We start from the raw sequence: 72,089 nt of genomic DNA, 5'->3' as shown, positions 1-72,089 counted from the left end.
CGTTGCCTTCCTGAACTATTCAGTCCTAAAACTCTTAGCAGGTCAGAGTAAAGCATGTGGCTATGGAGGAAGGTAGGCATTGCTGTGATGGCCCAAAACAGGGGGCCAGAGCCCAAGCTGGGTAAGGAGGACATCCACAAGTGGCAGGGGCTGGGCATGGGTCATCAGAGCCCAAAGCAGGGTGAGGAGGGGTTCACCTGGGAGGGCTACCTGGTGCAGGGTGCTGGAGCCCCAGCAAGGTGAGGGCTCTGGGCAGTGGTTCCAACTGATGCAAGTATCAGAGCACAGGTGGAGTGAGGAGAGCATCTGCATAGGGGCAGAGGCAGCGATGGGAAGTGGGTTACACCAGGTGGATTGAGCAAATACGTGACTATATTAAGGAAAATGGGAGCCAAGCTTCTCAGTGTCAGAGAAGGGAGTTACAAATAATAAGTAGAAAACTAGAATGAATCCTGTGATATTAGATAGGAATTGGAGATATCAAGGTGAACTCTGTTTTGAAATATATACATAGACATAGAAATAAATACAGATGTAAACATATATACACAAACACACATATATATCCATCTGTCTACTGAGAGAGCCTGAGAGCAGTGACACCCCAACCGGAATGGGCACAGCTAGCATGTAAATCTTAGTTTCTAAACACCATTCACCACGAAAAGGAACCAGGGATCCTTGGAGAAGTGACCAGTTCCAGGGCTGGGTCAGGGAAAGTCCAACATTAGAACATCTTGTGCCAGAAAACAAGCAAGAACTCCAAGAATAATGACACCATCTAAAAAGGACAGAGAAGCTCCTACTAGTCCAATCTGGGACAATTTGGGTCTCAAAGTAAGTAATGATAGGACAAATTATAATCCATGAATAAAATAGGGAATCACGATATTAATTAGTTAATCAAAAGTTTGTTGAGAAACGATATTTACATAGTTTCAAAGTTCCTTCCCATAGGTACTTAACAATTACAAGGGAAGGGAGGGAGGGAGGGAGGGGAAAGAAAGAAAACCACAAAGAATAACTTCTGTGCATGTGTAATTTTGCACTTATGCAGGTCTATGCTTAAAATACATTTCTAGGAGTGGAATTGCTGGGTCAAAGGATAAATGCTTCTTTAATTTATTACCCTATAATGTATTGCCACATTCCCCTGCATAGTACCAGTTTACATTCCCACCACCAATACACAAAAGGACCTGTTTCCCCTACAGCCTCACAAACAGAATGGGTCTCGAATTTTCATCAATGTGACAAGTAATTTGCGTTTTTGTGTGTGTGAGTGTGGTTGAGAGTTTTTTCATATGTTTCAAGGTCACAGAAATTCTGTTAAGCCCCACAGGCACCCACAGGGTGCCAGGTTTGGAAACTGCTCCATTGTCCTCTGTGGTTTGCATAGCTAAGAAGAAGCACTGAACTGGTCAATATTGTTTATGTTTACTGGTTTTCACTGGAGTTGAGACAGACAAGGGAAGATAAGTTTGATCTATTTAAATATCACCTCCACTATGAAACAAACCTTCCCCAGCTTCATTGAACTGGTCTTAGCATGACGCCTCCTGGCGTTTTGTACATACATCTATTAGCACTTATCTCACTGTATTAAATTTACTTGTCTAACTGACTGTTCCCACAGGGGTTTTGAGTTTGGAAGATAAAACATTATGCCTAATTCAGCTTTAGATCCTTAGAATCAAGCCTAGTTTCTGGTACATGGTAGATGCTCAAGAAGTGTGAGTTTGAGTCAATGAATATGCAAAATGTATAAGATAAATAAGTACTAGGGATGCAATGTGCAACATGATTAATATAATCAACACTGCTGTACGTTATATATGAAAGTTATTAAGAGAGTAAACCCTGAGTTCTCATCACAAGGAAAAAATATTTTTTCCTTTTCTTTTGTATCTATGAGGTGAGGTGACGGATGTTCACTAAACTTACTGTGGTAATCATTTCAAGATGTATGTAAGTCAAGTCATAAATGCTGTACACCTTAAACTTATACAGTGCTGTATGTCAATTACATCTCAATAAAACTGGAAAAAGAGAATAAAATAAAAAACAAAAATCAACTGAAAAAAGGAATAAGCAATTGATTAATAGCACTGGTGTTAAATTCACACTCAAATCTAACATAACACTTCTCTATAAACACACACAGCAGAAGGGAAATGATCTTTCTTTCTTGGACACCTTGAACTTTAAAGGACCATTTATTTCTGGCTTCTGATCTCTGCCTAGCATCGCTCAGCTTCACTGAGAAAACAAGTCAGTCTCCAGAGTTCCTGATCCCTTCCCTTCGCCAGGGCGTATGGGTAGGAGCCCAGCTCCTTCCACAGGGATATCTGGGGCCGCCCAGAGGGAAGGTCTCTGCACCCCTGCCTCAGCAGCACATCTGTCTTGTTTCCAGGATATCTGGAGTGAGTAGACTTGTCCTGGGATCCTCTCTGATGCCTCTCCTTCCTCCCTCTATGCTCTAGGGAGTTGCACTTCATCTTTGAAATTTTCATTACATTCGGGTTAGAGCCCCATCATTTGAATCCAGAAGGTTATAGGCATAATGTTCTGCCTTGACTACTGGGGTTCCATTTTTCTCCCTAAGGGAGAAGTTCTTACACATAAAACAGTTGCTACTAACGATGCACCTTAGGAAACTAAACTCACCGTTTAACAGTCTCCTTCCCAGTTGATGGTCATATTTACTCTGAGAAATATTTTAAATCTGTCTTAGAAGACAGCCGTGTTTCTATTACAAAGCGTTACTATAAAAGTGTATGCTGAAAACCCCGGCAGCCACAGACACAAACAAAGTAGATATGTTTAGTCACATCCTTTGTAAGTTAATTTAAAAACATAGAAAGATTGCAGAGCTGGTCTTCAGGAAAGCTGTTCTGTGTAATAATATTTGCACAGTTGAATTTTGTCGAAAGCTTTCTCTTGAATTTTGTCGAAAGCTTTCTCTTGCATCACTTGGACCCCTACTGAGACACCCCACCCATCTTTCCAAGGACTTCTGCCCTCTGGATTTTGTTACCAGGCTATTCAACTCCTGTGCACCCATCAGATGAATGGATAAAGAAGATGTGGCACATATATACAATGGAATATTACTCAGCCATGAAAAGAAACGAAATTGAGTTATTTGTAGTGAGGTGGATGGACCTAGAGTCTGTCATACAGAGTGAAGTAAGTCAGAAAGAGAAAGACAAATACCGTATGCTAACACATATATATGGAATCTAAGAAAAAAAATGTCATGAAGAACCTAGGGGTAAGACAGGAATAAAGACACAGACCTGCTAGAGAATGGACTTGAGGATATGGGGAGGGGAAGCGTAAGCTGTGACAAAGTAAGAGAGTGGCATGGACATATATACACTACCAAACGTAAAATAGATAGCTAGTGGGAAGCAGCCGCAGAACACAGGGAGATCAGCTCGGTGCTTTGTGACCACCTAGAGCGGTGGGATAGGGAGGGTGGGAGGGAGGGAGACGCAAGAGGGAAGAGATATGGGAACATATGTATATGCATAACTGATTCACTTTGTTATAAATCAGAAATTTGCCCCAACCCGACTTGAAGAAATGCGGTTCCCCCACACAACACGCTCTTTGATGTTCTGAGTTGTGTACTTACTGGCTTGTTTATTTACGGTTTGTCTCCCTTCACTAGAATATAGTGTCATGAGAGTGGGAAACTTGTCTGTCTTTTATATAGCGCCATCCCAGCATTTAGAATGATTCCTGCACCTCAAAGGCGCTTTTATAAAGATTCCTTAGATGAATGAATGAATGAGTGCCCCAGTGCTTTTGCACATGCTGTTTCTTCTATTTAAACTGTCCTTCCCCCACAGTTCTTTATGACTTAAATCCTATTTCTCTTCCCAAACTCAGTTTCAATGTTAATCTCCTGAGAGGTTTTTGCTATCATTTCCCTTCCCTCCCCCTGACCCCCTGCACACACTTGGGTTTCTCTTGCTTCTAAGCTCCCATTACACTCCTTCTCCATGCATAAGTCCCAGAAACAGTTGGCTGTTCACCAAAGACTAAAGTTCCTCTTCCATAGTGTAGAACTGTTGCCAGAAAGTGGCTGCCTGGCCACGGCATTACATGGGCCAATGTGACTAAGCTATGACAAATGGCTGTGTGCACCACTTCCAAACCTGGCCCAGAAAGTCTTCCTGCGCAACACTTCAGTGTCCTCTTTCCTCCCTCTGAGGACTGGATGCAGAGGATCTGGAAGAGAGCTCGAAGGCCATGGAGATCACGGGAGCCGTGTGAGGACTGCCTTCCCAACACCTCATTACTCTAACAGAAGAGGGAAACAATGTCTGTGTGGTGAGTCACCGAGGGCTTTGGGGCTGTTTGTTGCAGCAGTTAACCAATCTAGCCACCAAGCACATCTTTACCACAGTACAGAGGACTGCTGCTGTTCATGTGTCTCTCCTTCTCTATAGCCTGTGCTCCTCGAGGCAGGGACCGTGTGTCACATCCCCACCTTACCAGGGCCTCGTTCAGGGTCTGGAACATAACAGTGTGCAGTTAATATGTCTGACAGCTGGTTCATGACTCCAGAAAAGACACACACAGGGCCAACCCTTGGTTTTCTTCCTAACAATCTTTTCCCCATAAATCCCTCTGCCATTTCCAACAGAGAACTTCTTGTATATATGGTTTTTACCTTGTGCATCACTTGGACCCCTACTGAGACACCCCACCCATCTTTCCAAGGACTTCTGCCCTCTGGATTTTGTTACCAGGCTATTCAACTCTCAACCTCTACCCAAAGAGCTCATTCAAGAGAAGTACTTTAGAGAAAGCAATCTGTGCCTATGACTAATTCTACCCTTCCCTGGAATGTTTTATTTTTTGTTTTAAACAGCACTGTTTTCCTGTTAAAAATGAAATAAATTGTGCCTAACTTCTCTTCTCTTTTCCAACCTAAAGTCATCATTACTGCTTCTGACATTGGTAAATTTATTTGGTGAGCCCTACATTTAATTGAGAGCCTAAAAAACCTAGATGGGAGTTAATTCTATTTCTAAAACAAAGCATAAAACCTAAATGAATCCTATAGTAGAAAACGAAAATGAAATGTTCAGTTCTAAGCTCGTGTCCAGACTCACCACATCAAGTAAACCACTTAGATCAGGTGGAGCATCCTTTCAAATGATTACTACTAATAATGAAAGGTACCATCTCGAGGATCTATGTGCCAGACACTACAGTAGACGGTTGTAATGCCATCCTCACCACAACAACAGAAGATAACAGTTATCCTTATTTTTAGGGTCACCATATAATCTACTCAGGGCACTTGAGGCAGTGAAAGGAGACTTTTTTAAAAAAAATTTTTATTTTTTGGCTGCGTTGGGTCTTCATTGCTGCACACAGGCTTTCTCTAGCTGTGGTGAGTGGGGGCTACTCTTCGTTGAGGTGCTCGGGCTACTCATTGCAGTGGCTTCTCTTGTTGCAGAGCTCGGGCTCTAGGGCAGGTGGGCTTCAGTAGCTGTGGCTCGCGGGCTCAGTAGTTGTGGCACGCTGGCTTAGTTCCTCTGCGGCATGTGGGATCTTCCCGGACCAGATCGAACCTGTGTCTCCTGCATTGGCAGGCAGATTCTTAACCACTGCGCCACCAGGAAAGTCCAGGAGATGTTATTAATAAGGATTCCAGGACACAAAGCGTAAGCCAAGATTGGCCAGGCAAGGCAGGGCATATGGTAACCCAGCTCATGTTCCAGCTAACAAAACCCTGACCTACAGGACCAAGTGCCTGACCCGTCACACAGCTTAGGAGTTGGCAGGATTCAAAGACAGGTCTGTCTGATGCCAGTGCTCATGCTCTTTCTACTGCCTTTGTCTGAAGTACTGGGGACGGTGGGAGGAGGCGGGCAGATGGGGGGAAGCGGAGAGAGAGGGTGATGAGATGATGGATCTGGTTACATCAACGTGCTCAACCGGGTCAGCCTGGTCCATTCCACAGGCTGCCTCTCCCACTGCTTAATTCATATCTCCCCACATTCCAAACCACAAAGAGCCTGTAATGGGAAACAGTCAACACATGTTGACTAGCGATAAATTTTCCAAATGATTTTTCTGGAAGAGAGAAAGAGAAAATGAGACAAGAACGAACTGAAAGAGGCTTAAGAACCACAAGGTAACCTAACAGAGGTTCACCGGAAAAAACAAACTAACATATGCAGGAGACTTCACAGACCACCATGGACTTTGAGCTACAGGAACCATAAGTAAGAAAGGAGAGAAATATATACTTTTAACAGAAGCTATAATTTATTTTTCAACCTGTAAGACTATTTCATAACCAACCGACGGTATTAAGGAATTATTTACCATTGCATATGCAGATGGGCTTACATAATAAGGCTTTCACAATAGCAGGTGTTTCTCATAAGGTTAGAAAATACATCCGACTTCTACAGGCTGCATTGTTTCAAAGCAGTTACTTTTTAAAGAAATGTTTGACTTGTGCATTTTATATTCACTAACATGTCTTGATTGCCTCTGAAGAAATATGAAATGAAAAGAAACAACAGGTACTTCAAACGAAAGAAATAAAAAAGCAAAAATCAGTCACTCCCCAGGGGCATCTTACATGTCAGTTCAGACTATGCAGCTTGCTTGATGTAAATCTGTTTATCACTCTTCAAGCGCCATAAACAGATATTCACTTGTTCATTCCACTCCACACCCCAGCACATCCGTTAAGGGAAGGGCATAATTATTCCAGCAATTAAACCTACCAAATGTTAAAAATGACTTTGCAAGGGAGCACCATAGAGATTGGACTGGGAAAGCTTCAGGATAGAAAAACTCAGTAAAGAAGACACCAGAGAGAAAGACTGCAAGAGAGGAAAGAGAGAAAGAGCATCGTAAAGAAATCTGCACCTCAAGTCCAGGTGGGCTCAGGGGCCATAGAGACGGGGCTGAGGGGAAAGCTGGGTTTTCCATTTAGCTGATGGCTGCAGGGTCAGATGGCTTAATCACGTGCTTATCAGTTCACTTTTCCATTAAATCTCTGAGGTCCCTGAAAAGTCATCACTGACAGTACACGAGATACAGCGAAACGAATATTCATATTTCTTAAACAAGCTCAAAAACTTGTTTAAAACCGATGCTGCTGTCACTAAAATCTAGCTTTTATTTCTACCTTTCTGTGTAGTTACATCTTAATGTTCTCCTATACTAAAAGATATCAGAGCCCCTCCTGAAACTCACCTGACAAGCTCTGTTTGATTCATTCTTTTTTTTCTCCCTCTGTTCAGGGATCTGAAGAAATTGGGCGAGGCCAGCCCACCCTTCACTAATGCTGTGACCCAGATAGGGTCTGTTTTCTTTCAAACAGGAAGAGTTTTAGCCTCAGGCTAGTGAAACATCTAAGACTGCAGTGAATCCACAGTTTGTATCTGAGGGATGTTTTTGCCTGGGGTAAAATGTAGGCATCAGCCGTTAATTTCTTCTGAGTTTATAGAATGGACCGAGATTCAGGAAAATTCTTTACTCTTCAAAAATGCTCACAAAAGGGGCTTCCCTGGTGGCGCAGTGGTTGAGAGTCCGCCTGCCGATGCAGGGGACACGGGTTCGTATCCCGGTCCGGGAAGATACCACGGAGCGGCTGGGCCCGTGAGCCATGGCCGCTGAGCCTGCACGTCCGGAGCCTGTGCTCCGCAACACAACAGGCCACAACAGTGAGAGGCCCGCGTACCACAAAAAAAAAAAAAAATTCTCACAAAGGTGTTATCTTTGTCTCTTAACACACTCAGAAAACTTTGTAAATTTCTTCCCCTTCTAAACTTGGCAATTTCTGTCCCCTTCTAATAACTAGCAGGAAGGAAAAGACATTGCCCCTCAGCACTGACTGCAGAGATAGCACTAAGTCGTCCTCAGTTCAATGACTCACTTCCAAGTCTCCTCCATTCCCGTTGATAAAATGTTATCATATTTGCACAGCAGCAGTGGGAACTCAGTATTATTTGTTGAGCACTTATCGGGTATCTTGCTCAGGGCTAAGCACCTTACATACATTAACTCATCGAAGCCTCGTAAGTACACCATGAGGTAGATACCATTAATATCCCATTTTACGAATAGCTAACAATACACGGTTATTAAGTAGAAGAATTAAAACTTGAGTTCGTCTTACTCCACACAGACGTAACTGTTATAGAACTATTCTAGGAGTGCATAGGACTGCAGATTCTTAACCATCTCAACCATTAGTAATGGGGGTTCAGGACACGCTATCCCCAAATACGGCACCTTCGTATATTGAGTATTTTAAGCTGAAGGAGTGTGAGAAGGCCGAAGAAGCAAGAAGGTCACTTTGGACTTCTCCCCACCTTTTCCCCCTGAAACAGGTCATAAAACCCTCCTGTGAAAAGTGCCCTCCCTTTACCTGGAGGAAAGGAGCATCCTTATCTCTGAAGACCAAGGGACCCCAAGAAGAATCCTAAGAAGTAGGCCTTGCTAAGCTTCCCCAGTTTACTATACGTACTTCATACTCCTTAACCTATCCTATTTCTCCATGACTACCCACTCTTCGTCAAACCCAGCGTTAAAATAGTCAGTTTAACTGGTTTATTATGTTCCATTCTTCATTTCCTTATGAAGCCTCTTGTGCCACATGAAATTTATATTAAAGAAATGTGTATAATTTTCTCTTGTTAATCTGTGTCACTTTAATTTTCAGACCTCAGAAAGGCTGGGACCCGGGACCTGAGACCCTTTGCTGCAGCACTTGCGCCTGGACGCACATCTCCTCAAGCAACAAAATACAAAGAACTTATAAGGGACCAAAAATAACTGAGTGCATGCGCTGTTGGGGCAAATTAGGGACAAAAAGATACAAAAAGACCAAAAAAAACCCAACTGCCACTACTTGAGAGCCAGGAGCAAAAACAGGTGTTGGGAGCAACAGCAGGGTACTGCGCATGCCCCCTGCATGCAACACCACCAAAGGGGTGGGCAAACCACCTAAGCCACTGAACCCTGGACCCACCCCTCCCCTCACCCTGTATAAAGAACGAGCTCACACTCCCTCAGGGAGAGAGCAAAGGAACCTGTTACTTGTTTTCACTGCCCCCCTGCAGGGGCCCCAGGAAAGCCTTGCGCGAGTTTCTTGTCTGGCCTCTTTTCAAGTTCTATTGATTGGGGAAGGTTAAGAACGCTGGTCAGTATCGGACCCAGACAGGGACCCTAAGAGGGTTGAGGGAAACTCAGCCTCACTGCAGGGACCCCACGTGATCCGAAGCACAGTGCTCTCAAGTGGGTATCATTCTGCTGTCTTTCAGATGAGGGAATTGAAACTCCGAGAGGTTAAATGACCTGCCCGAAGTAGGGTTGCCAGACTTAAACACAGAATACTCAGTTAAGTTTGGATTCCAGATAATAACAAACAATATTTTAGTATAAATTTTCACTATCTGAAATTCAAACTTAACTGAGTGTTCTGTACGTACATGGCAACCTTACGCCCTTCCTTACAGTGCCAACATGGCAGTGTTGGGACTGTAAGGCAGGGCTTCTCCTCTAAGCCCAGGGCTCTTTCCACCAGCCTGGGGTCAGAGGTCTAGACTCCCCACCCAGATCTGCAAATGGACAGTTATCAAAAGCTGCCTCGGGCTTCCCTGGTGGCGCAGTGGTTGAGAGTCCGCCTGCCGATGCAGGGGACACGGGTTCGTGCCCCGGTCTGGGAAGATCCCACATGCCACGGAGCGGCTGGGTCCGTGAGCCATGGCCGCTGAGCCTGCGCGTCCGGAGCCTGTGCTCCGCAACGGGAGAGGCCACAACAGTGAGCGGCCCGCGTACCGCAAAAAAAAAAAAAAAAAAGAAGAAAAAGTTGCCTCTAGCAGATACTCATAGTCAAGTAAACTAATATTTGTCACTATAGCTAAATTAACCTTGTAGCCACTATGAATCTCAAGCCATATACCTTGGGGTCAAAAATTATACCTTTCTTTTTACAACTCAACTTAGTTTCTATTTTAAATCCTCCTCCTCCCAGAATAGTGGAAGCACTACTTCTCCACCCTCTCCCTGGGATGTGCCGCCATAGTGAAGTGATCAAAAAATAAACATTGGTGTCTGTCCCAGTTCCTGGCACACAGCTCCTAAAACCCTTGTAATTTCCTGAGTGATAAAAGCCCTAGGAGCAACTTTTGCTCTCATATTTGGCCTTTGACTCTGGTCTCTGACACAGAGTGTCTAAATCCCTTGGAATTTCCTAAGTGATAGTAGCGTCTTTTGTTCTAACGAGGCAACTCTGGGTGGGCTCCTGGATGGCTCCTGGATGGGGGCTGGTCACCGGAAAGACCGAGCCACGATTAGAAGCTTGGAATTTTCAGCCCCGCCCCTTCATTCTCCAGAGAGGAGAGAGGGGCTGGATATGGAGTTAAGAATTGATCACACCTGTGTCCCAAAGCATGGTGTTCAGAGAGCTTCCAGACTGGTGAACACATCCACACCACGTACTGGAGGGGTGACGCACCCCAACTCCAACTCTACAGGGAAGGAAGTTCCTGTGCTCCTGGACCCTCCCAGACCTCACTCTTTGGATCTCTTCATCTGGCTGTTCATCTGTATCCTTTATCTTATCCTAAAGTAAGCGTTTCCCGGAGTTCTACGAGCCACTCTAGCAAACACTCAAATCTAAGGGGGAGGAGATCATGGGAACCCCTGATCTGTAGCCAAGTTGGATGGAAGTTGCGGATAACCTGGGGACCACCCACTTGTGATGGGCAGCTGAAGTGGATGGAAGGCAGTCTCGTGGGACTAAAACCTTAACCTGCAGGATCTGACGCTATCTCCACATAGATGGTGTCAGTTAACTTGTAGGTCACCCGGCTGGTATCAGAGAATCGCGTGGTATGGGAAAAAACAAACCCACATCTGGTGTCAGCAGTGTTGTGAGTGAGGTCATAGCGTGAGAGCAAAGGAGACACACAGGGAAGTGTAGGTTTCCTACGCAGCCACGATCCTGGAATGCGAGCCGGCATCAGGTTGCTGTGGGGTCAGTGTTCCCTCTCGTGACCCTGCTGTCTGCTCACATTAGGCGCTGCTGAAATCCCAAGCGCTGATGCTGCAGGGACACGAAGTCCCGGGCCTTTGGGGAGCTGCCGGAGGCCACATCCTCCCTGTGCCGAGCCCGGGAGCCTGGCTGCCTCTGCAGGCCCTGACTGTGCGCTCTGCTTGGGAGCAGGGTGCAGGTTCTCCCTGCTCTCACCACCTCTCACCCCCCTCTGCCCACCCTGGGGACAAGATGGAGATTTTTCTTTTCTAGTCTTTGAGAGATCACACCTCCCTTCAGTGTCTGACCGGGAACTTCCATCTATTCTTCAGAATCGTTTCCCTGTTCCTTGGAGTTGAGCCTTTTGAAAAAAAAAAAAGGCAAGAAAATTCCCACCCCTGGATTTTGAAGCCAGAATCCTCACTTTTAACCATGAAGCTTTATTGTCTTTACTTTTTTCTGGCTGTATGTAGCCCACAAGTAAGCAGGTTTTTGCCTATTATTACCGAAATTACATTTCACAATATAATCTTGTAACATTCCAAGAAAACCAAACTTGAACACGAAAAGCAAGTGTTCTTATCCATGCTTCACTACAAATTACTTTATATAACATAGTAAAGGCCAATATTCAAACTCTTATAAATAATGATTGTGACCTTAACAAATATACATATATATGTAAAAGTAAATTGCTTTATAAACTAAAAAAAAGGATTCCCACACTTACATACCTCTACCCCATCCGCTTCCCTCTGACAAGGAGCACAGGACCAACTAATTGCTTGCATGCAAAAGAGACAGAAGGAAATTCAGGGAGAAAAGAAAACTCTGCTGGTATCTTAAAATAGTCTTCTGCCACAACATAATGTAAGAGTTATGCTTTTGTAAATAAAATGTTTATAGAACATTTTTCATTCAATACCCTGCTGTCTACAACTCTGCAATTAAAATTAATATAATCATCTCGCATATTGCACCCAGACTAATTTTCTAAAAGCAGACTCATCAAATTACATCTGAACTCAAATCCCTCTAATGGCTCTCCTTTGTCTCCAGGATATAAGCCATGCTCAGCCTTTTCCGCAGCAACAATGGATGCCAGAAGACAACAGAACAGTGTCTCCAAAGTACTAAAAGAAAGTGTAACAAAAACTATGTATTCTGCTAAACGATCATTAAAGATAAGGGCAAAATAAACACATTTTAAATATACAGAAACGAAAAGATTTTTTTTACCACCCACACGCTCTCTATATAGAAACTACTAAAGGGTGTTCTCCAGCAAAAAGAAAAGTCAAACTAAAGGTATGATGTGAGCAGCCCAATGAACCCAGAAATTGTAAAATACATTGGCACCTTTCATTAACTAGTAACTATAGTCAGTCAAAAAGCACCATCAGTTACCCCCCACCCCACCCCAGCTCTACCCACGTGTTACTGAAAATAGCAACAGGGTCCAGGACTGTTCACAGCTGACCTTTGACAACATTCTCAATCCAGCACATAAATCTGAGCTTCCATAGCCATTACTACACCTCTAGCTTGCTGTTACGTGTCGTTCTTTGTGGGAGTCTATTTACTCATCCAAAAAAGAGCCACACAAGCATAAAAGGCAGGACTTCCTCTGCTGTCCTTGGACCTCTGGCTTCAGAGCCTGTGGGGGAGGTCCTGGAAATGCTGATGGACAAGGGCTTGGCTTTGAGACACCACTGGTGGTACTTGCTGAACAATTACCCGGCAGCAGAAAAAAAAAGAAACAAACTCTCAGAGCCACTGTGGTCTGGCTGAATGTGCCAAGCAGGCAGAGCCTGGGGGAGCCCCGGCCACAGCAGGAGCCTGGGGCCTCCTTTTCGGGAGATCCAAGTCTTGACTACTGTTCCAAAAATAGGAGGTAAAAGCCAGAGGGCTCCCCAGTGGACTGGAGACCTAATTTAGATAGAGCATGCAGAAGGAAGCCTGACATCTGAACTGACAGCAGATAAAGGGTTAGTATGCTTCTTCCAATACCTGATCCAGGCTCCAAATGAGAGAAAGCGATCTCAACGACATCACATTATTAAAGGCATTCATCAGCATCCCTAATCAAAGTGTGCTCACTGCTTTGGGGCTGCTGCCTCCCCTGTAACAAAGAGCCTGATTCTCGGGCTGTAGGTAAGTGGACGAGAGCTCAGGTATGATCCTTCTGGTACTGTGATGCCAGTGAGGACCCTCGTCACTAACGTGTCTCCTTCAGAGTGGTTTGCTGATTTCGGTCATGGGTGTAACTAGATGGATACGGCTCCTCAGTGAAATCTGTCTGAAACAGGTCTCACCTTAGATGTCATTGAGGCAACCTGCCCTTCACCTCCCCTCTCACCCCATTTATTACATCTTATCGCATTCTTTACATTTACAGATTTGCTCCCCATAATAATAAAACACCTTTGTTGTCCCTGACTATGTTGCAAAACCAATGCCAAGCACTTTAGACAAATTATCTCATTTAATCCTCACTTCAACTCTGTGAAGTAAGTGCTATTATTATCTCCTTTTTAAAGATGAAAAATCTGAAGTTCTGAAACTTTGGGTCATGAGAGCCAGAGCCAGAATTCAAACTCCTGGCTGTCTGAATCTTGAGTCTAAGCCCAAAAGCAGCAACAGTGCTGTTCATTCATTCACAAATATTTATTGAACAACTACTATAGATTATTCTAAGCTATATGCTAGGAATAAAACAGGCAAGGGTCCCATTTGCAAGAAACTAACATTCTAGAGGTTAGAAAACAGACAAGAAACAGTAAGTGATAAATGAAAAAGATAATCCAAAGAGTGATAAAGGCTAAGATTGCAATAAATGAAGCGAATATGCTAGAGAATGACTAAAGCAGGTGTGTGGCCGGGAGGGAAAGAGTGACTTCAGTCTGTGTGGGGAAGACCTCAATGAAGAGGTAACCTTTGGACTGGGACCTGCAGGATGAGGAGGGAAGAGAAGGCCAGGCAACGGCTTAAGGTGTGTTCAAGAAATAGAAAGGAAGCTCATGTGGCTAAGGGGAAGTGAACAAGGAGATTCTACCTGATGCTGGAAGTGAGGTTTTTCTGTTTTGTTTTGTTTTTTAACATCTTTATTGGAGTATAATTACTTTACAATGGTGTGTCAGTTTCTGCTTTATAACAAAGTGAATCAGTTATACATATACATATGTTCCCATATCTCTTCCCTCTTGCGTCTCCCTCCCTCCCACCCTCCCTATCCCACCCCTCTAGGTGGTCACAAAGCACCGAGCTGATCTCCCTGTGCTATGCGGCTGCTTCCCACTAGCTATCTATTTTATGTTTGGTAGTGTATACATGTCCATGCCACTCTCTCACCTCGTCCCAGCTTACCCTTCCCCCTCCCCGTGTCCTCAAGTCCATTCTCTAGTAGGTCTGTGTCTTTATGGAAGTGAGGTTCTATTTTCAGTGTAATAAACAGCAAACTTCTCCTTTACCACCAATTCTACAGCACTTAGCGATGTGTTCAAGGTACATGTAATAGTCACTGAAAGACAGAACAATACCCAGCTTCCGGCTCTAAGGAAGGAGGTACAGAATGGTGGATCCTGTATCGACCCAGGATGCAGAGTGTTCTTCCTCCCACCTCTGCTCTCCCCTGCGAGCCTGACTGGTGGCTAAAAACTCCAGAGACACAGCAGACAAATCAAAGGCTTTTTGCATTTTGTGCAACACCTGTATAAGGCGTAGGAGATGAATGTGTCATTGCTGGGTGCGTGTGTGCGGTTCCCCTATTCACGATCTGCGTAACACCTTCCTTGTTTGGCTACACGCACCATCCTCTTCCATCTCTGGAGGACAAAACATGTGTAACGTAACTACATAAAGCTTTGGAAATAAAATTTTAGACAAAGCAAACTTTTACTGACTCTTGGAGGTAGATCAAAACTTCATTAACTCAGAAAAGAATGAAAGTCTATTCATTCAGTCCTGCAGCCTGACTCACTTTAACGCTTTCATAAGTGCTGTGAAGGTCCAGCCTGCTCTCAAACAGCTAACTAGCCAGGATGTGTCCTCTTTCAAGCCCCTCTGCCTTCACATCTCCTCTTCTCTCTGTCTGGAAAGCTCTTATCACCCTTTCTGCACCTGGCAAAAGCCTATTCATCTTTGCAGGCCTAGCTCAAATGCCATCTATTCTGTAAAGCTTTTCGAAATCTTCATCCAACCATCCAGCAAAATTAGTCACACAATTCTTTATCTCCTAATGTTTTGTTCCTACTTTTGGCATAAGGCTTACCACAGTTTATCCACACAGCACGTTATAGTACAGTTAGTGGTCTGTGCTCCGTCTCCACACCAGACTGTGAGCAATTAGATGGCAAGAGCCCTGCTTTATTCACATTTGTATCCCTGGTATCATGCACTGTGCCTGGCATGAAAATGTGCCCCCCGTAAATGTTGGTGGAATCAAACTCATTAACTTTGGGGGAAGGACTGGATCTCTTCAAGCTTCCATTTCCTCCTTTATAGGAGGTGACAAAGATGTCTACAACAAAACATCAACATTCAGATTCAATGATATGTCAGATGTAAAATATTATCTTGCACCCAACATAAACCCTTGTACGTCATTAGCTCACTAGGAACTGATTAAATTCATCCATTCAATAAAAATTATTTAGATGCTGTGTCCCCAGCGAATCTCAGTAGACACGATAAGCAATGACCCTGATGTCATAGAGTTTATATCTCAGAGCGAGAAGACAGCTGATGGCTAGTACACAAATAAATATAACAAAAATTGCTAGTGATAAAATGCTTTGCAGAAAATTAAACAGGGTGTTGATACAGAAAGTTACTTGGGCAAGGGAGGTGGTGGGAGAGGCTTCTCAGAGGTGACGTTTAAGCTGGAATCCACGTGACCAAAAAAACCTGTGAAGATTTGGAAAAAGAGCACTTTGAGCTCTCCAATGGCAAGTTCATACCCTGAGGTAGGTACAAGTTAGAAGTCTATATGAGAGGAAAATGAGGTAAGTGTGATGAGAGCATTTTTACTTAAGAGAGGAGTGGAGGAGATGAGGTTGGAGAGGTAGGTATGGGGTAGATTATTTGGGGACTTAATAGACTAGGATAAGGAATTCATATTTTATTCAAGGTGCAATGAAAAACCAACTGGTTTTAAGAGTTTCTTAATCACGGTAGTGATGTGAAGTAATTTATGTTTTTAAAAGTTCACTCTAACAAGCGCTTGCTCCTGACTGTAGTAATCTAGGAAGGAGATGATGACTTGACCTTGGCTGACAGAAGCGAAGACGGAGAGGAGAGGATTTGAATACGTTTCAGAGAGAGAGCCAAGAGGACTGACTGTGGAAAATGAGGGAAAGTAAGGAACCAAGCTTGATGTGGAGATTTTGACTTGCTTCTGGGTGAGACTAAGTTTGAAAGTACAGAAAATATTTTCAAACAACTAGCAGTAGGTGTACTTTCCCCTATTTCTCCTGCTAAGTACAATTAAAAATCCTGGACATTATTTATAAATCAAATATAAGAAGACTCTAAAAAGTAGAGAGGAGGCAGATCAGCTAGGGACTCTGGGACCCAAAGAACACAGTGGTGAATACCCTGGGCTTTCCTTTTGCCTCGTATATCCCAAACGTGGGGCTAGTGAGGATAGCAATCCAGAAACACCAGGGGGCACAGACCAAAAAAATTCCCCCAAAAGCGTGCTCTCTCTAACCAAAAGACTAGGAAAGGTACAGCCAAGCAAGACAGAAACTTTTAATTTTTTTTTAATATTTATTTATTTATTTTGGCTGCACCAGGTCTTAGTCTTCACTGCGGTAGGTGGGATCTTTTAGTTGTGGCATGTGGACTCTTAGTTGCGGCACGCATGCGGGATCTAGTTCCCTGACCAGGGATTGAACCCCGGGCCCCCTGCGTTGGGAGCACGGAGTCTTACCCACTGGGCCACCAGGGAAGTCCCAAGACAGAAACTTTTAGATAATACCTATTCTACTCCAGGCAAACACTGCAGAAAAATCCGTGGCCCCACTCTCATCCACACCATCAAAACCAAGTAGGAAGCCTAGTCTCCCACCCTTGTAAGGCTCTAATGAGGAGCTCTGATACCCAAGGGGCTGGTATAAGAAAAGGCCAAGTAGGGAGCCAGGAATTTTACCCCCACTGGCCGGTAACAAACACCCCAACCCTCATGGTATTCATGGAGACCACATGGGGCAAATGGACTTCTACCCCCACCCAGCAATAATGAGGTACCCATTCCCCCTCCCCACTGGGATGGGGTCAGAAGAGGAGGAGGCCTGATGGAGAATCAGGACTTTCAACACCACTCAGCAATAAAAAGACTGCCCTTACCACAGTGTCAGTGGAGACCACAGTGGGAAACAACATTCCCATCTCCACACACCAGTAAGGAGGAATCCTCACTCTCAGCCCCACCACTTAAGGAGGCTGAATGGAGAACACAGATTTCTACCTCCAACTGACAGTAACAGGGTGGTGGTGCTCCTCCCCACTCTCCTACTCCACCCCACCCCTGCTGCCAGAGAAGTGTCAGATTAAATCAGTTTTTAAAATAAGGATTAAATAAAGTCCAGAACCTCATACGTAATATGAAAATGTCCAGGTTTCAATAAAATAATTCATTATACAAAGAAATAGGAAGCATTCAAACTGAATGAAAAAGACAGTAGATGCCAACACAGAGATTTCAGAGTTATTAACATGACCTGATTTTAAAGCAGCCACAATAAATATGCTTCAACAAGCAACTACAAATATGCTTCAAACAAATAAAAATAGGAAATAAAAGGTATAAAGAAAAACCAAATGGAAATTTTGGAACTGAAAAATACAATGACTGAAATAAAAATCTCAGTGGATGCGCTTAACAGCAAAAGGAGAAAACAGGAGAGAAACAGTGAACTGAAAGACAAAACATTAGAAATTAACCTGAAAAATGGAGAAGAGAGACAAAAATAGTCTCAAAGATCTGTGGGACTATTTTTTTTAAAAAAGATCTAACATTTATGTAATCTGAGTCTCACAAGGCAAGGAGAAAAATGGCAGGGCTGAAAAAGGACTCTAAGAAATAATGGCTGAAAACTTCCCAAATTTCCCAGGAGAAAAAGACCTACAGATTCAAGAAGCTAAGCAAATGTCAAACAGGATAAACCTGAAGAAATCCATACCAAGACACATCATAATTAAACTTCTGAAAGCTAAAAACAAAGAAAAAATCTTGAAAGCAGCCAGAGAAGAATGACAACTCACATATAGGAAAATAACAATAACAGCAGATTTCTCATCATAAACCATGGAGGCTAGAGGAAGTGGTATTATATTTTGCAGTGCCAAAAGAAAAGAACTGTCAACCAAGAATCCTACATCCAGTGAAAATATCCTTCAGCAATGACATGGATATAAAAAATTTCTAAGATAAAGGAAAGCTAAAGTCTTACCACGAAACCTACCCAAAAAGAATAGCTAAAGAAATTTCTCTAAACAGACAGAAAACAATACAAGGAGGAACCTTGGACTATTAGGGAACTAAGTAAATACAACAGGCTTTCCTCCACTTGAGTTTTCTAAATTATGTTTGAAGGTTGAAGCAGAATTTATAACATTGTCTGGTATGGTTCTAAATGTATGTAGAGGAAATATTTAAGACTGTTATATTATAAATAGGGAAGGGTAAAGGGATATAAAGAGAGGTAAGGTTTCTATACTTCACTTGAACTGGTAAAATGACACCACCAGTAGACAGCAATAAGTTTTATATATTTATATATATATATATACATGTATATATATATGTGTATGTATATATATGTATATATATACATATATATACATATATATACATATATATGTATATATATACATATATATAATGTAATAGAGAACCAATAAAAGAGCTATATTAAAATATATACTTTTTAAAAAGATAAATCAAAATGGAATTTTAAAATAGATTCCAGAAGCACACAGGAAGGCAAGGGGAAAAAAAGAAATGAAAAAAAATAGAACAAACAGAAAACAAAAAAATAAAATGCCAGACTTATGTCCTAAAATATTGATAATTACATTAAATATAAATGGTCTAAATATATGAATTAAAAACAGAGATTAGCAGGTTGGATTATAAACCATGACCTAACTATATGCTGTCTACAAGAAACTCACTTCAAGTATAATGATATAAGAAGGTTGAAAGGATGAAAAAAGGCATATTATGCTAACATAAATCAAAGGAGTGCAGGAGTGGCTATATTAATATCAAGCAAAGTAAATTTCAGAACAAAGAAAATTATTAGAAACAAGAAGAGACATTACATAATGACAAAGTAATCAATCCACCAAGAAGACATAGCAATCCTAAATGTACACGTACCAAGAACAGAGCTACAAAATATATGAAGCAAAAACTGATAGAACTGAAATGAGAAATTGACAGATTCCCAATTATAGTTAGAGACTTCAACATTCCTCTCAAAAATTGATAAAATATCTAGGCAAAAAATCAGCAAAGACATGGAAAAACTCAATACCATCAACCAACAGGTAGGAATTTATAAAATATACACTTAACAACAGCAGAATCCATAGTTTTATCTCAAGTTCCCACAAATCATTCACCGTATCCTGGGTTATAAAACAAACCTCAACAAATTTTAAAATAATAAGGATAATAAGGGCATACTACAAACAATTTTATACACACAAATTAACAATGAAGAGATCGATCAATACCTCAAAAACCAAAAATTAGCATATATCACTCAATATTAAATAGATCATTTGAATAGCCCTATAATATTAAGGAAATTTAATTTGTAATTTAAAACTCCCAAAAAATAAATCTCCAGGCCTAGATTGTTTCACTAGAGAATTTGATCCAACATTTGAAGAAGAATTAGCACCAGTTGTACACCATCTTTTGCAGAAAATAGAAGAGGAAAGAACATTTTCCAATTCATTTTGTGAAGTTAGTATTACCTTGGTACCAAAACCAGACAAGCAAGGAGGGAAGGAAGGAAGGAAAAAGAAAGAAAAGGAAGAAAGGGAAAGAAGGAAGAAAGAGGAAAGGAAAGGAAAGGAAAGGAGAAAGGAAGAAAGGGAGAGAAAGAACACGGGCCAATATCCCTCATGAATATAGATGTAAAAAAAAATTCTTAACAAAATATTAGCAAATAGAACTCAGAATTATATAAAGAGATTTATATACCATGACCCAAAGGGATTTATCCCAGGGATGCAAGGCTAGTTCAATATTTGAAAATCAACCAATATGATCCACCATATTAAAAAGCTAATGGAAAAAAAAAAAATCACATGATCAGTAGTGCCAAAAAAGCATTTGAAAAACATTTAACACCCATTTTTGATTTGAAAAAAAAAACTTTGAGAAAAATAGAAATCAAATGCACTTTCTTCAACTTGATAAAAACTTTCCTTATGTTCCTTCATGGAAATCCTTTTTATAAGTCTCTCCACCTTCATCTTTCCAAAATTTGTTGGTATCTTATTTCCTAATGCCCTGTTGCCTTTCTTTTTGCTGTTCGTGATTTATTTATTTGTAATCCTTTACTATTATTTTAGTAGGATCTGAGGAGAGGGGGGAAAGTGATGGTGCTTATTCCACCCTCTTTATCCAGAAGTCCCTACTCATTCTTTTAATTACCACTCCCTCTGAGAAGTCCTCTTGCTGATGTTAGACCATGGAAATCTCTTAACTCCTAATTCATTTAACATATAACTGTCTTCTGTTTCATTTTTATTAGACTTGTGAGTCCACATCTAGGTTTTAAGCTTTTTAAAGTAATAATGGCTTTTTATATTTCTATTTACCCACTGAATAGCCAGTGGGTATATCCAGTATTAAGTGTTCACTATTTGATTGCTAAAAATAAGTAGATTAATTTTATGAATTTATAATATGACCCCATTCCTATATTCCAATTTAATTTTTTATTAATGTTTTAATGTGGTGGACGAATGAACATATTACATCATGGATTTCACAATGCACCAGTCCTATTATACATGACAGCTTATGGGAGAAGGTGTTAAGAGTTCACGTCCAAGTCCCCAAATGAAAAGCACACTGCCATCTCCTGGATCAAAGCTAATAATGCAGCCCTTGAAAAATGACATGAATACAGCTCCGAGTAAAAAGCAGATCTATGGAAAGTAATTATAGGTGAAAATGAGACTCTTTGCTCTCCTTCTAACAAATGTTAAGGATAATATAATTAAAATCAATATTGATCACTATGGTAATGAAAATCTTAGTCCTGAATTCAGGTCATTTACAGCTAGTTAAGGTGACCTGTTAAAACTGTCTTCCAAGTTCATCTAAGGAGCCGCATTCCCTTACATGATTTTCTCCTTCTCTGAATGTCCACCCAGCCTGGACTCAAAGCTCTCATGTGGTCGATATTAGAGAAAACTTTGTTCTGCTTTGCTCTATCAAAAGCAATGACAATTAAATGAAATGAAAAATGAGATGGCAAATAGGCAGTGCAACCTGACTGTAGCATTTCAGACTGCAGGCTGGAGTTTTTACCACAGACTAGAAATCCACATTTTGACTGACTCTGATTATCCAAATCAGGCTTTCTTGGATGGGAAAGAAGGTGATAGGGTGAGTCAAAAGGGCAAAGTCCAATCCCAGGTACCCAATGTAACAGACAAAATCAAAATCAAGCCAACATTTGGGGACTCACAAGCATTTCTGCATTCTTGTGTGTTTCCCGGCTTTTCTTTTTCCTTTGGGAAGATTCTCCCATTGTTCTGGGAAACACAATTCGGGGTTTGGTCAAGGGAAGTCCTGAAAGCAGGAATAACACAAGTGCCAAGTGCAAAGGTTGCAGGCTGAGATGCTGAGCCTTCAAATGTAAGGCCCGTCTTCACAGAGAGTAGTGAAACTCTGCAGAGACTATGAGGTGTGCTCATAAACTGTGAGGTTTGGAACTGGGCTTGTTTCACCCGACTTAGGCAGCTCGTAGTGGAGAAGGGGCACCAGTGCAAAGAAGCAGTGGGCTCCGGGAGCAGGGACGCCTGTTCTCTTTTCTGTCCCCTAATGCTCTGATGGCATCCTCAAGTATTCGGTAACGTTTTGTTAAACTCTGCCTTCTGGTATCAGCTGAGTTTGGGAAGCTAACGGAGAGGCCTGTACCCACACGTGGGATTAAACCGGCCTGGGGAGGAGCGAAGCCTGGAGGCTGTGAGGGAAGCCTGCAGCAGCCGTCCAGAGAAGAGCTGACAAGGAGCAGTCAGGATGGACTTGTGCGCGGGTAAGCACTCCCTGGGCTGGGTGTCGCTGGGACCCATTAAAGCCTGGTGTCTTCCAGTGACACAAGGAGGCAGCTCAGGTTGTTTGGGGGCATCAAAGTGAGGAATGATCCCCTAGAGCTGGAGCCCTAGTGATGATACCTAAGTCTATTTAAGTCTGGTATTCTGCATCTTGGGGGCTTCACATGGCCTTACTGTTTGGTCTGCAGTAGAACTGAAGGCAGATGGGGGCCATCTTACAGCATCCTCACCCTCTACTAACCTCAGCCCAGCTGTTACTGAGGTAACAATAACCAGAGCTATAAGTTAGGAGTGCGTAGCACTAAACTGACTCAGCAGAACGCTCACCCTGGAGACTCATGGATACTCAAAGTCAAGTTGTGAGCCCGGGACCTCGGCTTCTCCAGGCCCCACTCAGGCAAAGCTCTGAACCTGTGGGAGGCGGCAGGCTCCCTACCTTACGCTTCTCCATTTCCCCAGTTAGATCACCCTTTTCACTTCTGGATTACCCTAAACTCCACCTTGGCTTTGGTGTCCCAAGGCCTGCCTTCGGAGTTTTGCAGAATCCTCTTCTCCAAAGCATGAGGATGGCGTGGGTTTTATCAGATAAAATTATCTCTGCTAATGGGCCGATTCGCTCAAATTCAAACTATTATAAGGCCTGGGCCGAGTAAACTGTTTGTGTTTCCAAGAGGTGTAGAATAGGTTTTCCAGGCACTGCAGCAAGCCAGTGGGGAGACGTATCTGGCAAGGGGCCCTCTGGCACTGCTCAGAGACCGAGAACACGATCAAGTCTACAACCAAGCAGAGCTTCCACCCTTGCCAGACTCTCTGGATAACACTGCTTGGGTCTTGAATTGTAGTCTCCTGGTGCTAAAATAAGATCAGTAGCTAGAGAAACAGATTGGCACATCAGTGGTCTCTATCTATTGCTGGCTAATAAATACATGAGTGCTTTCCTTTGGTCCTCTTGCCATCCTAATAAACTACCACTTGACCAATGAGCAAGTAACTAATCACAGAGAATTCCAGGATGTTTAGCACTCACAAAAGGCTTCATACAAAGAGTAGAAAAGAGAGGATGGAACATGATATAACCTTTGGGATATCAAACCAATGACCACAAAACAGTGACAACTTCTTGGTCTCAACTTGGCCTTTTGCCACTGCAAATGCACTCCTTTCCCAAAATTCAGGATCTGCCTTGATGAATTTTTGCTCTGATGTCACAGAACATACATATTCCATGATTCCATGGAATCAAAAAAGCAAATCACTATAAAAAGCAAAATCACTATATTTTATTACGTAAATGGACTCTATAAAGTAAATATCAAAACAATTTATTGATGGTAGAAACTGGGAGGCAGGGAAAATAGAAGAGAAACAGGTATCCCTGTATGCGGTAGTTAAAACACACGACTATCATATACAGACACAGCCATTTCCCACCGCACACGCGGGCGTGCAAACACACACAAACATGTACTTCCCTCTCTCTGGCCCAAGGAAAGACAGACATTTCTGCACACTGCGTTCTGACTGCATTTTTGGGACGTCTCTTCCTCTTCAAAACCCGGTCTGATATTTATTTTAGATCCAGGTCCCATGCACTAAAGTACTGAAGGAAGAATACCCTTCCACATCCTACGGGTCCCTAGAAAGACCTTGTGAAAGTGGAAAAGGGGACTCTGCTTGGTGTAGGAAGGTGGGGCCTCTGACATGGTCAGTATGGGGCACTGACTTTGGGGTGTGAAAAATGCGTAAAAGGGGTCAACTGAATGGTGACAGATGGAATTTTGGTGGTGAGCACACACTATAGTGTATATGGAAGTAGAAACATAATGTTATACACATGAAACTTAAATAATGTTATATATAAACCAATGTTACCTCAATAAACAATAAATTCACTTTCATTTTGACTCCTACGCTTTCGGCCACGTACATGCTGTTTTCTGACGATCCAGGGGGTGGCAGTAATAAAGAAATTCCAGCTGCCAGCCTGCCTCTCCCCTGGTCCTGCTTTTGTGTTATCACGAAGATTGTTCAGCTGTGACTGCAGCGTAGAAGTAAGAGTGTCTAAGTCAGTCTGACCTCTGCTGGACTCCCAGCTTCACAGGACAGCCTATCTCTCTGAGCATATTGTAAGCATTAAGTGAGATGATATATGCAAAGCCCTGGTACAGTGCCCAGCATACAACAGAGTGCATACAAATGGTAGCTAACAGTATCACTAGTCTGTTTGAACTGTTAGGACCAATAAGAGAGTTCCACAAAATTCCTATTCCCTTTCCACACTAATTTAGTATTCAAAAAATGTTTGCGGGTAGGAGCTCTCTGAACACAGTCCTGTAAAAGAGAACTGAAATAATCCCCATTGACGATGAAAAGGTCTTTAACGTTCAGGCAAGTGCTTTGAGCCAAACTTAAAAGGCTCTTCATCTGGATTCTTCAGCCCATTCTATAGTACTTGAATCCATTCATTCATTTATTCAGCAAATATTTATTAACTTCCTATTATGAGCCAAGTAATGTGCTATGGAAACCATCTCTTGAAAACACATTGCATGTTTATATCCCACTGATATGCAGACTAGTTCTAGTTCCCATTGAGTCCACACTCAGTGGTTTGTGGTGTAAAACTTGACTCAGTAAAGTCCATACCATTACTGGATTCCATGTGAGGAGACCTGATAGAGGTTTCTGGAACCAGCACAGAGTTCTGAGTTATATCACTATTCACATGACTTTGAGCAAATAATTTAACCTAAGTGCTGCCCTAAATCTCTCAAGTTTCAAAGGTCAAATAGGACGAAGTGTCAAGAAAACTATACAGCACAGAGCACACTGTTGTGATAAAAACTGTATGTTCTCTATGGTCCTGATTCTTCGGGACAAAATGCCAGATGTATTCTAAACGGTGCTGCAAATTCCATTCTGCTACGTGATTAATGGAATGACTGAGTCATCTACCCTTGTGTCTTCCCCACTCTGGCTATAGGAATGGCTGTTTTTTTAAACTCTCCTTTTGTAAAACTGAATGAATTCAGCATCACTTTTGCCTGGTGTTTGTGGACAATACACAGCAACAACTGTCTCCAGCTCCACTCCCTTCCATTCAGTGAGCATTTATCCTGCGCCCAACTGTGCTCTGCTCTATGCAAATACAGTAGGCCTCCACCCCCAGACAGGAAGCAACTCGGGAGGCTCATCAGTGAAAGACAACCGGACAGGGGTTGGAAGAGCATTTGATGTATTTCAGTAGCGTATCAGCAGCTGAGAATCTCTTATTACTGACAACATTTTCACACACTTTTCAATATTTCTATACTCAACCTTTATTAAGTTGCATATTTTATCCTGATTTCATCGGCCCCACACCACCCAAGGGACGTCCTTGGTTTCATGAAACTATTTTCCCCCATCATCGGCCTCAGGGTCATCATCAATATGTTCAATTTGATGGTTTTAAATGTTGGTCAGTAAAGCAAGCAGATTAGTTTCAGTAGATTAAACCAGACCACTGGAACTCAGGCATACCTTCCTCATTTACACTATTCCCCAGAGATAATAAACAAAAGAAGGATTCTAATGAGGCCTAAATTTAGTTTTACCCATGTCAACTACATGGCCTGTTCCCTTTTATTCTCTGACCCCTCAAGCTGATTATTTCAAAACGTGAAGTTTAAATGCTGCAGGGTCATTATGTAAAATATAAGATCCTCCAGGAAACACACCAAATGACAAGTCTACTACTGCTCTTCTCCCTGCGACCTCTCCTGCGTGAACAGCACTGGGTTTTGCTGTGCCATTAGGGAACTGCCGTCACAGCAATTTCCACTTTGCCATTTTACTACCCATCTGCCACTCAGGACAGTTAGAATGTCGTCACCCCTCCCCCACCTACCCAGATCCCACCTGTCCTTTGAGGCCCGCTCAGACCCCACCTTCTCCCTGCAACCTTCCCTGTCTGTTCCCCACATCTCCAGCTCCAGGACCGTACCTCCGTTGAGCCTTTCGTCACTCTCAGTCCTGCTGGCTTTGCAGCTGTCAGCACAGCACCAGTCGCTGCCAAGGCACCACACGGATTCCATGAGCTACGTGGGAATCTACTGTCTCCCATCTCCCATGTGCTCGGCTGGTTGCCATCAGAGAAGTCAACACAAAGCGAAGGAGTGCTGTCTTCTTAGATAAGCTGCCCACGGCCCCGGATCCTGGGATAGGAAGAGCCTAGGAGAACTGAGACACCAAGCCCTCCGTAGGCCCTCTGCACTATTAACCACAGTCGCCACAAGAGTTGCATCTAGTGCGGCATACACAGCAGATGAACATTTATGAAGTACAATTACCCAGAGGCCTTTTCTGCTTACTTTTAAACTCCACAGTAAGCATCAGTTAATGAAGGTTTCCACATACTGAGGTTCTCAAGTAGGAGCAGCCCTTTTCAGATGTAAGGAATTCTGCCTCCTCACCACTGCCAGGCTGGGATTAGAAGGCCACGTGGACTGCTGTATAGAAGTAAAAGACATCACTCATCTTGTTAAATGTCCTACGGCTAGATGAGCTGGTGTTAGGGCTGAGTTAAAGGGAAGCTATCCATCCTCATGCTTCAAGGAGAAATAGTTGAGTTTTTATACCTACACAAGCTCAATAAAACAATCATGTTAAAAAGGCTTTTTAACCAAGTCCTTTTTTGCCCCAAATTATTATTGATTTTAATCCTACTGATATGGGGATAACCCATACGATGTATAGTTTCATTTTTCTTCTATTTTCCAAGTGATTTCTGTGGAAAAGTTGTGAACAGTGTAATTCTCCAGTGAATTAGACATTCTGCTTTATTTTGTAATGCCACCTGCTTTATAACTCACTTCATGGGAACAACTGAATCTCTCACCTCTTTTTCAAAAGCCAATGTGCCTGAAAGTCTACTTTCTACCTTTTCAGATTTTTAAAAGCATGAAAACAAGGTTTCTTTAACCACATCTGTGAAGATTAGCTGTAGCAAAATGTCTGCAATCAAAGCCAATCAGTAGCAGCCCCCAAAAAAGGAAGGATTTGGTATGTGGTAAACTAAATTGATAGCTTCTTTGTGAGTTGGTTTCAACATCACTGAATCTCACTAAGGAGAAACTGTTTTCCTAGAGCCAGGATTAATGAGCGTCCTACATTAAATAACCACAGTGAGAGAAGAAATGCACTAACTCTAGCCTAATCTAAGAAGAAAGGTGGTAAGACTGATCCATCAATAAACGTTAACGGAGCCTCTGTCATGAACAAGGCCAATGTTAGCACTAAGAACACACATGACAGTGTCACCACCATCAAGGAGCTTAAAATCTAGTATGGAGTCAGGATGCGCGCACATGAAAAATTAACAAATAAAAACAAATGAAAGGAGGGACTTCCCTGGTGGCACAGTGGTTAGGAATCCACCTGCCAATGGAGGGACACAGGTTCAATCTCTGGTCCGGGAAGATCCCACATGCCGTGGAGCAATTAAGCCTATGAGCCACAACTACTGAGCCTGCGCTCTAGAGCCCACGAGCCACAACTACTGAGCCCACGTGCCACGACTACTGAAGCCCACGCACCTATAGCCCATGCTCCGCAACAAGAGAAGCCATTACAATGAGAAGCCCGCGCACCGCAACGAAGAGTAGCCCCCACTCGCCACAACTAGAGAAAGCCCGTGCACAGCAACAAAGACCCAACGCAGCCAAAGATAAATAAAAAAATAAAATTAAAAAAACAAACAATAAAACAAACGAAAGGAGACTGTAGCCAATCAAATTCAAACTCTATCCCATACAACAGTCTTGATAGTGCATGGAATTGCCTACAACCCCCAGGGCAAGTCAAGGGGCTCATGACATGTTACATGACCTCCACCTATGCTGATCCCTCTGCCAGGACCTTTTCCCTCCCATCATGCACCTGGACCATCGTTCTCATATCTCAAATCTCATATCAAACACTGCCTCCTCCTTCCCTGTGCCACCCAGTCTGACTCAGAGCTGCACCCTCTGTGCTCCCCCAGTGCCCTCTCCAAACTATCAAGGCACTCATGACACTGTACTGCAACTGCTGGTTTATCTGACTCCCCAGCTACACTGCGAGCTACTGGAGGGCAGAAACTGGGCCTGTGTTTTCCCCGGTGCTTAGTCACCTACCAGCACATTACAGACACTCAAGAAATGTTTGAATAGACGTGAATGAATACCACCACGCCCTGTGGATTCTCCCTCCTTAAGATATCTTAAACTCAACCTGTCTTCCATCCCTTTGCACCAGTCAGCATAGTATAGAATGGTGGTTGGGCAAGTAGCCTTTGGATACAGACTACCTGTTACCAGGTGACCATAGGCAAGTTACATAACCGATATATGCCTCAATTTCCTTACCTGTAAAGTGGAGATAACAGAACCTACCTCCTAGGTTTGTTGAGGATTTAAATGAAAAAAGACATAAAGCCCCTAATGTCAGGCAAATAGGCAGTACTTCATGTTACCCATTATTATTAGTTCAAATGTTATTTATCTCCTGCATTCTTGTATTCTTCAATTGGTCTCCCCGTTTCTAGCCACACCATCACCAATCCACTGCTCATCACTGCTACCAGAATGATCTTAAAACTCAAACCACATGTCACTCTCTTTCTTAAAACCTTGAGTGGTTCCCCATCACTTTCAGAAAACCAGCCTCTCTGTCACTGTGTGGAAGGCCCTTCATGCCCTGGCTCCCACCCTCTCAGCCACCTCCCCACAGCCAAGCCCCCACAAGCACCCTCCTGCCTATCACCTTCTTATTAATGACTGCAAAATCCCTGCAAAATCACCTTCTTATTAATGACTTAAGAAAAACTCAAGTCATTCTATTATTATTATGTATAAGCTATACTTTATGACTAAATTTCATTGCCTGTTTATATATCATAAGACTATACATTTAGCAACATATAACATTAATAAACTCCAAGCATGTAGTAAAACACTGAGCTATACAAATTATGATCTAATAAGTTATACCATGAACTGGGAAAATTATCTTTTTAAACAGATTGATTATTCCTCAAGGAATTGTAGGCATAATAATATGTATGCTGCAACAAAAATAAAGTCTTAAATTTGACTGTCTTATTGATGCTAAACAGCTATAGGATGGTGACCTAGTATTTTTTTAACATGACAGCCTCTAAAATTAAATTGATTTTAGCAATATTTACAGGATGCCCAAAATTTGCTAAGTTGCTACTTTGAACATTTACTAAAATTGATTCCTACCATCAATTCAATTAAATTTTATATTCAATTAAATTTACCAAGTGGGCACCTAACTGTGCAAAGGACTGGGCCAGGGACCATGCAGAACGAGGATAAGTAGAACACTAGCCTGGATTTCAAAAGCTCACAGACACCACACTCACATGAGCCACGCACACACAAGCTATACACTAATTACTACCTTAAACATTCCTAGTTTTTAAACTTTTACACCTTGCTTTAGATTACCTGCATTCAGTTGACATATAACATGGACATGAATATCATGAGGAAAAACAGCTGTAGCACTGAAATTTAAGTACGCTGTGACTCTCTAAGTAACCTATTTACAAAGTCTAACTGAAAGTCTCCTTTCAACATAAATACTAAAAATACACATCCTGCAACTAAGCAATTTTGTGATAGTGAACTGGCACAATGGTACGAAAACATTTTATAATGAAACAATCTGATATCTACTTAACTCCCTCTATATAACTTTATTCATATGCTAAGGAAGCAACCTTGTCATGTGGTTATAAAAACTCATGAAAATATTTTTAAAAATGTAACACTTACGGGGCACTGAAGAATGTATCTAAACTTAACATTTAAAATGACTTATAGGACTTCCCTGGTGGCACAGGGGTTAAGAATCCGCCTGCCAATGCAGGGTACACGGGTTCAAGCCCTGGCCCAGGAAGATCCCACATGCCACACGGAGCAAATAAGCCCGTGCGCCACAACTACTGAGCCCACACTCTAGAGCCCGTGAGCCACAACTACTGAGCCTGCATGCCACAACTACTGAAGCCTGTGCACCTAGAGCCCATGCTCCGCAACAAGAGAAGCCACCATAACGAGAAGCCCGTGCACCGCAACGAAGAGTAGCCCCCGCTCACCACAACTAGAAAAAGCCCAAACACAGCAACAAAGACCCAACGCAGCCAAAGATAAAAATAAAAAAAATTTTGTTGATAAACATAATAAAATAAAATGACATAAAACACCGATCTTTACAAGTATACCTCATTATTTATATTTTTATTTTCAGAAAAAAACTTATAAATAGTTCACTTAAGTATATTTCTCACTAGTTAAATCACAATTCACTTTATATTTAATTAGCTTACATCCAAAAACGGTACTTTTCCTGTATATCATTTTCTTAAAAAGCAAAACATTTTATTTTCAGTAGAAAAAAATTTACATATGAAATCCAAAGGCAATAATTTCAGTAAAAATGGAAATCAACCACCATATCTTTTCTTGAGTTCTTCAACAGAATTATCATTCAATCCTGATTTGTCTATGTGATTGAATAATACACGTGCAACTGAAAAAGAAAAAAAATTCATTTTAATCTCCATTTTTAAAAAGTAAGGCAAAAATTAAAGGGAGTAATCAAATCTGTTAAATATTTTTTACATTATAAAGCAATCATTAGGATTATTTATAAATTCTAATTCAGATATTTAAAAAGCCAACCTGAGAACAGAAAACTATACAGCAGTCCAATGATGTTTCTTAGCAGAATATTTTGCTTTGGCAGTAAAAAATTTCCCCTACAACCTCAATGACATTAACTTTGCAGATGAAACATAATTCATTCTGTACTACCCTAAAGATTTTTGACCTGTGTAACAAGTATACTTTTACTTATTTAATATTCCAATTAACTTTTTCAAAACTTAAATCATTTTATTTTAAAAGAAAAATTTATATCACTACTATAAATTAAGAATTAGCAATAACATTCACAAAAATCATGTTTGATGGGCAAGCTGTACATTTTTATAATAACAATTAAAAGTTAAAAAAAGATTTGCTTATGAGTCATTTAATATCTTTCATACCACTGAAATGGCCGGTCTACACTCAACACTATGGAAAACGCTATTATAGTTCATACATTCCTCAACATTAAAACTAGCTAACAGTTTTTAATAATAATGACAATAATAAAAGACAACAGCAGCTACTATTTATTGAATATTAAGTTACACGCCAGGAACCACTGTAAGTGCTTCCCATGTTTAACTTAGTGGACAGTGGTGACCCCACCAAGACAGTACTGTTGGTAGAGGCCAGTCTGAAGGGCCAACTCACATTCTTTGAGCACACTTCAAGTTATCACATCATAGTGGCAAGAAATCCATTCACTCATGCACTTATACTAAGAGGTTATTATGTACTAAGCACCGTTCTACACGCTGAGACCTAGAGAACAAGGTAGACAAAGTTCCTGCTGTCATGGAGCTTCCATTCTATTAGGGAGAGAGAAATAATAAACAAATACTTAAAATACTGTCAGCTCGTTCTGTATTATGAAGAAAAATAAAGCGAGGTAAGATGACAGAGGGTGATGAGGAAAGGGAGGCAGGCAGTTACTGTGAGTAGGCCTGTGAGGAAAGGTGTCTCTGAGGAGGTGACTATTAGGTGGAAACTGCATGAAGTGAGGAAGAGGCAGGGGAGGATAGTCTAGGCTGAGGGGTAAGTCAAACACAAAGACCCTGAGGCTATAAGAAGTTTGGTAATTTGGTATATTAAAAAGACACAAAGTCAGTGAGGTGGGGCAGAATGACTAAAAAAAGTGATAAAAAATGAGGTCTGCATTCAACTGAATGCAGATAATACTTTCAGGGACTGTTTCTGATTAAAGATTAAGCAGAAACTTCTTTTGGTTTACCCCTATTAGGAATCTCTCTAAATTACATGTCCACTTCCCTAAGTTCAACATACAGAGTATTTTTCTTAGTGATTCAGATTCAATGTCACTGCTACATACATAAAGAAGAAACAGAAAAGGAGCCCAAAGTATGTTTAGTCCAGAAAGTATCTGAAAATCATAGTTTTTGCTATTTTTAAACTAAAAAACTGGTACTCTTGCATTCTAATGATTTTTCTCTTTTTCCTAAAACTACAGTATAGCCTTAAAACTCCAAGTACAACTGACCCTTGAAAAACGCAGGTTTCAACTGCACAGATCCACTTACAGGCGGATATTTTTCAATAGTAAACACTACAGCACTACATGATCCACGGTTGGCTGAATCTGTGAATGAGGAACCTCACATCCTGTGGACCGAATATAAAATTGTACGTGGATTTTCAACTGTGTGGAGGGTTGGCGCCCCTAACTCCCATGTTGTTCAAGGGTCAATTGTAACTGAAGTTTCTCCATAGTTTGATTTTACTTAAATTAGCGTTCCCCAAAACTGACATTTTATGCCAAAGACTGAGATGTAGAAATAAACAAGGGATCTAACTCCTCAGGCTCATCACCTGCCTCTTTCTACCCTCTAACTCTACAATCCAGCCACACTGCACTCCTTTTAATTTTCTGAGCTCAATTTGCTCTCTCCTGCCTCAAAACCTCTGCACATTCCCACCTCCTTCATCTGACTCCTGCACTTTTTTGAGAATTCAGCTTAAATCAAAGAAACTCAAGGAAATTAGCTCAAAAAAATGGGTGAGACCTCCGATGCACCCACGCCCAGTTGCAAGCTCCTGTGGCAGGAACCCTGCACAAGCTCCATCATGCCAGGAGCTCAACCATTACATTATCACTGTGTTTTCTAGTAGAAGAGCCCAGAACACCTCAGTTTAACTCCTGGGTCTGGCTTCCTAGCTATGGAACCTCGGTCAAGTTCCTTACCTGTGTATGCTTCAGTTTCCTCCTTTGTAAAACCAAAATGATAATCATACCTACACCTCACAAAGTTGTTGTCAGGATGAAAAAATTTAACTTTACTTAATCTAATAGTAATTCAATTTAATTAGCTTAATTGTAATTAATTTAATTGTACATAATTGACATTCAATAAATATTTGCTATCATTTGTTGAATAAAGGAACACACAAGAAAAAAGAGATATGAAAAAGCTTTCTTCACAGAACTCACTTTTCTTCTCAGGTTCTGACATAAACATCACTGCCATATCAAACCTTCTTAGTTCAGAAAGTCTTTGTAAGACTTCAAAGATGAGTGATGGCTTTTCTTTCCTGAAATAATCCAAATAAAAAAACAAATGATCAATTAAAAGCAGCTCATTGTCTGCTTACTAAAATAATATTTCTAATTATATATAAATAAGGTCTTCATGTATCATTTTCCCCTGCATACTGTCTATATTTTAAGTGCCCAAATGAAGAATTTTATCAAGTCAACTGAAAAAACTGTAATATTCTTAAATGTGTGGCACAGCACAGACGTTATTAATCTGCTATAATATTTGCCACTTCCATACTCTACCTTTCTCTAAAAAAATTTTAAGTCATTTTTCCTCCTAATCATTTCCTTTTTCATTGTTTGTACTTGTCATCTCTTTACAACTTCTGCAACAGCTAAATTTATAAGAGAGCTAATTTTGCTATACAAAAGGTAATATGACATGAAAAAGAACGAATTTCCCAAATCACTAGAAACAGCTGAGCATTACAACATGAAAGCATAACTAAACTTACTTACTCAATGTAAAAGTCATGCAGAATTTTAATGATATGGTTGAATACATCTGGATCTAGATTTTTCTGAAACAGCTTGGGATACAAGGATGGTTCAATTTGCTTGGGAAAAATATAAGGTGTTAGAAAATTCAATTATGGCAACAATCACAAACTATTTATATAATAATTGCTTAGTTCAACATAGTAAAAAATAACTATTATGCATTAGTATTCAATGAATAATAATGGAGTCATACTGAAATGCAACTATGATAGAAGAATGAAAGAGGAACTATAAAATAATCACTCTGTTCAAGACAGAGAAAAATCTCATGGAGAGATGTGTACTACCCAACAGAAACAGGAAATGAAAGAGAGCTCTCAAGGACCAATAAAAAGAATTAGAGAGTTTAAAAAATAGAACTACTTGAAAAAGACAATGCTAAAAATCCATTATTTGGTAAATTTCATATGAGTTAATTCTTTTTCTTGAGCAAATAAAAGCTCATTTTCAGGAAACTGACGGCCTAAATATTGCAAGCATTGCTTGGCACACAGAAGGCACTCAATGTATTTTAGCTTCTTTCCTCATCTTGAAGGATGAAGAATTAAGTTTAAGTCATGATGTATGAAATTAGATTAAGTTATTTTAGAAAACAAAATTTAACACAGAACCTTTTTCAGAGGTTCACTGGTTGCAAATATTTAAAATGGTCTGACCAGGCTGATATACGTATCAGGCAAGGGATAAGAGCATTTTCTACAATCATATTATAAGCAAATATAGTACTATTATTATATAGTGACCAAAGAAGTTCTTTGACCTCTAACTTACAGGAGAACTACCAGCTTCCTCCCTCTTACCTTCAAATATTGATACAACATATCTGGAGAATTTTTCAGTTGTCTGAAATCAGATTCAAGCTGAAATGAGTTTGCAGGAACTGGAGGAAGAGCAGTCCTGATAAACTGAGCAGGTGTTTTGTCTACCTCTATAGAAATCTTCTCACTGAAAGTCTGACATACATCCTTTTTCAAATTGACTTCAGGTCTGAAATATTTCAGAAGCATCAAACAATTAGAAGAGAACCACAGGGCTTCCCTGGTGGCGCAGTAGTTAAGAATCTGCCTGCCAATGCAGGGGATACAGGTTTGATCCCTGGCCCGGGAAGATCCTACATGCCACGGAGCAACTAAGCCCGTGCGCCACAACTACTGAGCCTGTGCTCTAGAGCCCGTGAGCCACAAATACTGAGCCCACGTGCCACAACTACTGGAGCCCACGCGCCTAGAGCCCGTGCTCTGTAATAAGAGAAGCCACCACAATGAGAAGCCCGTGCACTGCAACAAAGAGTAGAGAAAGCCCGCAAGCAGCAATGAAGACCAAAGGCAGCCAAAAATCAATAAATAATAATAATAAAAAAGAAAAACAAAGAGAAGAACCACAAATAGTCAAAGCTTATATAAGGAAACATCAACAGAGATTTTTAAATTTCTGACTTTATTAATACTGTATTATCTATTTATATTCCGCCAGTAGTAAATTCTTTCAGCTGATAATATATGTATACTTTTGGCAAGACAGATTATACTTGTGCAAATTTTCAGATGCTGGTTACGTAATGACTATTCTCATTAGCTGAGCTAATAGCCTGGCCACCTTTTGAGAAAACATTTCTATACACTGCATTATTATATCACATATACTCACAAGTCAACCTTTCACTCTGAATTATGGGAATTACCACAGTTTCAAGAAAGATTCCAAGAAGGAAGAAATGCTTCCTCCTTTAAAAAAAAAAAACAAAAAAAAAACTGCCTACTTAAAGTTTTCCCACAATCTATAATGTCACTGTAAACAACTACTAAAGTTCAAAGTTTAAAACAAAAAAACCTTTTAATAGGACTGTTGAGTAGCAATGCAAAAATATATGAATCAAATTTCAACACCCCAAAGTAAACTACTAAACTATGTCTTTTATATTCTCATCATTAAGAAAATGCATGACTTTTTGAAAAATTCCAAACAAAATTTAAAGAGCCCATGAATATCTTAAATATTAATGGCTAGAATAATGATAATGCCTAAATTCTACATTGTTTATGAAGCTTCCCTATAAAAAATTAAAAATCCTGAATTACAAAGTGAAACATATTTACTGAAGTTCTAGAAAAGAAAATGCACAAAATCAATTTGTTCAAGATACTTTCATCACTGTTTGCAGACGACATGATGCTATACATAGAAAATCCTAAAAATGCTGTCAGAAATCTACTAGAGCTCATCAATTAATTCAGTAAAGTTGCAGGATACAAAATTAATACACAGAAATCTCCTGCATTCCTATATACTAACAACGAAAGATCTGACAGTGAAATTAAGGAAACACTCCCATTTACCACTGCATCAAAAAGAATAAAATACCTAGGAATAAACCTACCTAAGGAGACAAAAGACCTCTACTGTGAAAACTATAAGATGCTGATGAAAGAAATCAGAGATGACACAGATGGAAGGATATACCATGTTCTTGGATTGGAAAAATCAATACTGTCAAAATGACTATACTACCCAAGGCAATCTACAGATTCAATGCAATCCCTATCAAATTACCAATGGCATTTTTCACAGAACTAGAGCAAAAAAATTTTTAATTTATATGGAAACACAAAAGACCCTGAATAGCCAAAGCAATCTTGAGAAAGAGAAACAGAGCTGGAGGAATCAGACTCCCTGACTTCAGACTATACTACAAAGCTAGAGTAATCAAAACAGTACAGTACTGGCACAAAAACAGAAATACAGATCAATAAAATAGGCTAGAAAGCCCAGAAATAAATTCACACACCTATGGTCAACTATCTACGACAAAGGAGGCAAGGCTATACAATGGAGAAAAGACAGTCTCTTCAATAAATGGTACTGGGAAAACTGGACAGCTACATGTAGGAGAATAAAATTAGAACATTCTCTAATACCATACACAAAAATAAACTCAAAATGGATGAAAGAACTAAATGTAAGCCTGTATACTATAAAATTCTTAGAGGAAAACACAGGCAGAACACTCTTTGACATAAACTGCAGTAATACCTTTTCTGATCCACCTCCTAGTATAATGAAAATAAAAACAAAAATAAACAAATGGGACCTAATTAAACTTAAAAGTTTCTGCACAGCAAAGGAAACCATCAACAAAACGAAAAGAAACCACAGGATGGGAGAAAATATTGGCAACCGAAGCAAAGGGACAAGGGATTAATCTCTAAAATATACAAACAGCTCATGCAGCTCTATGTCTAAAAAACAAAAAACCCAATCAAAAAATGGGCAGAAGATCTAAACAGACATTTCTCCAAAGAGGACATACAGATGGCCAAAATGCACATGAAAAGATGGTCAACATCACTAATTATCAGAGAAATGCAAATCAAAACTACAGTGAGATATCACCTCACACCAGTCAGAATGGCCATCATCAAAAAATCTACAAACAATAAATACTGGAGAGGGTGTGGAGAAAAGGGAACCCTCCTACACTGGTGATGGGAATGTAAATTGGTACAACTGCTATGGAGAACAGTATGGAGGTTCCTTAAAAAACTTAAAACAGAACTACCATATGATCCAGCAATCCCATTCCTGGGCATATACCCAGAGAAAACCATAATTCAAAAAGAGTCATGTACCACAGTGTTCATTGCAGCACTATTTACAACAGCCAAGACATGGAAACAACCTAAATGTCCATCAAAAGAGGAATGGATAAATAAGATGTGGTACATACACATAATGGAATATTACTCAGCCATAAAAAAGAATGAAATAATGCCATTTACAGCAACATGGATGGACCTAGAGATTATCATACTAAGTGAATTAAGTCAAAGACAAATATCATGTGATACCACTCATACGTGGAATCTAATTTTTTTAAAAAAGATATAAATGAACTTATTTATAAAACAGAAACAGACTTACAGATATTGAAAACAAACTTATCGTTACCAGAGGGGAAACGTGGAGGGGAGGGATAAATCAGGAGCTTGAGATGAACATACAAAAACTACTATATATAAGATAAATAAGCAACAAGGACCTACTGTATAGCACAGGAAACTCTGCTCAATATTCTGTGATAATCTATATTGAGAAAGAATCTAAAAAAGAATGAATATATGTATATGTGTAACTGAATCACTTTGCTATATACCTGAAACTAACACAACATTGTAAATCAACTATACTCCAATAAAATTAAAATATATTTTTTTAAAAAGATACTCTCTCTTATTTCTAAAGTCCTCAGTGTGGTAAAGGAATAGTGATCATTCCTTCAGCAAAACCTCCCTTACAGTTAAAAGAAAAACTACAATGTAAAGTTGGATAGTTCAAAAAACTATGTGGATGAGTACAAACCAGAAGTCTCATCAGCAATATCTATTTTCTAGTGGGATTACTGCCATTCTAGATGACTATCAGATAAAAGTATTTCTACTCACTGCAGAGCTGAAGTATCACTGATTTCTTCTATTTTCAATACTTTTGCTTTTGGGATATCACTTGTGGGCAGAAGGTCATCCTGGCTTGAGTTCTTCTTACTTGTGCCAGCGGTTGCTGTTACCTTTGCTAGATTAATAGGATGACGCTCTGGAGCAGCAGCAGTAGTAGTGCTATCTGGCACATCAACAGTCTGTATCAAATTACCAGTTTCTTCGATAATAAGCTTCTTGAGTGGTTTCTAAAACAATTAAAATCAATTCTTTGCATCAACATACAAAGGTTTCCTATTTTAGGGGCATAAATTAAAAGGTTACAGTGTTTTTACAGCCAACATCCCAGTTGTAAGTAAATTCAATTTGGAGTCATACTGCCAGACTACCATATGTAGGTCTAAATGGGGGAAAGAAGATGCATATATAAATAATTACAAGGCAATGGAATATGCATTATAAAAGGTACAGGTACAAAGTGCTAAAAGAACAGAGGAAGGAAGATAAAAATTGACATCGGGGGGCTTCACAGAAAAAGTACCCAGGAATGGCAGTGTTGAAGGGTATGGTCAGTGGAAAGGTGAGAAGTCCAGTAGGGCTGGTGCAAGGGGAGGAGAGGTGGAGACAAAGCCTGAAAGGCTGCTTAAAGGCAGCTTATAAAGGGACTTGTGTGCTGTATCAAGGAGTTTGAAGTTTATCCTAGAGGCAACAAAGCCAAGAAAAAAATATGACCAAGTGACATCAGTATTGTGGGCTGAAGGCAAGTAGAACAAGGCCAGGCAATAACCTGCATTCTGTATGAAAGAAAAGATCCTGCATGTCGCAACGAAGATCCTGCAACTAAGATCTGATGCAGCCAAATAAGGAAATAAATAAATATTTTTAAGAAACAAAAACAAAAACCTAACTGCATCCTCTAACTGCTGGATAAAACCAGCCTAGAATTAAAGATTTGCCAAATAATTTACACAAAGTTGGTAAGTACCTGACCACAATAATGGTCTTTAATTTATTAATATAAATAGCATTCACTATTTATTTCAATCATAACAGGTGGCAAATATTTTCAATTTCTTCCTAAGTTTACATGTAATACTCTTTGCTTTTTAATAAAAGACGTTCTTCAGTATACTCTAAGTTTTCATTCCAACTGTACAGTTGAATTTTAAATCAGAAAGCTGTAAATATGAAAACTTTTGACATATATACTAAACTCAGTGTTAAAACCAGGCATTCCATTAGCATAACTAAGAAAAGACCTAATGGTAACAACTGAGTGTTACTAGATGAATGCACATAAATAAAAAAGCTATTAAAAGTCTGTTAACAGAATCCCCTTAGCGGTTCTATCTTTAAGGATAATCATGTTAATCTAAGGCCTTTGCTTTGCTGATAACTATCAACACCAATAGTTTTCTATCAAGATATTGACCAAGAATGGATACGTGTTAGTGTTAAAAAATAGTGTTAAAGAACAGACTATAAAAAATAGACTGTAACTACTGAATTGTATCAATGCATGCCGCAACTAGAGAAAGCCTGTGTGCGGCAACAAAGACCCAACACAGCCAAAAATAAATAAATAAAATTATTTTTTAAAAAAAAGAATAAACAGAAAAGGAGAAAGACACAAAGGAGACCAAGCAGAAAGGTGAATTTTTTATATGGGGAAACAGGAAAACGAAAAAAATTAAATATTTTAGTGGAGACCAAGAGATCAGGACAAACTCTCATTTACCACCATCCTACCTAGGAACCCCAGGCCCAGCTGACGTACATTACTGCTCTCCTACAGTCTCTCTATAGAAGATATATTAACAGTACTCCCCGCTGCAAACCCTCAAGCACAGGACACCCCAACCGAGCCTCTCGCTTGAATAAAGTAACCCCAGGACTCTTTTTTCTCCACCTCCTGGGCCTTCCTTTCTTTCCTGACCACTTTCCTCAGTGTCCAGCTGGCCTCACACATATATGACTGAAAAGGAAATTAACATTTGTTTTACGTGAAACTGCCTTAGCATTATTGGACATTATTTCCTTTGATCTCAACTAACCTGTGAGTTATTCTCAACTTAAGTAGAAAAAGTAAGAATCACATAGGGTTCACACTCGCCTAAAATTTTAAAGCTTATGAAATGGGGCTCAAATCAACTCAAAAGCATCATACCAAACTGCACCTACTATTTTTTAAATAATGCCCACTTTTTTAAATGGAGACCTATTATAAAAATAAATAGCAATTTTTCCCCTTCCCACTAGGATAATGATTTTGTTTCTGTTGGATCAGTTACAAAATGGTTTACCCCAGATCTCTCAATTCATGAAGGTGTTCTGTTTTGAGATCCAGCCACAAAAGATTCAAATTTATGTTGCATTTTCACAGCTATTAACATAAACTGATTTTTAAACTGAGGGAGAAGAGTACCCAACAGATTTATAAAAGCTGTTTAGGGTATACTGGCCATGGGACATTCTTCCATACACAGATATCTGATTTACCACATGGTAATGTCTTTATAATTATGGACAGCAAAAGTCTGACAAAGGCTTTGTTTTTACCTTTTGAATTAACTTCTGTGACAAAGTTTTACAAAGAGATAAAAGTTTAAATCACATTGGATTAAACATTTAATCACCTTTATTGTTAATAGAATAATAGCAAGTGAATATGATATTTGAAAATGAACATGATATATGAAAATGTATGAAAGCAACTAAGATTTATGCCTGGCACATGAAACAATTATTATCTCAGAAAATTCAAGAATAAAGTCAAAATAAGAACCCAAGAAAAATATTAAACAAAGAATTTCTCTATCTCTTACTAACTTGAACTATGAGCTTGGCAAAACACAAAACTTTCTTTGCCTCACCTTCTTCCTTCGTAAAAGGAGGATAAAAATATCTGCTCCGACTTCCTTGTAAAATTGTTATTTCTCTCAAAGCATCATCCATGCATAACAGTTACTTCTAGGGTGTAGGGAGATCATGATCAGTGAGGGGCACACAGGGAGATTTTTGGAGGCTGATACCTTTCAATTTTTTGACCTGGTTGGTGGTTTCACAGATGTTCACTTTATTCTTTAAATCTTAATTTGTTCTGTGTACTTTTCTATATGCATTTTATCTTTCATTATTTCTATATATAATACCATGTAAATGTTAGAAATTACCATAGAGTCACACACTATATAGATACATATCTATATATATAAACAAAACAAACCACTGCATTTTACCAGCTACTCTTTCTGTTCCAATATTGCAGGAAAAAACTGGCTTTGTTGGATTTAATGAAAAACAGTATGGCATACCAAAAACAATGTGCAGTGTATATTCTTAAGAATAACTCTGCCTATACAGGCAATACCTTGGAGATACTGCAGGTTCAGTTACAGACCACCACAATAAAGTGAATATTGCAATAAAGCAAGTCACATAAATCTTTTGGTTTCTCAATGCATATAAAAGTTATGTTTACACTATACTGTACTGTTTTAAGTGTGTAATAGCATTATGTCTTAAAAAAACGTACATACCTTAATTAAAAAATACTTTATTGCAAAAAAATGCTAACCATCATCTGAGCCTTCAGCAAGTCTTTTTGCAATAGTAACAAAGATCACTGATCACAGATCACCATAACAAATATGATAGTAATGAAAAAGTTTGAAATATTGCAAAAATTACCAAAATGTGACACAAGGACACGAAGTAAGAAAATGCTATTGGAAAAGTGGCGCTGATAGACTTGCTCAGCACGGGGTTGCCACAAACCTTCAATCTGTAAAAAACGCAGTATCTGCAAAGTGCAATAAAACAAGGTATGCCTGTACTAGATGTTTGCCAAAGTGCTAACTTTAGATCAAACCCCACAGAAGATGCAACACTACTGTAATAAAATCCCAATCTCAAATAATAGTAATAGAAATAAAAATATTTAATTACAAAATGTAAAACAGCTCCAAATTCCTTTAAAGCCAGAAAATATGTAGAAATATTTAGTGCTAAATTAAAAGTCGCTTTAAAAAGTTACCACAGAACTTTAAACAGCTCAATTTTCCCCAATTTGATTATGCCAATATTCCTAAGAAGTATTTTTTAAAGATTCTAAAAATGGCTCTTGGAAGAGATTTCAACATTTCTTTTCAGAGTCTACTAACTCAACATTTGTTTTCAGCTCTTATTAATAGAACACTGATATTTAAATAGCAAGGGAAAAAATTAAAGGGCTTTACTTACAGTTGATCCAAGATGAGGTGGATTATCAATGGGTTTTATCACGTTTTGCCTTTGAGTAGAATCAAGAAAGACATCATCCCAGTGTCCTTTCTCAATTAATTCCTTGAAAATAAATGTGTAACCATGACTATCAAAATATGCTCAAGTTAATCACGCAACAAATAAATGTGTTTATGCTTCAGAAAATAAGACCATATTTTGGTGGAAAGAATGCATACCTTTTTAATTTTGGAAAGTTCAGTCACTGCCTGCTTATTTCCAGGTTCCAGAAGTAAAACAGTTTCAAAATCTAAAATGAATTTTTAAGAAATATAATAAATTAGTGAAAATACTTTATGGAGTTCAAAAAATTATATATTTAGTTAGTAACCCCATATTTATCTCAAGAAGTTTTACTCAGGATGCTAGGAAGCTGGTGAGCAATAATAAGAACTAACATTTACCAACTGCTATTCTAGTTGCTTTATATGAATTCTCATGTAACCATGACTAAAACTCCACTTTACAGTGAAACAACTGAGGCCTTGATCTAGAGGTCATCTAACTTACCAAAACTCACACTGTTAACAAACGACAGGGTAATCACCAAACATAAGACAGAATCTAAGAGAATCCCAGATAATGGAGTATTATTAAGCCTTAAAAAGGAATCAAAGTCTGATATATGCTACAACATGCATGAGCCTTAGAGACGTGCTAAGTGAAACAAGCCAGAGACTTGTTTGATTACTACTACTGTATGATTCTACTGTATGATACTACTACTGTATGACTACTTGTTTGATTACTACTACTGCATGATTCTACTCACATGAGGTACTAGAATAGTCAAATTCAGAGACAGAAAGTAGAATGTTGATTACCAGGGGCTGGAGGAAGGGGGAATGGAGAGTTATTGTCAAAAGGGTAGCATGTTCAGAATGGAATGATGAAAAAAGTTCTGGAGATGTGTAATGGTGATGGCTGACAACAATGTGAATGTACTCAATGTCACTGAACTGTACACTTAAAAATGGTTAAAACAGTACATTTTATGTTATGTCTATTTTACCATGATAAAGAAATGCATGGGCTACAGCTGAAGCCAGACTTAAACTGCCAGATTTAAATGAACATTCAAAACACAAAGGCTGAAAACCAATTATGTAAGCATTGATGTGTCAAGAAGTTAGAAAACCAGCAAATTAAGCCAAAAGACAGATGAAGGAAGGAAATAAAAAGCAGAAATATGTAAAACAGAAAACACACAAGAGAAGTAAGTTGGTTCTTCAAAATAACTAACAGAATAAATATGTAAAAGATCATGAAAAAATAAGAATAACTAGTATAAGAAAAAAAGCGGGGGCATCACTACAGTCTCATATTATCCTCTACCTCCTGGTTGCTGACTCCCTTTTCATTCTTGCCTTTTTCTTGCTTTTTTCCTTCTCACCTATAATTCGAATTTTTCATTAATTTTGGTCAGATTGTACTGTATGCTATTAAAAGATAACCAGGTCCACTATGGAAGCTGAATTCCTTCAAATCTACAAACGCATTCATGATCTAAACTGTGAAAGAAAACGTACTTTTCTAGGTTCTGTATCCTTGAAACATGGGAAGGCTATGCAAATCTCTGCTTCTATAACAGGAGTGTCAACAGGAAGAGTGAGGGCCGGGTGTTATAAAAATAGTCTTACCTTGTTTGGCCTCATTAAGCTTTCCCAAAAATGTTCTTGCAGTTCCCCTTCTGGCAAAGGCTTTAGAATATGAGCCATCTAATAAAATAGCTTGTGTGCAGTCTTTTTCAGCCTCTTCATACCTATTAAACACGATAAAACGACCAAGTGGAAAAATGTAGCTTACAGCAAACTTCATATAAACTGAGTTTCTAATATAAAAATATACATATAATTTCAATTACCAGCTCCCAAATCTGTGTTTGAGGGAAAAGACTAATTTTTAAATTTTTTATTCTCACCAAATTTTGGAATCATCTGGTGAGGAAAGAGAAGGTATCAGATTAAGGGGAAGTCAGGAATGAGTCTGCTGGAAGGATGAAATTAATGATGATAAAATATGAGTAGAGCAGACAAAAGAACACCACTGCTGGCAGTGTACCTCCCCTCCAACTCTCAGTATGTACAGCTACTATAATAAAAATTATAACTGGCATTAAATCTCCAAACTTCATTAATATTTACCCACAGTACACATCACCTAAGGAAAACAGCACACACAGAACTCAGGATCCATTATATACGTGAAAGCATACCACCTACTACTTTTCATAAATTCTACTCAGTCATGCAACCAGCAATTAATTCAGTCTGAGTACTGCTTTATGACAACAAAAAGCTAAGAAAAGCTAAAAAAAAAACCAAACAATAGAAAAAACTTGAGACCCTCATATATATTAAAATGACATTAATGAATTATTGTGAATTTATTTGGCATAATAATGGTATTGTGGTTATGTATGAAACATCCTTCAGGGATGAAATATCATAATGTCTCTGATTTGCTTTACAATAATTCCAGGGGAAAACAGCTGAAACAAATATGACAAAAAAGGTATGGCTAGTGAACACTAGATGATTTGGTACATAGAGCTTATTATGAAAAGTTTCATAATAACAAATATTTTTTTAAAAAGGAATCTTCTGTGATCACATTCTTCCCAAGGCCTAAGTGAATGCCATTCTACCTTCAAAACAAGACCTAGGGTGAAAAAGATTAAACACCTCTGAATTCTTTAATTCACTTTTCAGCAAGAGAAAGAACATGTTTGTGTGTGTTCGTGTCCATGCCCCAACCAGTATATGTTCTACTTGACTGATTATATCATTCTCCCATTCAAGATACTGCATGGTCCCCACATTTTTTACAATAAAGTCTGCAGAGCACAAAGTCGGGGGCTTGCATGACGCTCCAGCCTTATCTCTATCACTGCCCCTGCATGCCAGCCATCATATGAACCACTTGTCCTTTCCAGAGGTACCATGGAATTTCCAACTCCTGTGCCTGTGAACCTGCACGAGGACACTCGACCTGTTTTTTCACCTCACTAATCATACTATCCCTTTAGATCTCGGTTCAGGTCAAACTCCTGTTTGAAAGAGTTGCTCTTCTCCTTGTTCCTCATCTAGTCTGTAATATCTGACAGCAGTCACTATGTAGAAGAGAAAACTTCTGATATTAACTGAATCTAAAAGACACACTAGAAAAAGATACAAATAAGAGTCACGTAGGGAGACCTTCAAGATGGCAGAAGAGTAAGACGTGGAGATCACCTTCCTCCCCACAAATACATCAGAAATACATCTACATGTGGAACAACCCCTACAGAACACCTACTGAACGCTGGCAGAAGACCTCAGACCACCCAAAAGTCAAGAAACTCCCCACATACCTGGGTAGGGCGAAAGAAAAAACAGAGACAAAAGAATAGGGATGGGACCTGCACCTCTGGGAGGGAGCTGTGAAGGAGGAAAAGTTTCCACACACTAGGAAGCCCTTTCACTGGTGGAGACAGGGGGTGGGCAGGGGGGAAGCTTCGGAGCCACAGAGGAGAGCGCAGCCACAGGGGTGCAGAGGGCAAAGCGGAGAGATTCCCGCACAGAGGATCGGTGCCGACCAGCACTCACCAGCCCGAGAGGCTTGTCTGCTCACCCGCCGGGGCGGGCAGGGGCTGGAAGCTGAGGCTCGGGCTTTGGTCGGAGTGCAGGGAGAAGACTGGGGTTGGCAGCATGAACACAGCCTGAGGGGGCCAGTGCGCCACAGCTAGACAGGAGGGAGTCCGGGAAAAAGTCTGGACCTGCCTAAGAAGCAAGAGATCACTGTTTCGGGGTGCGCGAGGAGAGGGGATTCAGAGCACCGCCAAAACGAGCTCCAGAGACGGGAATGAGCCACGGCTATCAGCGCGGACCCCAGAGACGGGCATGGGATGCTGAGGCTGCTGCTGCAGCCACCAAGAATCCTGTGTGCGAGCACAGGTCACTCTCCACACTGCCCCTCCCAGGAGCCTGTGCAGCCACCACTGCCAGGGTCCCATGATCCAGGGACAACTTTCCCAGGAGAACGCACACGGTGCACCTCAGGCTGTTGCAACGTCACGCCGGCCTCTGCCGCCGCAGACTCACCCCACATCCGTAACCCTCCCTCCCCCCGGCCTGAGTGAGCCAGAGCCCCCTAATCAGCTGCTCCTTTAACCCCATCCTGTCTAAGCTAAGAACAGACGCCCTCAGGTGACCTACACGAAGAGGCGGGGCCAAATCCAAAGCTGAACGCCCTGTAGCTATGCGAACAAAGAAGAGAAAGGGAAATCCCTCCCAGAAGCCTCAGGAGCAGTGGATTAAATCTCCACAACCAACGTGATGTACCCTGCACCTGTGGAATACCTGAATAGACAACGCATCATCCCAAATTCAGGAGGTGGACTTTGGGAGCAACGATATATTTTTTTCCTTTTTCTCTATTTGTGAGTGTGTATGTGTATGCTTCTGTGTGAGATTTTGTCTGCACAACTTTGCTTTTACCATTTGTCCTAGGGTTCTGTCTGTCCATTAATTTTTGGGGGGTTTTTTGTATGTTTTTTAGCATTTGTTATCATTGGTGGATTTGTTTTTTGGTTTGGTTGTTCTCTTTTTTCTTTTCTTTTCTTATTACTTTTTAATTTTTTTATTTTAATAACTTTATTTTATTTCTTTTTTTTCTCTCTCTTTCTTTTTTTCTCCCTTTTCTTCTGAGCCATGTGCCTGACAGGGTCTTGTTGCTCCAGTCAGGTGTCAGGCCTGTGCCTCTGAAGTGGGAGAGCCAAGTTCAGGACATTGGTCCACCAGAGACCTCTCAGATCCACATAATATCAAACGGCAAAAGCTCTCCCAGGGATCTCCATCTCAACGCTAAGACCCAGCTCCACTCAACAACCAGCAAGCTAGTGCTGGACACCCTATGCCAAACAACTAGCAAGATAGGAACACAACCCCACCCATTAGCAGAGAGGCTGCCTAAAATCATAATAAGGTCACAAACACCCCAAAACACACCACTGGACACGGACCTGCCCATGAGAAAGACAAGATCCAGCTTCATCCACCAGATGCAGGCACCAGTCCCCTGCACCAGGAACCCTACACAACCCACTGAACCAACCTTAGCCACTTGGGGAAGACACCAAAAACAATGGGAACTACGAACCTGCAGTCTGCGAAAAGGAGACCCCAAACACAGTAAGATAAGCAAAATGAGAAGACAGAGAAACACCCAGCAGATGAAGGAGCAAGGTAAAAACCCACCAGACCAAACAAATGAAGAGGAAATAGGCAGTCTACCTGAAAAAGAATTCAGAGTAATGAGAGTAAAGATAATCCAAAATCTTGGAAATAGAATGGAGAAAATACAAGAAACGTTTAACAAGGACCTAGAAGAACTAAAGAGTGAACAAACAATGATGAACAACACAATAAATGAAATTAAAAATTCTCTAAAAGGAATCAATAGCAGAAAAACTGAGGCAGAAGAACGGATAAGTGACCTGGAAGATAAAATAGTGGAAATAACTACTGCAGAGCAGAATAAAGAAAAAAGAATGAAAAGAATGGATGACAGTCTCAGAGACCTCTGGAACAACATTAAATGCACCAACATTCAAATTACAGGGGTCCCAGAAGAAGAAGAGAAAAAGAAAGGGACTGAGAAAATATCTGAAGAGATTATAGGTGAAAACTTCCCTAATATGGGAAAGAAAATAGTCAATCAAAGTCACGAAGCACAGTGAGTCCCATACAGGATAAATCCAAGGAGAAACACGCCAAGACACATATTAATCACAGTATCAAAAATTAAATACAAAGAAAAAATATTAAAAGCAGCAAGGGAAAAACAAAAAAATAACATATAAGAAAATCCCCATAAGGTTAACAGCTGATCTTTCAGCAGAAACTGCAAGCCAAAATGGAGTGGCAGGACATATTTAAAGTGATGAAAGGGAAAAACCTACAACCAAGATTACTCTACCCAGCAAGGATCTCATTCAGATTCGATGGAGAAATCAAAAGCTTTACAGACAAGCAAAAGCTAAGAGAATTCAGCACCACCAAACCAGCTTTACAACAAAGGCTAAAGGAACTTCTCTAGGCAAGAAACAGAAGAGAAGGAAAAGATCTACAATAACAAACCCAAAACAATTAAGAAAATGGTAATAGGGACATACATATTGCTAATTACCTTAAATGTAAATGGATGAAATGCCCCAACCAAAAGACACAGACTGGCTGAATGGATAAAAAACAAAATCCATATATATGCTGTCTACAAGAGACCCACTTCAGAACTAGGGACACATACAGAGTGAAAGTGAGGGGATGGAAAAAAGATATTCCATGCAAATGGAAATCAAAAGAAAGCTGGAGTAGCAATTCTCACATCAGACAAAATAGACTTTAAAATAAAGACTATTACAAGAGACAAAGAAGGACACTACATAATGATCAAGGGTTCAATCCAAGAAGAAGATATAACAATTGAAAGTATTTATGCACCCAACATAGGAGCACCTCAATACATAAGGCAAATGCTAACAGCCATAAAAGGGGAAATCGACAGTAACACAAACATAGTAGGAGACTTTAATACCCCACTTTCACCAATGGGCAGATCATCCAAAATGAAAATAAACAAGGAAACACAAGCTTTAAATGATACATTAAATAATATGGACTTAATTGATATTTATAGGACATTTCATCCGAAAACAACAGAATACACTTTCTTCTCAAGTGCTCATGGAACATTCACCAGGATAGATCATATCTTGGGTCACAAATCAACGCTTGATAAATTTAAGAAAATTGAAATTGCATCAAGTATGTTTTCCAACCACAATGCTATCAGACTAGATATCAATTACAGGAAAAAATCTGTAAAAATTACAAGCTCATGGAGGCTAAACAATACGCTACTCAATAAGCAAGAGATCACTGAAGAAATCAAAGAGGAAATCAAAAAATACCTAGAAACAAATGACAATGAAAACATGATGACCCAAAACCAATGGGATGCAACAAAAGCAGTTCTAAGAGGGAAGTTTATAGCAATACAATCCTACCTCAAGAAACAAGAAACATCTCAAATAAACAACCTAATCTTACACCTAAAGCAATTAAAGAAAAAAGAACCAAAAAACCCCAAAGTTAAGAAGAGGAAAGAAATCATAAAGATCAGATCAGAAATAAATGAAACAGAAATGAAGGGAACAATAGCAAGATCAATAAAACTAAATGCTGGTTCTTTGAGAAGATAAACAAAATAGATAAACCATTAGCCAGACTCATCAAGAAAAAAAGGGAGAAGACTCAAATCGACAGAATTAGAAATGAAAAAGGAGAAGTAACAACTGACACTGCAGAAATACAAAGGATCATGAGAGATTACTACAAGCAACTATATGCGAATAAAATGAACAACCTGGAAAAATGAACAAATTCTTAGAAAGGCACAACCTTCCAAGACTGAACCAGGAAGAAATAGAAAATATAAACAGACCAAAAACAAGCACTGAAATTGAGACTGTGATTAAAAATCTTCCAACAAACAAAAGCCCAGGACCAGATGACTTCACAGGCAAATTCCATCAAACATTTAGAGAAGAGCTAACACCTATCCTTCTCAAACACTTCCAGACAAAGACGTCTCAGAGAAAGAAAATTACAGGCCAACAGCACTGATGAACATAGATGCAAAAATCCTCAACAGAATACTAGCAAATGGAATCCAACAGCACATTAAAAGGATCATACACCATGATCAAGTGGGGTTTATCCTAGGAATGCAAGGATTCTTCAATGTATGCAAATCAATCAATGTGATACAGCATATTAACAAACTGAAGAATAAAAACCATATGATCATCTCATTAGAGGCAGAGAAAGCTTTCAACACAATTCAACACACACTTATGATAAAAACCCTCCAGAAAGTAGGCATAGAGGGAACTTATCTCAACATAATAAAGGCCATATATGACAAACCGACAGCCAACATTGTTCTCAATGGTGAAAAACTGAAACCATTTCCACTAAGATCAGTAACAAGGCATGGTTGCCCATTCTCACCACTATTATTCAACATAGTTGTGGAAGTTTTAGCCACCGCAGTCAGAGAAGAAAAAGAAATAAAAGGAATCCAAATTGGAAAAGAAGAAGTAAAGCTGTCACTGTTTGCCGATGACATGATACTATACATAGAGAATCCTAAAGATGCTACCAGAAAATTACGAGAGCTAATCAATGAATTTGGTAAAGTAACAGGATACAAAATTAATGCACAGAAGTCTCTTACATTCCTATAAACTAATGATGAAAAATAAGAAAGAGAAATTAAAGAAACACTCCCACTGACCACTGCAACAAAAGAATAAAATACCTAGGAATACACCTACCTAAGGAGACAAAAGACCTGTATGCAGAAAACTATAAGACACTGATGAAAGAAAATAAAGATACAAACAGATGGAGAGATATACCATGTTTTTGGATTGGAATAATCAACACTGTGAAAATGACTATACTACCCAAAGCAATCCACAGATTCAGTGCAATCCCTATCAAACTACCAATGGCATTTTTCACAGAACTGGAACAAAAAATTTCACGATCTGTATGCAAACACAAAAGACCCCGAATAACCAAAGCAATCTTGAGAAAGAAAAACGGAGCTGGAGGAATCAGCCTCCCTGACTTCAGGCTATACTACAAAGCTACAGTATCAAGACAGTATGGAACTGTCCACAAAAACTGAAATATAGATCAATGGAACAGGATAGAAAGCCCAGAGATGAAGCCACGCACATATGGTCACCTTATTTTTGATAAAAGGAGGCAAGAATATACAATGAAGAAAAGACAGCCTCTTCAGTAAGTGGTGCTGGGAAAACTGGACAGCTACATGTAAAAGAATGAAATCAGAACACTCCCTAACACCATACACAAAAATAAACTCAAAATGGATTAAAGACCTAAATGTAAGGCCAGACACTATAAAACTCTTAGAGGAAAACATAGGCAGAACACCCTATGACATAAATCACAGCAAGATCCTTTTTGACCCACCTCCTAGAGAAATGGAAATAAAAACAAAAATAAACAAATGGGACCTAATGAAACTTCAAAGCTTTTGCACAGCAAAGGAAACCATAAACAAGACCAAAAGACAACCCTCAGAATGGGAGAAAATATTTGCAAATGAAGCAACTGACAAAGGATTAATCTCCAAAATATACAAGCAACTCATACAGCTCAATATCAAAAAAAGAAACAACCCAATCCGCAGATGGGCAGAAGACCTAAACAGACATTTCTCCAAAGAAGATATACAGATTGCCAACAAACAAATGAATGCTCAACATCATTAATCATTAGAGAAATGCAAATCAAAACTACAATGAGGTATATCACCTCACACCAGTCAGAATGGCCATCATCAAAAAAATCTACACACAATACATGCTAGAGAGCATGTGGAGAAAAGGGAACCCTCTTGCACTGTTGGTGGGAATGTAAATTGATGCAGCCACTATGGAGAACAGTATGGAGGTTCCTTAAAAAACTAAAAATAGAACTACCATATGACCCAGCAATCCCACTACTGGGCATATACCCTGAGAAAACCATAATTCAAAAAGTCATGTACCAAAATGTTCATTGCAGCTCTATTTACAATAGCCAGGACATGGAAGCAACCTAAGTGTCCATCGACAGATGAATGGATAAAAAAGGTGTGGCACATATATAAAATGGAATATTACTCAGCCATAAAAAGGAACGAAATTGAGTTATTTGTAGTGAGGTGGATGGACCTAGGGTCTGTCACACAGAGTGCAGTCAGTCAGAAAGAGAAAAACACATACCTTATGCTAATACATATACATGGAATCTAAAAAAAAAAATGGTTATGAAGAACGTAGGGGCAGGACAGGAATAAAGACGCAGATGTAGACAATGGACTTGAGGACACCAGGAGGGGGAAGGGTAAGCTGGGACGAAGTGAGAGTGGCATGGACATATGTATACTACCAAATGTAAAACAGATAGCTAGTGGGAAGCAGCTGCATAGCACAGGGAGATCAGCTCAGTGCTTTGTGACCGCCTAGAGGGGTGGGATAGGGAGGATGGGAGGGAGACGCAAGAGGGAGGAGATATGGGGACATATGTATATGTATAGCTGATTCACTTTATTATAAGGCAGAAACTAACGCACCATTGTAAAGCAATTATACTCCACTAAAGGTGTTTTAAAAAGTCACATAATAGTTCTTTCAAATTAAAAAATACTGTTAACTTGTCATAATATATTTATGTGGTTATCAACTAAAGTAATAAAACACAATAAATTAGAGCTCTCATAAATGTAAATATAATCACCTATTAGAAGGTATTATTCTTGGCACTAGTCAAACCTAAAAATGTAGGCCTTACAATTTTTAAATCATGTGCAATTCTGGAATAGCAAAATTCAAAATTTTCCTAAGTTAGTAAGATATGCAATGATCTTTACTCTGACTAATCAAAATAATACACTTCTAATGTGTCTATTAATTTCAATGAGGTTAAATATACAATCAAAATTTTCTTATATGATAGAGGTTCCTATCCTGAGATCCTGTGAGAGATCTGAAAACTTGGTTGGGAAAAATACTGTACCCTTATTTTCATTAACTTTTAAATGAAATGCAGCTTTCCTTTCAATTACAAGTGTAGATAACAAACCACAGTAGTAAAAACAGTACCTATGACTTTGTCACCAATAAAAATCAGTTATTTTCATATCACATTACATTTGTTACAGACATCTTTAAGATAACACAACTACTTCAGGAATACAGTGGCAGTTTAACCTGCTGTTTGTTTGCATGTGATCATAGTACCCCTGTTTATAAATGCTCTTACGACACAGCTGGCCAGCTACCAGGCAACGCTGTCCCTAGCAGTCACTCGGATGCCAAAGAATGAAGCCATATGTTATCACACTGGTATAATGTAATCATCTGTGCTGCTTTCTGGGCATTACCTAGACATACTGGTTGATCAATATGTGGAAGATGTGTCAAAGAACACCCCCAAATTCTAGTGGCTTTATTCAAACTTTCACAATAATATGTCTTTAAAAATTTTTTTAACTTTAACTTGCCTGTATTTTTATTTTTAACTTGCCTGTATTTTAAACATAGTTTCTCATTTTGTACTATGTTAATTTTTAAAAGTATGTACACCAATGTATCACAAATTTTAATATTTTTAAAACTCTATTTCAACATAGTTGATTTCCTTTGTAATCCTAAATGTATCACTATGCAGTTAAAAATATTATCTTGAGAAAGGTGCATCATGCAGCCCAAGTGGTCTACGGCACCAGAATAGTTTAGAATCCTTACTTATAATATTTATAGGAATTTTTAATTCTGTAACTAGTGTGTAAAGTATTATTACAACAGATTCAAAGACATAGTTTCTGTCATCAGATATTATCCTGCTGACTGTCCAACATGGAGCCCTTGAGCGCATCCAGAAATATGTGGTTAGTATCACAGGACCAAGTTTTAGTTGTATATGTAATCAAGCAGCAGTTTCAATGACAGCAATTCCCTTTTGTTATATATGTATACACTTCCAGGTAAGATTCTGCCCAAAGGGTTCTGAGGTTAAAAATAACTTTCAAATCGCTAATTCAGAATAACATAAAGAAATAAAAGAAGCGTTAAATTGTGTAATGCCAGAGCATTAAAACTGGAAAAATATTTTAGAGCTAACTTTTACTGAATATGTACTATGACACACATACACAACTCTCTCTCTCTCTCTAACTTTAATGCTTAGAAGTAAATGAATTAAATTTATTATTTAGCTAATATGCCAATTTATGGTAAATTTCATTTTTCATCTTGAAAAGAATTAAAAGTAACCAATACTTACTTCTGAATCTTCAGATAGGCCATTGCTCTATTAGCTGGAAGAAGGGCATTAGCGCCATCTGCTGCTATCCCTCGAGTATAGCATTCGATTGCTCTTTCATATTTCCCCTCTTTGAAAAATGCATTCCCCTGTCATTTTGGAAAGAAGTATGGAGAAGAATAAAAAAGAAAATGCAAAAAAAAAAGTTAGTTGAATTCAAATCTTTAGCAACACTGCAAGTATACCCATCATTATTATATCAGTAATTAAACTATATTTTAATTGCTAAAAATCCATGATACTTGTTTTAGAATCTGTTAGTTTGGATTGCTTTTCCAATGGTGTTAATCTCTTTTCAGTACTAAAAAAAAAAGTATGCTACTATATTACCTTGCGGCATTAACCATATTTTATTAATTAAGATTGGACAAAGCTTAAATTAAAAACACATTTTAATAAATATAGGCCCAGGGGTTTCCCTGGTGGCGCAGTGGTTGAGAGTCCGCTTGCCGATGCAGGGGACACGGGTTCGTGCCCCGGTCCGGGAAGATCCCACATGCCGTGGAGCGGCTGGGCCCATGAGCCATGGCCACTGGGCCTGCAAGTCTGGAGCCTGTGCTCCGCAACGGGAGAGGCCACAAGAGTGAGAGGCCCGCGTACTGCAAAAAAAATAAATAAATAAATAAAAAATAAATATAGGCCCAGGGGCTTCCCTGGTGGCACAGAGGTTAAGAATCCACCTGCCAATGCAGAGGACACGGGTTCGAGCCCTGGTCTGGGAAGATCCCACATGCCGTGGAGCAACTAAGCCAAGGTGCCACAACTACTGAGCCTGCACTCTAGAGCCCGTGAGCCACAACCACTGAAGCCCGTGCGCCAGAACTACTGAAGCCCGTGTGCCTAGAGCCCGTGCTCTGCAACAAGAGAAGCCACCACAATGAGAAGCCTGGGCACCGCAACGCAGAGTAGCTGCCGCTCACGGCAACTACAGAAAGCCCGCGCGCAGCAACGAAGACCAACATAGCCAAAAAATAAATAAGTAAATAGAATTTTATAAATAAATAAATAAATATAGGCCCGAATATTATACTCTTTAGTAATATTAGAATCTGTACAGGGAATTCCCTGGCGTTCCAGTGGTTAGGACTCCACGCTCTCACTGCTGAGGGCCTTGGTTCAAACCCTGGTCAGGGAACTAAGATCCCACAAGCCACAAGGCACGGCCAAAAAAAATAGAATCTCTACAGAAGAATTTCAAAACTCAAATAATTTTTGTGAAAGAACAGAGTATCAGACTGTACAGCTCACTCTTCAGTAACATTAATATACCTAAACATAGGATAAATTAAACTGTATTGGAATGTGTATACTAGAGTTCACTGTAACATTTATTTCTAATCAGAATCAGATATATCACAATCAATAATCATTCCATAAGTATTTGTTGTGGGTCCATGAAAGGCTATAATATGTTAAATTAAATCTCAACTCAGGATTTCTAAAGAAATTTTTATCAGAAATAGTTCAGTGGGAGTTAATGAAAAATAAGTAAGAATGAATTGTAATTTATTTGTATTTTAAATTTATAACCACAATATGTAAATATATGTTAAAATGCTCAAAAATAATTTGTTTCCTAAACTTAAATACTTTTTTAATATTATGTATTAAGTCATCAATTACTCAAAGTTTTAATTAGTAGGCCCCAGAAGTTTTAGTATATTTAAGTCTCAGTTTCTACTGAAGAAGAATTTTAATATAATATTAGGAAAGACAGAAACTTAACTGATACACAAAAAGCTAAGAGTAAGCTCAGAGAAACATATATTTGTTGGAATCCTGGATTACCCGATCTTTCTCTGAAATGGCCTGCTGTTTATTCTGTTGCTCTTCAATTTGTTTTTTCTCTCCTTCAGCTGACTTAATCATTGTATCAGCTTCCTCTGGATATGAGTTTTCTTTGGAAGTTAAAGCCTAGGAGACATAGCAGTCAGCTAAAATAAAACAAGTAATGGAAGACGCATACATATTTGACTTTAAAACAATAAATTATTCAAATATATTAGAATTCCTGCCACATTTCAAATAATTAAAATAATATTTATGCCAATTCAAAATCTTTCTACTTACTAAAATAAAAAGCAAAGAAATTTAATGTGTATCTTATTCCAATTAAAGTAAGTAATATTCACTAAAGACAGTTGTTCATTTATTTATTCAACTAATATTTATTGAATTTCTACACTGTTCTAGGAACAATTTTCAAAAATAAAGAAGGTATTTGAGACCACATCACCAAATTTCTCAAATTTAATATTCATAGTCATTATTTGACCTAGGACAAAACACGAAAATACACAATACAGTTCACAATTATAATCAAGTTGATATATCTACCAACAGATTTTATGTGCAATAAGTAATGGCAATATTTAAAGGCAGACTTTCCCCAATCATTGTCACTTTTTTATCAAAGTTTCAACAGATGGCAAAATAATTATAACTGATTCAACAGCAAAGTAAAAGGAATATGTAACTGTTCAGTATCATTTGACAGCAAATTTTACATCTAAGTACCTATTTTCTTACTGTTAAAAAATTACTATTATTTTTGCTATATAGACCATAAAGATGGAGCAACTTTAAAACTATACAAAATCAAAGAAATATGCAAAAGTACAAAAATCAAAGCACAAGCCAAATCAGAAAAATCAGTGAGATAAAGAAAAATGATTCTGACATCTAGGAAAAAGTGAAGCAGCAGTAGTTCTAAATATCTCAGACAACTTTTTAAGATAATAACTAATTAAGAATCTTTAAATACCATTATACCACCTCTAGCTTACACATTTGTTTAGTAAAAAACTCTATAGTACAAAGAATTAAAAGTAGAAAAATGTCTATGTTACATAGTACAAAGTCTATGCAAAAACCTTTACTTTATCAAATAAAAGTAATAAGTAATGTACTTAATTTAAATAACCAGTTTACCTGATTAATTTTCCTGAGTTCATTTGTAGCTTCAAAGTTATTGGGTTCCAGTTCTAATACTTTTTCATAATCTGAGTAAAACAGAAGATAAAGAATATTTGAAAGACATATGAGATTAAAAAACCGGTATAGAACAACAATCATTTGCTTACATGTGACAAATAGGTAACTATCCTGTAGCAAAATTAAGAGGAACTAAGAAACACTAACATTATGCCACTGGACTGCCTCCATTCCCCCAGGACAGACAAAACCCTGACAGAATCCTTGTGTCAGATCACCTTCTTCTACCAGCCCCGGGAAGAATACTTGCTATCATAAGTTATACTTCATAAAACCAAGAAGGAGCACAATCTTTCAGACATCAGCGTCATTCAGATTTTGTGATTTGTACTATGCAAACCTATTTTATGGAATAATGGAAGGCTTAGAATTTACAAATAAATAAAAATGTGTTAAGGCTTTACATGCATTACCTCTAGCCTCATAATAGCCAACAAGATGTTTTAATCCCTATTTTACAGATGAGAAATTGAAAATCAGAGAAGATACGTAACCTTCTCCTGGTCACACAGCTCATGGTCAAATGAGAATTTGAACCAAAGTCTAATTGGTGGCAAATAACATGCTCTTTTCCCAAAATATCAAGACACAGTTTAAATTGCAAAAATGAGTTTTATTCAATAATAGACAGATCTCTGAAGGTAGTAACTATCATTCTCTATTATTCTTCATATAGCATCAGTTAAATTAAAATTTTAAATAATTTTTTAGATATGGATGACTTGGAAAATATTAATACCTTTTTTGGCATCCTCTAATTTTTGCAAAGCAACTCGAGCAGCACCTCGTCTTGCATAAGCCTTTGTATAACTTCTATTCAAGGCAATTGCTAAATTACAATCAGACTCAGCAACAGCAAATCTACAATTTAAAAAAATAAATAAAAATCATCTGTTAAACCAAAACTTCAAAAAATTTGTTTCTGAAATCTCTGAAAAGGGAATTTACTTCCCAACTGAAGGCATGTTTCCCATCTCCTTTTAGTGAAGCCCACTAAAACCAATAATTCCTGATGCTGAGACTTGAGCACTACTCCCTTTAAAGCAAAGAACAAAAATGCCCACTATCACTGCTTTTTCTCAGTACTGTGCTAGAGGTCCTGGCCAATGTAGTTCCATAAGAAAGAAATAACAGCCAAAAGAACTGTAAAGGAAGGAACAAAACTGACATTCTTAGATGATATGATGGTCTACCAAGAAAACTCAAAAACAATCTGGAGACACTGTTAGAAATAATGAAAGTTTAGCAAGGTGGCTACTCTACTAGAGATCAGCAACAAAAAACTCATAAATCTAACAAAAGATGTACAAGATCCATATGCAGAAAATTACAAGACTGTCTTCAAAGACATCAAAGAAGTAGAGCAATTTCACATTCATCTATAATAAGACACAAAAACACAACAATATAATTCTCTCCAAACTGATCTATAAATCCAATGCAATTGTAATTAAAAGTTTTCAAGGAATTTGACAAGATGATTCTAAAATTTATATTGATAAGTAAAAGTTCAAAAATACCCAACATTCCTAAAGATAATAAGGTAGGAGAATGCCCTATACCAAATACCAAGAAATTATAATTATAATGCTATAATAATTAAAGACAGTGTGGAATGGTTATAGTAATGGGCAACAGATCAACGTAAAGAATACAGAGATGAAAAAGAGATCCGTGCAAACTTGACATATGACAACAGTGGAATTGCAGATTCATGGGGAAAGCATGGATATTCAACAAATAGGTCTGAAACAACTGGGATATTCATGTGAAAAGATGTGAAACTGGAATTCTACCTTCAGCATATATAAAAAGACTTAAGCGTGAAAAGTAAAACTTTTAGGAGTAAATATAGGAGACTGTTACGAACTCAGGGAAGGAAACTACTTTAACAAATCATATTTTTCAAAGTGCCAACATTTTACAAAAATCAATAAATGAAACACATTAAAATTAAAAATTTCTGGGACTTCCCTGGCAGTCTGTAGTTGAAACTCTGAGCTCCCAATGCAGGGGGCACAGGTTCAATCCCTGGTTGGGGAACTAAGATCCCACATGCCACATGGTGGGGTCGAAAAAATAATAATATATTTTTTAAAAATAAAATTAGGTGGCGCAGTGGTTGAGAGTCCGCCTGCCGATGCAGGGGACACAGGTTTGTGCCCCGGTCTGGGAAGATCCCACATGCCGCGGAGCGGCTAGGCCCGTGAGCCATGGCCGCTGAGCCTGCGCGTCCAGAGCCTGTGCTCCGCACCGGGAGAGGCCACAGCAGTGAGAGGCCCGCGTACCGCAAAAAATAAACAAATAAATAAAAATAATAATAAAAAATTACATTAAATTAAAAATTTCTGCTCACCAAGACTCCATAAAAAAAGGAAGACCAACTACAAATTGAGACAAGATAATTATTATAAATAAACACTAAAGAATTAGTATCTAGAATAAAGAACTCTTAAAAATCAACAGCAAAACAGCCTAACAGAAAAATGGTCAAAAGATAAAACAGACGTTTCACAGAAAAAAAATAAATAAGTGGTGAATAAACATATAAGAAGATGCTCAACCTCATTAGAAATTGGGGAAATGCAAGTTAAGGCCACAGTGAATTACCATTTTACACCCCCTAGACTGAAAACAATTCAGAAGCCCAATTATACCCGTGTTGGTAAAGATACGGAACATTCACTCTTATACACTGCTAACAGGAATGTTACAACTACCCTTGTAGCAACTGGTTACCACCATTTAAAGTTGAACCTGTGCACATCCTATGACCCAGCACCAAGAAATAGGTACAAGGGTGTTCACAGTATCACTGTTGTTAAATAAGAAAGGGAAGGAGGGTGGAAGGCAGGGAAAGAAAGCAGGGAGAAGAAAAGGAAAGAGAGAAAGAAAGGAACAAACCAACAATCCAGCAACCGGAGAATGGATACATAATGGTATATTACTAAAAAGGAACTGCATGTAACAGTGAAAATGAGAGATCTACAGCTATATGCAAAATACAAACAAACCTTAGAAAGATACTATTCAAAGAAATAGACAAGCCACAGAAGACTACATCCAGTATGAAATACTTTTAAAGCTCAAAAATAAGCAATGTTATACAATATATTATTTAAAGATACATACATATATAATGAACTTTTTTTTTTTTAAATCAAAAGAATGATATACAACTCAAGATAATGGTTTACTGGGAGGGACAAGGGTCAGGATATGGAAAAGAATATCAAAGGTAGCTTCAAAAATAATGTTCTGGTTCTTAAGCTGGGTGGCAGGCTCATGCAGGTTTATTTAAAATTTTTCTTCATCACTTACATAGTGTAGATATCAAATATTATAAAATGTAAATATTCCCCTAATTTGTCAGGATATGAATAGCACGAGTTTCAAAGATCTAAAAATATTCTATTTCAAACAGTAAAAACTCAGACACCAATATAGTTCGTATTTCCAAATAATTAAAACAGTAAGCATGTCCTCCTTGATGGTATTTGTCTTTTTAAAATTTCTTATGATAGGTCAGTTCCCTGCTTAGGATTAAGACCATACACATTTATGTTCTTCAACATTAAGTATTTATTTAAAGGGTATGACTTAAACAAATGTTGAAACACATTTTAAGTTTACCATAATAAAATTTCTCTGTGTTAAATAGTGGATAAATAATTTTTCAAAATAATGAAGCAAAATTAATTTATAAAAAATTTTTACCCAGCTGACGTTTTTTGCACCTGTGAATTAGGTAAAGAGCATCATTACTCAACTTTTAGAGGAGGAACACCTCGGTAAAGTGGGCTACAGGAGCAGGGTTTGAGCACCTGAATGTTTAAAACGGCTTAAGTAAAAGAACTGAATAAAAGGGAGTGAGTTACAAAAATTTGTAGTTGAAAAGAAATGTAAAACTTTTTCAAGCGTTCCCACACATTTTATCACGAAAGTTTTTTTTTTCAAGTCTCCATATACACATACAATATTCACACACATTATGGAAACGCCTTACTTTTTCAGTCTAAAGTACGCTGATGCTCTGTTTGTTGGCAACACAGGGTTATATGGGTCAGCACTCATGCCTTTGGTGTAGCATTCGATCGCTTCATCATATTTTCCTTGTTTGAAGTGTTTATTACCCTGAAAAAGCATACGAGTCAGATATATACTGGCACAGAATTCCAGAGCCATTTTCTTTCATTATTATCCATCTCTTCCTATCTCATTAGCCATGTGATCAAGGCTCACAGGAAAGGCAAGGGAATTAAGCAAAGTGGTCTTTTTACAAGTGCTAAAATTCACTACATAGTCATAGTTTGGTCACAATCCAAGAGCCCTGGCAGAAAAATGAGTAAAATCCCTAGCATTATATACTTCTTGTTGACAATATGAACCCACAGAAATGTAACAAAAGAAAGGCACAAAGATAAATTTTAATCTGAAAGAGTGCCACCTCTTTGAAAAGCAATACAGCCGGTTTTACAATAATGAGGCATTCCTCAGGGAGATGTTGAACGTTCCAAAGAGCAACCAAAGATGGTCTGTGATATGGAAGAGTGGGATATGATGTCCATGTCAAGAATCACGCGCTGATCTGATTAGTATTTCAGTCTACTACTTAAAGCCCTGGAGTAACTCTCTGTATGCTCCAAGCACTTTACATATAATAATTCATTTAATAACACAACCACCCACTGAGGTTTAGTAATAATATTAATCTTATTTTACGGCTGAGAAAACTGAGTACATACAGGCAATTTAAAGAACTTGTCACAGGATGTGAACCTAGATAATCTGGTTTCAGAGCACATACTCCTAACCACTACACTGTACTGCCTCCCAATAGCGATATAGCCAATAACAGCTTAAAGTTTGAACACCCCCTAAATTATGCTGTAGAAATCTTGGGATGGACATGATTTTCTACATATCCTGCTTACTTGAAGGAACCAACGGCTAACCTAAAGAGTACCTTTTCTTTTAGAGCAAGAGCCTTTTGTGAATCTACATGAATCCCATCTTCTTCTGACTCCGATTCTTGCGACACAGAATCATGGGTACTCTCTTCTTTGTCAAGCTCATCAAGGATACTGTCCTGAAATCAAAAGTAGGGAAACAGTGTTCATAATTACATGACCATTAAAAACAGAAGATAAACTCCGCCCCCCCAAAGAACATTCAACAGAACGTTAAGTTGTTACAATCTAAGGACCCAAAGGCCTACAAAAGCAACTCAAGTAACCTCTCATTCTTAAGACTAAACCCAGACAAAAGGGTATTCTTGCTTAGAAAACCAAGATCCAAACCACTTAGAGAATCTGACTTTGAATTCATAAAGTAAGCTAAGTCAATAGAGTCTAAAAATCACCGCTAAATCACAAACTATTAGCAGTGAAGTATTATTCCTTTACATAAGAGAAGTTTGCAAATAACCCCAAATCTATGTAATTGCATCCAACAGCAGAGAAAGGTTTTATCTAAAAACCTTTTTTTTCTCTTATTTTTAAAACAAAAACTGCTTGTAGAGCACAATTAACTCCTGATTCTCACAGCAACCTATGAGGTAGACATAATTACCCATGTGTTTCACTTGAAGGAAATGACAAACAGAAGTTAGTTAACTCACTCAGGGTCACTCAGCTAGTAAGTGGCCAAATGAGGATCTGAACCCAGGCAGTCTGCCTCCTCCAGAGGGCTCTCAATGACTATATTATACTGTTTCTCAGTCTATTCCAAATATAGCTGACTCTACCAAAGAAAATACGTAACATGCTAGTCCAGCAATTCCCAATCTCTTTTGACTCACACATTCCTTTCATGGTAATGAATCATTTCATGGACCCCATCAGTATTTTTTTAATCATTTTTTTAGCACATATAATAAAAGAATGATTTTTAGTTAGAGATTTTTCTTTTTTTTCCCGCACCACTTGGCTCACGGGATCTCAGTTCCCCAGCCAGGGACTGAACCCAGGCCACGGCAGTGAAAGCCCAGAATCGTAATCACTAGGCCACCAGGGAACTCCCTAGTAAGAGATTTTAAACCAGTAACCATTAAAGAGTTCATTAAAACTCATGTAAACGGGGTTTCCCTGGTGGCGCAGTGGTTAAGAACCCGCCTGCCAATGCAGAGAACACGGGTTCAAGCCCTGGTCCGGAAAGATCCCACGTGCTGCAGAGCGACTAAGCCCGTGAGCCACAACTACTGAGCCTGTGCTCTACAGCCCGTGCTCTGCAACAAGAGAAGCCACCGCAATGAGAAGCCCGCACACCGCAACAAAGAGTAGCACACCCTCTTGACGCAACTAGAGAAAGCCCGCACGCAACAACGAAGACCCAATGCAGCCAAAAATAAGTAAAATAAAATTTAAAAATTTATTAAAAAAACCTCATGTAAACAAAAACTTAATTATTATATAAACAAAATCCTTTCTGTATTTAACAATATACTATTTTAAATAATTTATGTAGGAAAAAATTGTTGATAAATTAAAAAACAAAATAAGACCTATGCTTAGTTTCATTGAATGAACATTCAAAGATGGACTGAAATTTAGCTATGTGTTTTAGCATGAAGATTCTAGAAATTCCATCAGCCTACCAAGATTAAAGCCAAGACTGTCCAACCCTGTTACACACACATGTGTAGAAAACTAACAGCAGCAGAACACCAAAGCCGCTGCTCAGATCTGAACTAGAATGGAACAACCATGACTGCACTGGCCACACAAACCAGGAGTTCAATCAATATCTGTTGAATGAATAAATGACTGTAGAAAGCAACTCTCTAAGAAATCATCTGACATGATGCCTTTTAGGAAAGGGCATTCTAAGAAGATTCCAATTTATGAAAAGGAAAAGGCTACATAGAAGGGGGTAAAGTTACAAAAAATGAAAGCAGATTAAATAATACTTAGCAGAGAATAAATCATGTTCAGAAAGTATCATTTCCAACAGTAATAAATTCAAGACCCAAAATCATACTTCTCTTGCATCGAGACATTACTAAAGCAGATCACATACTATTTAAATAATAATGTGTGCTCTCTCTGGACTCAATTAGCCTTGGTTTCATTAAGAAAAATACAACCAGGGCAGAAGACCTAAATAGACATTTCTCCAAAGAAGACATACAGATGGACAATAGGCACATGAAAAGATGCTCAACATCACTAATTATCAGAGAAATGCAAATCAAAACTACAATGAGGTATCACTTCATACCAGTCAGAGCAGCCATCATCAAAAAGTCTACAAATAATAAATACTGGAGAGGGCGTGGAGAAAAGGGAACCCTCCCACTCTGCTGGTGGGAATGTAAATTGGTTCAGCCACTATGGAGAACAGTATAGAGGTTCCTTACAAAACTAAAAATAGAGCTACCATATGATCCAGCAATCCCACTCCTGGGCATATAACCAGAAAAGACAAAAACTCTAATTTGAAAACATACATGCAGCCCAATGCTCCTAGCAGCACTATTTACAATAGCCAAGACATGGAAGCAACCTAAATGTCCATCGACAGAGGAAGGGATAAAGAAAATGTGGTACATATATACAATGGAATATTACTCAGCCACAAAAAAGAATAAAATAATGCCATTTGCAGCAACATGGATGGATATGGAGATTATCATACTAAGTAAGTCAGACAGAGAAAGACAAATATCATATGATATTGCTTATATGCAGAATCTAAAAAATAAAAAAAAAAGATACAAATGAATTTATTTATAAAACAGAAACAGATTCACAGACTTAGAGAACAAACTTACGGTTACCGGGGGGAAGGGTCGGGGGGTAGGGGTAGATTGGGAGTTTGGGATTGACATGTGCACACTACTATATCTAAAATAGATAACCAACAAGGACCTACTGTATAGTACAGAGAACTCTGCTCAATATTCTGTAATAACCTAAACGGGAAAAGAATTTGAAAAAGAACAGATACATGTATATGTATAACTGAACCACTTTGCTGTACACCTGAAACTAACACAACACTGTTAATCGACTATGCTCCAATATAAAATAAAAATTAAAAAAGAAAAAGAAAAAAGTGATACAAATGAACTCACTTACAAAACAGAAACAGACTCTCAGACATAGAAAACACTTTATGGTTACCAAAGGGGGAAGTGGGGGAGGGATAAATTAGGAGTTTGCGTTTAACAGATATACACTACTATATATAAAACATAAACAATAAGGACCGACTATAGCACAGGGAACTATATTCAATATCTTGTAATAAGCTATAATGGAAAAGAATCTGAAAAAGTACAGATAAGTGTGTGTGTATATATACATATAAAACTGAATCACTTTGCTGTACATCTGAAACTAAGTTGTAAATCAACTATACTTCAATTTAAAAATTAATTAAAAATAAATGTTTTATAAAAAGAGAAATACAACTAATTTGAAAAACCATTTGGCAGTATCTTCTAATGCTAAATGCATATACAAACTATGACCAAGCAAATACCATCCCAGGTGCTATATCCATCAAAAGACATGTACAAGAATGTTCATAGCAGGTTTATTCATAACGGCCCCAAGCTGAAAACAACTCAGTGTATATCAACAGGAGAATGGATACACAAACTGTGATATATCCACACAATGGAATTCTGATCAGCAATGAAACAGAACAAACTACTGCTACTGACAGTACAGATCAATCTCAGACAATAACAGCAAAAGAAGCCAAACAGAGAACAGTGCATACCGTATGATACAACTGTAAGAAATTCCAAAACTGGCAAAACCTATCTACAATGTTAGAGATGACTACAGTGGCCACCTTTGGGAGGTAATCAACCGAAAAGGGAGGTTTCTGGGATACGAGAAATGTTCTATATCTTGATCTGGATGGTAGTTTCTCAGTTTTGTACATGAGTGAAAATTCAGGAAGTTGTACATTTAAGATTTTGGGACTTTACTGTATGAATGTTATACCTCAATAAAAATGTTAAACAAAAAAGTGCAAAGAAAATAATACACATAAAAATCAGAATAGTAGTTACCTCTGAAGATAGAGAGGAGAAAAGAAGATGGGACAGGGAAGGAGCACAATGGCAGCTTCAATGGGATTGAAAAAATTCTCTTTATGTTAGGTGGTGGGTTTATGTATTCACTTTATTATCATGCTTTAGAACACGTATCTCTACAAACTATTTTGTATGAATCAAACATTACATAATGAACACTTTTAAAAAGACTAAAAGCGAGTGTGTATTCCAAATCAACCTAACAAAATCAACCCTTAGGGTGGGTCAGAGTCTAGAATAAGGCTGGCCAACAGGTTCCCGTTCACAGGTTGGCCTGACAGTGGCTGCTTGGAATACTGGGTAGAGGGTTATGAGGCAGAGTAATTAATTCTCCAGCTACACTGTGTCTCATGTGTGGGAGATGGGAGGCATGCACCACACCAGCCTAGAAGGGCCCTTCCTGAAATCAAGATAGCCCTAATTCTACTGTCACGCAGCCCTAGCCCTAAGACTAAACCCAAAGGCATTCTCTTTTAGCCAGTATTCTACAGGTCCTTCAGTCTATTAAAAAAAAAAAAAAAAAAATGTTGGTAGAGTCCTTCTTTTCTCATATTATTACTATCTTAGAATTCTGGCTGTTTACGGGTTAGAGATGATGAAGAGGAAGGAGGTAGGCGCAACTATAGGTGGAGAGGTCTTTGTGGTGATGCAATATTTCTGTACCTTAATTGCAATGGTGGTTACCCAAATCTACAGGTCATAAAATGGCAAAGAACTATACATACATTGCACCGATATCAATCTCCTGGTTTTGATACTGTACTATAGTTAAATAAGATGTAACCATTAGGGGAAACTGGGTGAAGAGTACACTGGATCTCTTATGTACTATTTGTGCAAAAGGAGAAAAAAAGAAAAAATAGGAAAAAAGAAAAGAATCCAGCTGTTTTAGCCACTATTCACTGATAGAGGACTGTAGGAGAAAAAATAATCTAGTTAACTGAACACCTAGGTATTTAAGTTTTTATTCCACACAAAATAGTCTATAAGAGAAAGACACAGGTCCTAAGAACTCTACATGATTTTTCATTTAATCCATGACTCTTAACTAACTCCAAGAAAATTTTACTCAAATACTAAGAAGCATATAACCAGATTAACTTACCACATCAAGTTTTGCCCATGCCTCATAATCGTAAGATTTTATCCTGTTTTTTGTGTTTTCATCTTTGGTTTTTTTAGATGACTCTTTAACTTTGCCTTTCTTCTTTTTCCTAAGATTCCCATTTCGAATAGGAGGTAAATTCTAGGAAGGGAAAACAACACAACGTTTTAAGACTGCTCTTTTCTTTTCTGTATAACTAGCGATGTTCAAAATTCTCACTAAAGTATATTTTCAAGTAAAAGTAATTTTTAATTTAATTTTCAAGTGGTTAGAAATACCAATTCACTCATTTATAATGATAACTTATGCCTGAAAAGTTTAATTCATCCTTTGACAAATATTGAACATTGTTCAGTCATAAGAAAAGTATTGATATTACCTAGAAATTTTAATTATACACTTTGCATTTTAGGATTTGCAATCCTAAATTCAAAAACTGCCTGATCTTCAGCCTTGGTACAATGATTTAGCAGCAGTACAATGGCACACTGAACTGACTCCACATCATTACAAACAGTATGAAAACGCTATCCGTATTTGAATGCACTGTCTTAAGAAAACCATTTGGTTGAGCCTAGGTACTACCTAAGTTTTTACGGCAATACTGTACGTTAATATATCACTAAATATATAATTACATATTGATATACAGAATTATATACAAACCCACATATTTTATGATTCTGTTCATTTACCTTAAAATTATCACATGGTCTTCCTTTCAGGAACTATTCACTAAGCCTTAAAATGTCTTAATATAGTTAATACAATTATTACAAAGACTTTAAAAAGTAGAATTTTTCCAAGTGTTGGCAGAAAGCAAATTACTTCAATCAGTATTTCCACAAAACATTTTAAAGGTGGTGCTTTACTTTAAGATAGTTTTGCTGGATGCTAAAGTAGGAATTTAATTAAGCAATTTACCTCTTCAGGAACACCACTCTGTCTTCTAAGTTCCATATCCTTTTGTTTAATATCTTTTTCCCAGTTTTCTAAATCCCTCATAAAGTCTTGTAACTCTTCTGCATTTTGTTTCACTTGTAGTTGTAATTCAATTGCTTTACTTGCTGAAGTCATTGTGGCCTGCACAGTTTTTATCAACCAACCTCTGATAAGAATTAAATAGAATTATTTGGTTTATTTTTTTTTGAAATCCAGCTAATTAATGATCTTTACCTCTTCATAAATGGCCAAGATACATGTAAGGAAAGGAACCTACAGTGATGCAGAAGAAAGAAAATATCAGTATATTATGCTTAAAATGAGTCAATCAATGTTTGCTGAATAGACAAATGCAAAGTAAACAGATAGGCTGGGCATCCATGCAATGTGAATGAAAGGCAACAGGGAGGAAATCACTGAAAATTAGCAAGCAGTCTATGGTAGCAGATTGGCTGCTCATCTCTAGAGTTTATAAGTTTAGCCTAATTACCTCCTTTACTCTTTTTTTTTTCCAACATTTATTGAACTTTGGCTATGTGAAACGCCCTGTATCAAGATTTAGGGATGCAAAAACAAGACAAGGTCCCTTCTCTAGTGGAGGAGAAAAGAAAATGATCGAAGTACTGAGTAACAAAATATTATGCTAGGCAGGGTTTCTCAACCTTGGGACTACTGAGATTTTGGGCCGGATAATTCTTTGTTGTGGGTTGGCCGTCCTGTGCATTGTAGGATGGTTGGCAGCATCCCTGGCCTCTACTAACTAGCTGCCAGTATTACTCCCTTCCCTCTGGACTGTAACAAGCAAAAATGTCTCCGGACATTTTCAAATATCCCCTGGTTGAGAACCACTGTGCTAGCGGTACATGCAGATGCTAATGGGGCTGACCACAAAGGACAGGTATAAATCAGACAGTAGAGTGGCAGGTTCAAGGAAAGAGTCCCCAGAGGTGCTGAAATTTAGCCATGTTTCAAAAGGGGCCAGCCAAGTGATTAATGTGGAGGAGTGGGCCAGGAGAATGAGGGACTGGGAGGGAGAATAACGGAAGAGAAGACAAATATGGGACAGATCAGGAAATGCCAGGCCATGAGATCTGACCTACAGTCTGAAAGCTGTGGGAAACATTAAGGTGGTAAAATAAAAGGGACATGATGACTCATTAGATTGAGGAGTTGGTGAGCAGAGAAGGACTCAAAGGCTTAGATTTCTGGTTTGGGAGCCTGGTAAGATTAGTGGTACCACTCTGAGTCAGGAATCACAATTTTAAAAGGAAAAGAGGTTTCAGGATTGCAGAACATGTGTTAAGACAGATTTTTTTCAGTTTGGGATAAGGTGACTGAGTTCTTATGGGACATCAGGACATAGCCAGTATGTAGTTACAGAGGGCTAGAAATATAAATTTGGGTGTCACTAGCATAAAGGTAGAAGCTACAATCATGAGATTTGGATATGTTTAATTACTGTGACAACGGGGGGGGGGGGGCGCTGGGGGAAGCCTGAAGAACACATATCTAGGGAACAAACCAAGGAAGAAATGCCAACACAGTAAAAATCAGGCAGTGGCATCTAGAGAGCTGGGAGGAAAACTTGGAGTACTGTCACAGAAGAGAAGTTTTAGTTCAAGAATACGGAAAGTTAGCAGTGTCAAAGGCCACAGAAGTCACATGGAGGAAATAAAGTGCATTATATTTAGTCATATAAAGATTTAGTTTTAATGGGATTTTTTTTAAGGAGAGAAATAAAATGAGCTGAGTAAATGAGATTATATGGGGATTAGCATAATTTTGCCTTTCATAACCTAAAATTGCCCACGAGTATAGGGGGGAATTGAGGAGCAAGGTAAAAGAAAATATAGGAAAGGGGATGCGTGATGCGGCAAGGTCCCCAAAAAGGTGGGAGGGAATTCAAAGCTTAAGTGTGTATGGGGTGGACAGGGGGGTGAGGGTTGGTTAGGATGGGAGAGACAGAAGAGATTAGAAAAGGGATTCGTTTAGGAGGAGGAACAGATGTTTGCAACCGCATATAGGTCTTCTGACCCCCCGGCCTTGCGCCAGAAAGTAAACTAAACTTAAGCTTCTTTCAGGCAGTGCCCATGTTTGATCACATACGTATATCTCATTAAAAAACAAAGCTAGTACAATGTTTTGCCGAAGGACTCAAAAATGTGAATAAGGGCTTCCTTGGTGGCGCAGTGGTTGAGGGTCCACCCGCCGATGCAGGGGACGCGGGTTCGTGCCCCGGTCCGGGAGGATCCCGCATGCCGCGGAATGGCTGGGCCCGTGAGCCATGGCCGCTGGGCCTGCGCGTCCGGAGCCTGTGCTCCGCAACGGGAGAGACCACAATAGTGAGAGGCCCGCGTATTGCAAAAAAAAAAAAAAAAAAAAGTGAATAAAAGCGCAGCAAGCCACTGAGATACGTTGGGGGATGGGGGGGAGAAGAAACCTTTTCCATTTCACCTATCACCTCTGCTCCCACGGAACCTGCGTCCAGGCAGGCAACCAGAAACTTCCACCGCCTGGGGTATCAATTTCATACCCAATATCCGGGCGAGCATTGCACACCCACGCCAAAAGGGGGCGGGCCCCACCGAGGTACCCTAGGGAGGGTGGATCTAAGGTCCTGACCAACGCAAATCGCCCAATAATCCAGGCAGCCGGGGTGGAGAGACCGACAGCAAGGCTGTCCGTCCAGGCCCGGGCTGCTCGGGGCGACCCCTCCCGGAACGAGCTCGCCGGTGCGCCTCTACCCTAGACACCGCCGCGCCGCCCCAACGCCGGGCCCTGCCGTCCGCCCTTGCCCTCTCGGCCTCACCCGGGACCCACGGCTGCACCCCTCCTCCCGCAGGGCGACCCCAAAAGCCTCCTCGCTGCTGCAGCCGGTGATAACCGCAAAGCCGGCTCACCTTAACGTGCTGTTACCGTCCCCACTGCCGCAGCTTCCCGCCCGCAATGACTCACGCCGGGCCCCGCCTTCCTGGGCTTTCCCACAAGTCCCCGCGTGCCCTCGCCCCGCCCCCTGGAGCCGGGTCGGAGCGTGCGCAGAAGGTCAGATACACTGTGCCCTCTTCGGGGTAGAACCAGCCTAGAGCGTTGACAGGTGTGTTAAAGGAAAATCTCCTGTTTTGCCTGCTTCCGGTATGACCAAACTTCACACTAGGTAATCCAAAAACTGCAGGATCATCCTGACTTGTTCTGATTCCCCAAATAATAACGCCTTGAATAATTCCTTGGATTCCCCTCAGTTTTTTTT

At 39.1% G+C, this 72,089-nt stretch overlaps 1 protein-coding gene across 5 annotated transcripts; it reads right to left on the bottom strand.

The window, feature by feature from the left end:
- Positions 1-30,595: 30,595 nt before the first annotated feature.
- On the bottom strand, positions 30,596-71,802 carry RPAP3 (RNA polymerase II associated protein 3). 5 transcript variants are annotated; one of them, XM_079936945.1, is made up of 17 exons: positions 71,743-71,802; positions 68,825-69,008; positions 67,901-68,041; positions 62,713-62,835; positions 61,753-61,880; positions 58,486-58,607; positions 57,684-57,754; positions 56,541-56,666; positions 54,714-54,841; positions 44,445-44,566; positions 42,984-43,054; positions 42,766-42,867; positions 38,533-38,771; positions 34,894-35,080; positions 34,052-34,149; positions 33,485-33,585; positions 30,596-30,916 (listed from the first exon to the last, which is right to left on the bottom strand). In XM_079936945.1, exons 2-17 carry the CDS (start codon positions 68,975-68,977, stop codon positions 30,831-30,833), a joined length of 1,998 nt encoding a protein of 665 aa, XP_079793071.1. In that variant the 5' UTR covers positions 68,978-69,008; positions 71,743-71,802; the 3' UTR covers positions 30,596-30,830. The 5 variants fall into 5 exon arrangements, with proteins under 5 accessions (XP_079793071.1, XP_079793070.1, XP_079793073.1 ...); XM_079936944.1 differs by having other exon boundaries at positions 68,825-69,115; positions 71,743-71,793; XM_079936947.1 differs by lacking the exon at positions 71,743-71,802 and adding an exon at positions 69,077-69,112 and having other exon boundaries at positions 68,825-68,983.
- Between the last annotated feature and the right edge of the window lie 287 nt (positions 71,803-72,089).

The sequence above is a fragment of the Stenella coeruleoalba genome (genome assembly GCF_951394435.1).
Source record: "Stenella coeruleoalba genome assembly, chromosome: 11".
NCBI classification, from domain to species: Eukaryota; Metazoa; Chordata; class Mammalia; order Artiodactyla; family Delphinidae; genus Stenella; species Stenella coeruleoalba.
Note: the sequence above shows the minus strand (reverse complement) of the source record. Positions and strands in the feature narration are given on the sequence as shown.

Coding starts and splice junctions, on each gene's coding strand:
- RPAP3 (XM_079936945.1), bottom strand. CDS start 68,977: ATGACTTCAGCAAGTAAAGCAATTGAATTACAACTACAAGTGAAACAA. Junction 35,081..38,532: donor AGTGATACTTCAGCTCTGCA/GTGAGTAGAAAT, acceptor GAAATATTTCAG/ACCTGAAGTCAATTTGAAAA. Junction 33,586..34,051: donor CTGCATGACTTTTACATTGA/GTAAGTAAGTTT, acceptor GGATTATTTCAG/GAAAGAAAAGCCATCACTCA.